Below are 72,089 nucleotides of genomic sequence, written 5' to 3'. Positions count from 1 at the left end.
AATCATTGAATTGTACACTCAAAACTACTGACTTTTGTTGTATGCAAGCGACCCATCAATAAAGATGTTAAAATGCTAAAAAGAAAACATACTTTTTAACTAATCTAAAGAATTTAAATACATGGATAAATGAAAAAAAAGGAGAAAATATAATTCTTAGAGATGAAAAGTGAAGTTTGTAAATTAAAATTCCACTGAAGGGCATTGAAAATAGATGAGATTCTGCAGAAGAAAAGAAAACCTTTTTGAAAGTGTACAAAATAAAGCCTGAAGGGGGAGGAAATTGAATAAAATAAGCAGGGCTTCAGTGATTGGTGGGACATTATCAAGTAGTGTAATATATGTGTATGTCAACATAAAGTACAACAAACACACACACATTTAAATTTTTGGAAAACAGTTTTAAACAGAAAAATTTCAAAAACATAATATGATAATTACTGCAGAGAAGGAGTCAGCAAACTATGGCCCTTGGACCAAATACAATCCATGATCTGTTTTTGTATAATTCTCAAGCTATGGATAGTTTTAATTTTTAAACATTTAAAACAACAAAAACATGCAACAGAAACCTTATCTTGCCTACAAAGCCTAAAATATTCTCTACTCTCTAGACAATCCACAGAGAAAGTTTGAATCCTTTTCAATAGAGAAACTAAAAGGAGAAAACTATACTGCTCATCATAAATTATGTGATCCAAGTTTATTGTCTATCCAAGAAAATAGAATGATGTCTTCCCCCAGAGTGTTAACACAGTAATACTGACAACATAATATTCAATGTCCAGTGAAAATATATATTCACAAAATGAAGACAAATATAGGCTTTTTAAAACAAAAATTGAATTTGTTTCTAACGTAACTACCCAATGAGAAGTTAGAGAAAATCAAGAAAATCAAAAGCTGATCTTTGGGGAAAATCAACAAAATAAAGAAACCCCAGGTATCCTGATTGAGAAAAAGTAAGCAAACACCCAAATTATATTTATTAGACATTAGAAAGGGGATATCACTACTGATCATAAGATATTTAAAGGAAAATAAGAAAATATTGTGTATGACTCAAAGTTCATAAATGCAGTACTTAGATGAAATGGACAAATTCCTTGAGAGACACAAATAGCTCACTCAAGATATAGTTCTTTATCTATTAAAGAAATTTGATTGTAATTAAAAACTTTTCTATATGGAAACGTCAATTGGTGTAGCTACTATGGAAAACAGTATGGAGGTTCTTCAAAAAATTAAAGAAAGAACTACCATAAGATCTAGCTATTCTACATCGGGGTATTTGCCAGAGAAAAACAAAAACACTAATTCAGAAAGATATCTGCACCCCCATATTCACTGCAACATTATTTATAATAGCCAGGATATGAAAACAACATGTGTCCACCAATGGACGGATGAATAAAATGTGGTATACACATACAATGGAACATTATTCAGACATAATAAAGAATGGCATCTTGCCATTTGTGACATGGAAGGACCTTGTAGGCATATACTTAGTTAAATAAGTGAGACAGAGAAAGATAAATACCGTATTATCTCACTGTATGTGGAAACAAAGAACAAAAAAACTAAAACTAAAAACAAACTCATAAATACAAACAACAAATTGGTTGTTGAGAGAGGCAGAAAGTGAGGCATAGGTAAAATGGGTGAAGATAGTCAGATGATACAGACTTCAATTATGAAATATGTAAGTCTTATGCTGTAATGTACAGCATGGTGGCCGTAGTTAATAATACTATATTGTACATTTTAAAGTTGTTAAGAGAGAAGATCTTAAAAGATATCCCAAGAAAAAATCTGTAAAAATGAGTCGTGATGGATGTTAACTAAATTTATTATGCTGATTATTTTATAATGTGTGCATATATTAAATCATTATGTTACACTTCTGTAACCAATGTAAATTTATATCTCAATTAGAAAGAACTTTCCATGAAGAGAAGTATAGTCATAACAGGCTTTACTAATGCAGTCTACCAAATATTTAAGAAAAAAAATTACCAAATCTACATAAACTCTTCCAGGGAATTGAAGAAAATAATATTACTTTTCAGCTCGCTCAAACAGGCCAGCACTAGTCTCATGCCCAAATTATAAACAGACATTACAAGAGAAACAAAAACCAGAAACCAGTATATCTTATAAAAATGGATGCAATAATTATTTTAAAAAGTTAACAAAAATCCAACAATATACAGCAAACCTCTACTAACATCACATTTCACAATGAGAAGTATTCTTCCTAAGATCAGGAACAAAACAATGGTGGCCACTTTTACCATTTCTACTGGAGATCCTAACCAGTGAAATAAGAAAAGAAAAATGATAAAACATGGAGATAGGAAAATAAGTAGTATCGTCTTTATTCTCAGATATATGATTGTATATATAGGAAATCCAAGCCAATGTAAAAACCAAACAAACCAAAACCACAACTACTAGATATAAAATATGAGTTTAACAAGGTTATAACATACATAGTCAATGTGCAAAAAACAATTGTATTTAGAAATTCAGGCAATGAATTATGAGAAATTGAAATAAAAATTTTTTTAATGTTTATTTTTGAGAGAGACAGAGCATGAGCAAGGGAGGGGCAGAGAGAGAGGGAGACACAGAATTCAGAATCAGAAGCAAGCTCCAGGCTCTGAGCTGTCAGCACAGAGCCTGACATGGGGCTCAAACCCATGAACCGTGAGATCATGACCTGAGCCAAAGTCAGACGCTTAACCAACTGAGCCACCCAGGCATGCTGATAAATTGAAATTTTAAAAGGTAATAATACCAAATACTATTTTGATCCTGAGAGAGATTACAGAATATGTACATTAATGTAAAGATGTGTGCTTTTTAGGAATCAGAAGATTCAACAATGCCAAAGTATATATTATGACCAAATTGATATATAGATTCAGTGCAATTCCAATCAAATCCCAGTAGACTTTAACATGAAAATTATCATGGTGATTCTATAAGTTATATGGACATGCAGAGGAACTAGAATAGCCAAACAATTTTGTTAAAGAATAACCAAGCTACAATAATCTTACCTGATTTTAAGACTTACTATGGGGAAATTTGTATAGGTCAATGAAACAGAAGAGAATGTAGAAATCGATACACATGTACATGATCAATTTATTTTTATCAAAAGTCTCTATGTACAGTATTTTAATGGGAGAAAATATACAGAATATTTTCAACAAAAGGTATTGAATAATAAAGACATACTTTGGCAAACATAAACCCTCACCTTCACCTCATACCATATGACAATATTAATATGAATTATGGAATATAGACCTAAATAAAGGCAAAGTTATAGAAATTTCTTGAGGAAAAAGTAGATGAAAATCTTTGCAAACTTGGGGTTGACAAATTTTATAGATAAAATGCAAAAACAAACGAACATGAACCATAAAAAAGAAACAATGTTTTATTAAATGAAGGTCTTATGATATTCAAAATTATTGTTAAGCAAATGTACATACAAGCCACAAAGTGGGAGAAAGCATCTGTGATGGCTATATCTGAAAAGGGGCTTTTACTTATAATAGATAAAGAACACTCACAATTCAATCATATAGAAATAATGCCCCCCCAAATTGGCAAAGGCATTTGAACACTTCATCTACAAGATAAAAAATGACCTATAAGCATATGAAAGACACTCAATGCTGTAAATTGCTCTAAAATGCAGCATTAAGCCCCAATAAGTAACAGCACATATCCACTGGAATAGTTGTAATAAAACATACTGACGACATTGAGCAGGAGGGAGGACTGACATGACTGTATAACATTGTATGTTACCAGTGGGAATGAAAATTGTATAACCACTTTGAAAAACTTTCTGACAGCTTCTTAAAATGTTAAACATATACTTACCAAATGATCCCTAAAATTTATTCTTAGCTATTTATCCAAGAGAAATGAAAACATTCTGTTCAGACAAAGGCTGTCTATAAACAAATGTTTGTAGCAGCTTTATTCATAATAGCCAAAAACTCTCAACAGGTGAATGAATAAACAAATTGCCTTACATGTATACAATGGGATGCCATCAACAATAAAAAGAAAAGAACTACTGACACTCATAAAATGGATGAATTTCAAAAAAAATGTGCTGATAAAATATGTATGAAAATGATTCAGCCCTGAATATAAGTGAAATAAATGAAAAGACATTTCAAGAAAGAGAAAAAAACGTGAATGAGCTTAGGAAAATATGAGCGCAATCCCATTAGTGATCAGAAATCTGGAATTTGATACCACAATAAGAGAGCATTTTATACCCTTAGACTGCTTAAAACATAAAAGATAACAACAACACTGAAAAAATCAAGAGTCCTGACTATACTGAATGTTGGCAAAAGTATTGAAAATGAGTATATTTTATACTTCTGGTAGATGTGTCATTCACCTTTAGAAAGCATTAATGTAGGATCGCCTGGTTGGCTCAGTCGGTTAAGCGTCCTTCAGCTCAGGTCATGATCTCATGGTTTGTGGGTTCGAGCCCTGCGTCGGGCTCTGTGCTGACAGCTCAGAGCCTGGAGCCTGTTTCGGATTCTGTGTCTCCCTCTCTCTGACCCTCCCCTGTTCATGCTCTGTCTCTCCCTGTCTCAAAAATAAATAAAACGTCAAAAAAATTAAAAAAAAAAAGCATTAATGTATAAAGTTAGACACATTATATAACACAACAATTCCCTTTCTCTCTCTCTCCCTCTGTGTGTGTGTGTGTGTGTGTGTGTGTGTTCACTAGAGAAATGCCTACTGATTTTCCAGGAGACTGAAAATGAATGTTTGTTGTGTCTTGTCACAGTAGCAAACACAACACCCTGGGCACAAACCTCATCTTTAGGAGAGTGGGATAAGTAAATCTGGGGAAATCCAAACAGTGGGATTTTGTAAAACAGAAATGAATGAGCTACAGAGACATGCAATGTCATAGATGGATGTTAGGAAAATGACTTGATAACATACTTCAAAGCTCAAAAAATTATATATCCCTTCAGAAGTCACCCATGAGAGAACAGCACTATAGCATAAGATAGCAAAAGCATGAACAACAAAATTGAGGTGGAAAAGAAGTGGTGATGGGAGAAATATGGAGTCAGGGAGATTACATGGAGCATCAGGCATTAGTCATGTTGGGAATATACATGTTCTTAAGTTGAGTCATGTGTTCATAGCCTTTCATTTTATAATTATTAAGACATATCACACATTTGTTAACATTATTTTGAATATATCAAATATTACATAAGACAGAATTCCTTTGATGGAGAGCTTACAGTTTAACAAAACACTCAGATATACCTACAAGTGATGACTATAAATTCTATAGTAAAGATATTTAAAAACAAAATAGCTGCATTGTTTTAGTAAAGTATGCACATTCAAAATTCAAACAACAGAGGGGTACCTGTGCAGCTCAGTAAGTTGATCATCCATCCAGCTTTTGATTTTGACTCAGGTCATGATCCCAGGGTAGTGGGATTGAACCTTGCATCAGGCTCTGCACTGAGCGTAGAGCTTGCTTAGAATTCTCTCTCTCTCTCTTTGCCCCCTCCCACACTAGTGATCTCTCTCTCTGTCTCTCCCTCCTTCTCTCTCTCTCCCTCTCTCTAAAATAAAAGAATTCAAACAACAGAAAAATTGTGGTTCACTGATTTTAATAATGTGTAATTACATAGTACAGAATCTATGGCATTCCCTAAATCAGCCTTTTTTTCCTAAATTGATTTTTGGAGTAGTTTAGACATGGTTGGAATTCATCTCTCTCATTTGTTCCTTCTTTGACTAACACTTCCTAAGACTTAGAAACAAGGGTTGCATGAAAAATAACTAGATGTTCAGTAACTAATTAGTGTGGAAATACTTGTTAAATATTTATTTTGAGTTTCTTAGGATAAGGCAATACTTTTCTATGCTGTATGAAATTCAATCAAGGTACTGTTTATAGTAATATGTACACATTGTTCTCCGGTGCCACTCCTTATTAAATCCTGTTCAGATACAGATTTTTATTGTCGTCCAAAGATTGTCATGGTTGATTATAGAGTTCAAGACAAAACCAGTTACTCTAGTGATAATTTATTTTTTGTTATTCATCAAGACATCTTGAAGAAAGCTGAGCAGACCTTATAATACTCCTACTTACAAACACATAATTCTCTTTTGTAAATGAAAGGTTGGGAGGTATCTTAGAAAAATTGCCTAATTTTCTGTAAATACCATTTTTAGAGAGCCCAGTAGATTCTTGCCTGAGTTTATGTTGGCCAGGGTGTATGTAGATCTAGGAATTTGCTGGATGAGAACAAGGGCAGAAAAGTACTTGAAACCTTTCTCCTATTAGAATGGGTCCTTGATAAGTCATTTTTCATGCACATTTAAATGCATTCTACTGTAGTTTATGTGACATTTATTAAGAATATATTCTAGAGAATTTCATGAAGATATGCTGTTGAATACTGAGCTATATTTTTGACAAGTGGAGAAATCATTTTATTTATCATACTTCATGGACATTAAAATGAACATTTAAAAATATTTTACCAGTCTGAAATGGAGGTTCATCGTGGAATAGAAGAACGCCAATTTTAGCTGTAATTTTTCTTTTCTTAGTGGTGTGTAAACGAATGGTTACCTTGAAAATCAATGATCTCTTAGATCAAATGAAATAAGGTAATAACTAATTATCAAAAAGCTAACAAGAGAGATTTTACCCACTCCATAGTCACTTTCTTCCTAAAATTCATAAGGGACTAAATTACCAAATGCTAAAGAGTGGTTATTAGATATATATCTATAATGTAACACTGCAGTACCTGTTATATAAATTAGTGAATATTGTAAAACACAAATTACCAGACTGTAATTAGGAGAGGCCCCTGTTGAATAATTTGCATTACAGTTTTACAAAGCAATTAAGTTTTTTCTGCTCAGCAATTACCATACTAAGCAAGTTAAGTTGATGGGTCAATGTAGGATTTTAGACTACATGAATGAGGAACGATGCAAATACACTTATAAAGGGCATGAAGACTAAATGGAAAGCCATAAGAAAAAGTTTTGGCTTGCTGCAACCAGACAGAAAAATGTACCACCGGCAGATATGAGCACAGTAGAAACACACAGGTGTATAGAGTGTACCTCTGTCTAAGAATTAAGAAGGACTTCATGAAAGGAAGAAGGTATTATGTATTTATGGAAAGTGGAAACTCAATAATAATAAGTATTTTTAAATGCAACCAAACTTTTCAGTGTGTCAGAACAGAGGTAAAAGTCAAGGGCCTGGGGTATACTCACCATCCTCCATTTTAATTGTATGCCCTTCTCTACATCAACCTGTATTTTCTGTCTCTTTCTAATATCAAGGTATGTAATGACAAGTAAAACCCTAGCATAAGATTAAAAAATAACATTTCTTGGAATATTTTTGAATTCTACTAAATAACATTGCTTCATTTTCTTAATTTTATTTTCTATTTTTTTTAATTTATATCCAAATTAGTTAGCATATAGTGCAACAATGATTTCAGGAGTAGATTCCTTAATGCCCCTTCCCCATTTAGCCCATCCCCCCTCCCACAACCCCTCCAGTAACCCTCAGTTTGTGAATCTCTTCTGTATTTTCCCCTCCCTGTTTTTATATTATTTTTGTTTCCCTTCCCTTATGTTCATCTGTTTTGTCTCTTAAAGTCCTCATATGAGTGAAGTCATACGATTTTTGTCTTTCTCTGACTGACTAATTTCACTAAGCATAATACCCTCCAGTTCCATCCACGTAGTTGCAAATGGCAAGATTTAATTCTTTTTTGCTTGCTGAGTAATACTCCATTGTATATATATACCACATCTTCTTTATCCATTCATCCATCGATGGCCATTTGGGCTCTTTCCATACTTTGGCTAATGTTGGTAGTGCTGCTATAAACATGGGGGTGCATGTGTCCCTTCGAAACAGCACACCTGTATCCCATGGGTAAATGCCTAGAAGTGCAATTGCTGGGTCGTAGGTTCTATTTTTAGTTTTTTGAGGAACCTCCATACTGTTTTCCACAGTGGTTGCACCAGCTTGCATTCCCACCAACAATGCAAAAGAGATCCTCTTTCTCCTCATCCTCACCAACATCTGTTGTTGCCCCAGTTGTTAATGTTAGCCATTCTGACAAGTGTGAGTCAGAATCTCATTGTGGTTTTAGCTTGTATTTCCCTAACGATGAGTGCTGTTGAGCATTTTTTCATGTGTCGATTGGCCATGTGGATGCCTTCTTTGAAGAGGCGTCTACTCATGTCTTTTGCCCATTTCTTCACTGGATTATTTGATTTTTGAGTATTGAGTTTGATAAGCTCTTTATAGATTTTGGATCATAAGCCTTTATCTGATATGTCATTTGCAAATATCTTCTCCCATTCTGTCAGTTGCCTTTTAGTTTTGCTGATTATTTCCTTTGCTGTGCAGAAGCTTTTTATTTTCATGAGGTCCCAGAAGTTCATTTTTGCTTTCGTTTCCCTTGCCTCTGGAGACGTGGTGAGTAAGAAGTTGCTGCGGGCAAAATCAAAGAGGTTTTTGCCTGCTTTCTCCTCAAGGATTTTGATGGCTTCCTGTCTTACATTGAGGTCTTTCATCCATTTTGAGTTTATTTTTGTGTATGCTGTAAGAAAGTGCTCCAGGTTCATTCTTCTGCATGTCGCTGTCCAGTTTTCCCGGCACCACATGCTGAAGAGACTGTCTTTATTCCATTGGATATTCTTTCCTGCTTTGTCAAAGATTAGTTGGCCATACGTTTGCTGGTCCATTTCTGGGTTCTCTATTCTGTTCCATTGATCTGAGTGTCTGTTCTTGTGCCAGTACCATACTGTCTTCATGATTACGGCTTTGTAGTGTAGCTTGAAGTCTGGGATTGTGATGCCTCCTGCTTTGGTTTTCTTTTTCAAGATTGCTTTGGCTATTCAGGGTCTTTTCTGGTTCCATACAAATTTTAGGATTATTTGTTCTAGCTCTGTGAAGAATGCTGGTGTTACTTTGATAGGGATTGCATTGAATATATAGATTGCATTGGGTAGTATTGACATTTTAACAGTATTTATTCTTCCTATCCAGGAGCATGGAATCGCTTTTCCATTTTTTTTGTGTCTTCTTCAATTTCTTTCATAAGCTTTCTATAGCTTTTAGCGTATAGATTTTTCACCTCTGTGGTTAGATTTATTCCTAGGTATTTTACGGGTTTTTTTGTGCAACTGTAAATGGGATCGATTTCTTGATTTCTCTTTCTGTTGCTTCATTGTTGGTGTATAGGAATGCAACCAATTTCTGTGTGTTGATTTTATTTCCTGCAACTTTGCTGAATTCATGAATCAATTCTAGCAGTTTTTTGGTGAAATCTTTTGGGTTTTCCATATAGAGTATCATGTCATCTGTGAAGGATGAAAGTTTGACCTCCTCCTGGCCAATTTGGATGCCTTTTTTTTTGAAAAAATTTTTTAATGTTTATTTTTGAGGCAAAGACAGAGTGTGAGTGGGGGAGGGACAGAGAGAGAGACAAAGGATCCAAAGCAGGCTCCAGGTTCCGAGCTGTCAGCACAGAGCATGACGTGGGGCTCGAACTCATGAACTGTGAGATCATGACCTGAGCCAAAGTTGGTTGCTTAACCAACTGAGCCACCCAGGTGCCCCTGGATGCCTTTTATCTCTTTGTGTTGTCTGATTGCAGAGGCTAAGACTTCCAATATTATGTTGAATAACAGTGGCAAGAGTGGACATCCCTGTCTTGTTCCTGAGCTTAGGGGGAAAGCTCTCAGTTTTTCCCCATTGAGGATGATATTATTGTTGGGTTGTTCATATACAGCTTTTATGATCTCGAGGTATGCTCCTTCTATCCCTACTTTCTGGAGGGTTTTTATCAAAAAAGGATGTTGTATTTTGTCAAATGATTTCTCTGCATCTATTGAGAATATCATATGGTTCTTGTCCTTTCTTTTATTGATGTGATGAATCACATTAATTGTTTTGTGGGTATTGAACCAGCCCTGCATCCTAGGTATAAATTCCATTTGGTCGTGGTGAATACTTTTTTTTAATGTATTGTTGGATCCAATTGACTAATATCTTGTTGAGGATTTTTGCACCCATGTTCACCAGGGAAACTGGTCTATAGTTCTCCTTTTTAGTGGGGTCTCTGGTTTTGGAATCAAGGTAATGCTGGCTTCATAGAAAGAGTTTGGAAGTTTTCCTTCCACTTCTATTTTTTGGAACAGTTTCAAGAGAATAGGTGTTAACTAAATGTTTGGTAGAATTCTCCTGGAAAGCCATCTGAATCTAATGGGGGTCCTCTGTGCTTCCTGGAGTTTGATGTCTTGGTCTTTCCCCAGGTTAGGAAAGTTTTCCATTATGATTTGCTCACATAACACTTCTACCCCTATTTCTCTCTCTTCCTCCTCTGGGACCCCTATGATTCTGATGCTGTTCCTTTTTAATGAGTCACTGATTTCTCTAATTCTTAAATTGTGTTCTTTTGCCTTAATCTCCCTCTTTTTTTCTGCTTCATTATTCTGTATAGGTTTGTCCTCTATATCGCTGATTCTCTGTTCTGCCTCATCCATCCTTGCCACCACTGCATCCGTGATTCCAACTTAGTTATAGCACATTTAATTTCATTCTGGCTATTTTTTTACTTCTTTTATCTCTGCAGAAAGTGATTCTAATCTATTTTTGACTCCAGCTAGTATTCTTATTATTGTGATTCTAAATTCTGGTTGAGACATCTTGCTTGTATCTGTGTTGGTTAAATCCCTGGCTCTCATCTCTTTGTGCTCTTTCTTTTGGAGTGAATTCCTTTGTTTTGTCATTTTTAAGGGAGAAAAGGAATTAATGAGGTAGAAAATTAAAATTAAAAAAATTAAAATTAAAAAATATTAAAATTAAAAAATTAAACACACACACACACAAATTGAATAAATGATGCTACATCCTAAGTGTGTTTTGGTCTGGGTGTTGAAAGTGGTTTGACAGATTAGAGAAAAAAAAGCAGTGGGAAAGAAAAAAAAGAAAATCGTTTGAGAATTTGAAAAAATGAATACACTGAAGTAGACTAAAATGAGATGATGGGGGTAAAATAGAATTTGAAAAATATACACAGAAGTAAAGAATATAGTAGAAAAAATTAAAGAAAAATATTTTAATAAAAATTAAAATAAATATTATTTTTTTCTTTTTCTGTATTTAAGAAAAAAGAAATGAAAAATAGAAAAAAGAAAGAAAGAAAAGAAAAAATAGTTTGAAAATTTGAAAAAGTGAATACACTGTAGTACACTAAAATAAAATATGATGGAAGTAGAATAGAATTTGAAAAAAATTTACATAAAAGCAAAACATATACTAATAAAAATTAAATAAAAATATTATTAATAGAAATTGAAAGTAAAAATGTTGTTTTTCTCTTTCTGTATTCAAGAAAAAAAAGAAACGAAAAACAGAAAAAAAGAAAAAGAAAGAAAAAAGGAAATTGTTTGAAAATTTGAAAAGGTGAATACACTGAAGTAGACGAAAATAGAATGATGGATGTAAAGTAGAATTTCAAAAAATTTACACAAAAGTAAAAAATATAGTAATAAAAATTTAAAAAATATATTTTTAAAAAAATTTTTTTAACGTTTATTTGTTTTTGAGGCAGAGAGAGACAGAGCATGAACGGGGGAGGGACAGAGAGAGAGGGAGACACAGAATCGGAAGCAGGCTCCAGGCTCTGAGCCATCAGCCCAGGGCCTGACGCGGGGCTTGAGCTCACAGACCATGAGATCGTGACCTGAGCTGAAGTCAGAGGCTTAACCGACTGAGCCACCCAGGCACCCCTAAAAAAATATTTTTAATAAGAATTGAAAATAAAAATGAATTTTTTCTCTTTCTGTATTCAAGAAAAAGAAAAGAATTGTAAAAGAGAAAAAGGAAAAAAAAAAGAAAAAAAATTGAATAGAGGAACCTGCTAACAGATTGAAGTAGGACTGAAATTGCTTCGTTTTTCCCTAGAAGTCAGAGTACGTAGTGTTTTAGAGTCCATAAATTAAGTGGGCAGTAAGACTTGTGTTCTTGATGAGCAAAGTTGGCCCAGTTGGGCAGGGCTCAGTGGAACAGGTCTGCTCTCCACTAGATGGCGCTGCTAGCCTACTGGGGTGGATTGTTGTGGCGCTCGTAGGTGTGTATGCACATGCGCGGGAGCGGTGAAAATGGCGCCACCCAGCTACCCAGTCTGTTCTCCCAGACAAGCAATCGCACACCTGTCCTCCGTTTTCAGCTCTCATCCACTCCCCGCTTTTTCACTCTCTGTGACCAGTCCCCAGGCAATACTCTCTCCCGAGTTTTACCTCAGATGTGGCTGTTTTCCCTGGCCCCTTACTTCCAAAGGACTGTGGCTTTGACCCATTCTGCCCTTCTGTAGGAGGGTCTCAGTGAGCAATGGCTGAATGAGCAATGGCCGAATTATTGGCTGCAGCCAGGAACGCTTGCTGGATGCCACTGCTGCCGGTGCCCCAAGACTGCAGCCAGGTGCCAGCCCGCCCCAGAAAAAGTTCATGAGACAGTGTAGCAGCAGCATTTCAGGGATTATGGAAAATCACAACATACATCTGGCACCAGGCTTCACCCTTAATGACTGCCACAGCACCAGCGAATGTGGCCGCCTTCCAGGGTCTGCTGGAACCAGGTGGCTTCAACAGTCTCTACCAAATGTCCTTCCAGCAGTGGAACCGCTTTTCCCCGTGCAGCTGGAGAACCTCCCAGACCCCACTCTGTTCCTCGGGACTCACCCTTCCCACCAGAGCACTACCAGGTATCGAGCTGCGGAGTTGCAGCCTTTGCACTCCCTTTGTTTATAGTCATAATGGAATTTAAACCCTCTCCTTTCTCCCTTCTCTCTTTTTAGTTTAGTCCCTGTGGCTGCTTCCAGTTTTCCACTTTCTCTCCAGCTGCTTTACAGGAGGGGTGCTTTTCCCGTATTCTCCGTCTGCCCTCAGTCTCCATCCTCTCTCCACCCGCAAAGTGGTTCCCTACCTTTCATGGCTTCTCGCTCCCCAAATTCACCTCTCTGTGCCACGTTCCTGCTGAATTCTGTGGCTCAGATTGTGCATATTGTTATATTAATCCTCTAATCATTTTTCTTGGTGTGTAGGATAGTTTAGTGTTGGTCTGGCTGTATTTCCTGGACACGAAACACACAAGAAACTTCCATGCTGTTCTGCCATCTTGGCTCCTCCCCCAACATTGCTTCACTTTTAATATTTGTCTCATTAGTTATTAAAATGATAAATTGGACTTTCAAACTCATTAATATTTGGCAAATATAAACACCAGATTCTGTGAACCTGTAACAGTCTGTATTTAAAACCTGTCTATTTTTGAAATACATTTCAACTTTTAAGTTAGTAGATTTTAGTGAAGTGCCAATAAGCTTTGAGGCACAATGAAATAAGCAAAGAAAGCAATGCATTTTGAAAGAACTAGAAATACCAAGTTATCTCTAGTCTACCAAAAGTAAGTGCAGAAACACAAACTGAGTGGAAAATTCTGGGACCATAAATATAATTTTCATTTGTGCAGAATTTTGCTTATTTTCACTAATATTCAATTGATTTTTTCCTAAGAATTAGAATGGTGATGAATGTCTACCAATTTGAGTATAAAAACTCGTCACTGAACAAAGGTAGTAAAATATACAGCTTGATAAAGGAGAGTTTATTGATATGAGGTTATCTTTCATTATGTAATATTTAATACTTAATATTCTAACAAGGGAACCTTGAACTGGATCTTATATGCTATTGGAATGGTTTCCCAAAGCTGTCAAACAGTGAGGAGCTGAAGTAAATGATGTGGAGTATCCAGAATTTCACTGGCAGATTATTGAGCGTGGAGAGACAAAGGACTCAAAAAGGTGAGTATACCCACATGGATTTAATGTAAAAGACCAGAGATCTCACCAAAGGATTATATTTTATGGAAGGTCCAGAGAATATTCCCTTTACTACCACAATAATAAATGTACCAGTGAGGGGAAGATAAGCATCACTGAGAAGATCAGTGGAGACTGTCCTTTGTAGTCCAGGGCTGGTAGCTGGGAAGGCTACAGAATTGGCTCCCATGTATCAAGAGATGATGTAATTCTGAAATGGAAAAAGTCTAGTGGCATTGTACAACTATAAGAGATAAGGTGGCATAATTACTGTAATGGGCAAGAAAATCAGAATGCAAGTTAGTGCGTAATGGCCCACAAGAGTCTGTGGTGATGGCTAATAAGCCATAATGTTCCTACAGATAACATAGATAGTGTGATAGTTAATATTATGTGTCACTTTGGAGAGTGTTTTTTTTATATGAAATTTATTGTCAAATTGGTTTCCATACAACACCCAGTGCTCATCCCAACAGGTGCTCTCCTCAATGCCCATCACCCACTTTCCCGTCCCTCCCACCTTCCATCAACCCTCAGTTTATTCTCAGTTTTTAAGAGTCTCTTATGGTTTGCCTCCCTCCCTAACTTTTTTCCCCCCTTCCCTACCCCCATGGTCTTCTGTTAAGTTTCTCAGGATCCACATATGAGTGAAAACATATGATACCTGTCTTTCTCTGTATGAATTGTTTCACTTAGCATAACACTCTCCAGTTCCATCCACGTTGCTACCAAAGGCCATATTTCATTCTTTCTCATTGCCAAGTAATATTCCATTGTGTATATAAACCACGATTTTTTTATCCATTCATCAGCTGGTGGACATTTGGGGTCTTTCCATAATTTGGCTATTGTTGAAAATGCTGCTGTAAACATTGGGGTACAAGTGCCTCTATGCATCAGCACTCCTGTATCCCTTGGGTAAATTCCTAGCAGTGCTATTGCTGGGTCATAGGGAGATTAGCACGGAAATCAGTGAACTTTGAGTAAAGAAGATCACCCTCCATAATCCTAGTGGGCCTCATCCTATCAGTTGAAGGCCAGAAAAAAAGTCATAAAGACCAGCCTCATCAAGCAAGGAAGAATTCTCCAGCAGCCTGCTTTCTATCTTCATCTATACCATTGGCTCTCCTGGGACTTCAGCCTGCCAGATTACTGCAGATTTTGGGTTCACCAACCTCCATAATTATGAGCCAATTCCTTAAAATAAATCTTGTTCTGAATATATACACATCCTATTGATTCTGTTACTCTAAAGAACTCTGATGAAAATAGAGTTATTTTATTAAGAGCTATTAAGTCATTGAGAGTATTTCTTGACCTTTAGAACTAATAGTTATCAAGTGTCAGTGAGCAAAAGACCCAGTGGAAAATCCTAACCTATTGTCCAGTTTCTGTTCCTGAGCCAATCAGATCCAAATCCCACCAGCTGAAGAACTTCTTGACAAAGGGCTTGAAATATCATGGAAAATATATACAGCAGTGATTTCCCCATTCCATTACCAAAGAAAGTTTTGGGCATTGGCCTAAATTATTAACCACCGGAGAAGAGAGTAGTCAGATTGTATACAGGACTTATGTGCAAGGTGTGAGCTGGTATAGATTGTAGAAGATCCAATATACTTAATCATGGTCCCTGTCAGGGTGGAAACAAATGAAGGAGAAGTGATAGTTGGAGTGCAGATCCAGGTCTATATGTCAGTGGTTTACCAGGCCATGAACTTAGGTTCTGGTCATTCCTCCCACCCTGAGAGCATGTCTGGGATGAATATAATGTAACAGTTAAAAAACCCTAACTTATTATTTTGTAATATGCTGTATAAGAGGTTTTTTCTTGGCAGGAAAGGTCAAGTTGAAGTCCCCGAAACTGTTCTTTCTTCCTCAGCCAAAATAGTAAACAAGCAACAACACCTTATTGCTAGGTAGATTAGTAGAGGTTTGTGCCACTCCTAAAGGTTGGAAGGATGCTGACCTTGTGGTCCCCAATATACACCAGATGGCCCCTGTTGGATGAGGGTTGTCTACTGCAAACTTAAGAGCTGCTGTTATTGCTGTTGAGCCAGAGGTAGTATCTTTACTAGAGTAGAGCAATCGAGTCTCCAACACTCACATGTGGCCATTGATCTGCATTATTTTAAATCCCCAGAAGAAAAAGCAGTACCCGTTCATGGTTTTGTCAGACCATTATATCTGAATATATTTGACATTTCAGCCACCCATCAAACATCACTACAATGATACCTTGTTAAAGCTCAGGAGCAGAAAGTGAAGGTAATATGCATCTCCTGGGAAGACAGCATTGCATCAGTGGGTGGAAGGCAGGTTCTACAAATGTTCAGGAATCTTGTAAACTGAAAATTTTAAGCATCTAGTGGTTGGAAACATTCTGAGGTATTGCCTCTAAGGTAACTAAAAGAGAGACATTTGTTCTACTTCAGCTTTTAAAGGCAACACTCACCCCCTGTTGGAATACTTTCCAACTTATTTATTCAGTGATATTTTCCCACTTTTTTAAATGGAGTTCAAAGCAGAAGAGAACTTTTCAGCAAGTTCAGTTTGGAGTACAAATGACCCTGCTACTTATGTCTTATGACCTACCAGATCCCATGGTACTAGAGGCATACACAGTAGATAAGGACACCATACATGTCTCTTCCAAGTCCTAATTGGAGAGAGTCTATGCATAATGGTAACATTTTGAAGTAAAGCCATGCTTTTCATCATTGTATGTATGTAGGTAGGTAGGTATGTATGTATATTTTAGAGAAAGAGAGAGGAGGGAGAGGAGAGGGGCAGACGGGGAGAGAGAGAGAGGGAGAGAGAGAGAGAGAGAGAGAGAGAGAAAGTCTTAAACAGGTTCCATGCTAAGCACAGAGCTGGATGTGGGGCTGGATCCCATGACCCTGGATCATGACCTGAGCTGAAATCAAAAGTTGGATGCTTAACTGACTGAACTACCCAGGCATCCCTATTCAACATTTAAAAAATATCTCTTGTTAGAGAATTTAAGCGTGGGTCATCAACTGACTATGCTTCCAGAATTGCCCATCATGAGTTGTGAATTCTCAGATATAAAGTCATAAAGTCAAGTGGACACAGCAGAGGTCTGTTTTTGATAGAAAAGATACATTCTGCAAATGGCCCAGATAGATCTGCAAGCATAAGTAAATTAAGGCAAAAAGCAGTCTAGATTTTTCATGTTGCCTCTATTTGTGACACCAGTGCTCATCCCTCAGCTGACATCTGTGTCCTCATAGAACATTTACTATGATAAGCTGAAGATAAAGGGGAAAAAATAACTTGGCTTATTCAGCTCGATATGTTGCTGTGAGTCAGTAATGCACCTCGGTCATCTTAGAGCCTCACTCTAGGGCGTCCCTGAAATGGTGGTCAGAAGGAAATCCTTCCCCTGGGCAGAACTCTAATGAATTAATATTAAAGGAGAAGTGGCTTGAGGTGAAATTTGCACAGATTATTGAGCAGTGGCACGTAGTTTGGTAGATTGGCCAGATTGCCGGAATGGGTAACAATGGGAAGTCAGTGGCAGAGATATCTGAGAAAGAAGCAGGTGGATGAACTTATGAGAATGTCCATAATATTTGTGGATATCTTAATTCATTCACTCCTATCAGAGAGCACCCACTGAAGCAGAGACTGTGAATAGCCCAGTGAAAAAAATGACAGATCCAGTGGGGGACAATGAGCTTCTGTCCTTTGCCACTTCAGAGTTTGCCCAAAGGTATGAGCAGATTAAAGGCATGGTAGCAGAGATGGAGCTATGCATGAGCCTGGCAGTATGGACTTGCTCTCGTCAAGGCTGATCCCAATTCTCACAGAGGATCTGATTTATTGGTCATGGAACCTTGCACATGATTGCTACACACCATGGTGTACCCTTTATATAAAACAATGGGGGCAATGGGCAAATGTCATGGTATCCATTAGTTCTACCATATATCACATCACTAACAAGCTGCCAGTTTAATTTAAGATATTAAAATGGCCTTTTAAGGGTTCGCCTAAGTCTTTTCAGATGGGCATGGCACTGTGAGAATGGTCATTATCTTTCAAAATGACAAATATATTTGAATCAATGGTCATGAGATGGTGTTGTGTACCTGAAAGAGCTGGGAACTGAGGTGTAGAAATAGAGACTCGCCCCCTGGTCTTAGTGATCTGGGAGAACTTTGTTCTTTACTGGTCCTACAGCTTTAGGTTTTCTTCTGATAGTTACATTCTGATCCCCAGTTATCAGGGAGATCCCCTTCTACCAGGGGACTTGGTAAGATTTCCACCAAACTTAAAGTTACGAATGCTGACAGGATCTTTATGCCGGTGGACCAGGATGCCAAGAAATGAGTGACTATATTGGCAGGGAAACTAACCCCGATTGTCATGCTGCCACATAATAGGGACAAGGATATATATTTCTGAAGTTCAGGAGACTCACAGGGGTGGGGGAAGCTCTTGGTGCCTCCATACTTGGCAGCATGTATAGATGGGAATTTTCAGCAACCATGGTCTATCAACACCTATCAATATGTTTGTGTTACCCCAAGGGCAAACAGACTAAGGGTGAGGAGGATCTAGAATGAGTGGCAAAGAAAGCAAATCATGATCATCAGTTATCGTGCAAAGGGGAATAAAGCTTGTTCCCCCATCTCTCATTTGGCTTTATAAGTTTATTTATTCTTTGAAGTGATTTTTCATGACCATCACCTTAAAGAATCAGTTACAGGGCAAAGTCAACTTAACCAGGGGTATAAGTGGATCTGTCTGTACTGTAGCAGACATTTTGGGTGCCAACTCATGTTTCTCCCCGCTTGCAATTTCGTTCACACCAGTCTAACTTTCCACTGTCAGTGGCCTTTCTTCCCTGATGCCTGACTTCACCCTTTGAAGCACTGTATCTGCTTAGGTAGCAGATCAGAAGCACCCGTGGATGACGTGCCCCTCCTCTAGTGCTTTCTGTACCTAGTGATGGACTCTGGCAGATAGTACCCCAAGCTCCCTTGTGCCTTAGTTGGTGTCAGTCTGATGACAGTCACTGTTTCCCGAGGGGTTTAAGCTCTTGTCCTCAGTGGTAACCAGCTTATGGTGCACACTTTCCCACTACCTTTCTTCCCTTCTCTGCTTAACTTCCACATCCCACTATGAGGGTTCTTCTCAGTTTTGATATCAGTTACTTGGATTGGACTCCTTCCATCAAGGTCAACTTCTGGGGGAACCAAACAAGAACACCGACTACCTTAGAATCCTCGACAAACTTCTAAAAATAGCCTTCTTGTGTTTCTGGATCCTGGATTTCCATGCTCCTTTTTCTCAAATTATATAAAGACAGAAATGAAGGCTTGAGCATTGAAGAAAAGGAAAAGAAGTTGAGAGGGTTCTGGTGACTGATATAAAAGAATCAAGGAGAAGGTGGTCATTGCTCTCATTTCCACCTTCACTTTTGATGTCTCAGCCTTGTTTTCTCTCTGCATGCCCTTTCCTCTAGTTAGCTCCCTTAGCTAATCCCTGATAGGGCTTTAATCTCTGGAAATTTTCCTTATGATGTGTTCCAAGTTTGTGTTCTTTTTCTTCAAGAAGGTAGAGAAAAAGAAAGATTATTTTAGAAATACCTGCCTCTATATTCTTGCCACATTAACTACATTTCTTATTGTTGCTTTTTATTCCTTATGGGTAGATGCATTGTATAGGTGTGCAAGCATTTAATCCAAAAGAAGTAATGTAGGAATGGATAGTTGTTTTACAAAATCTTGTAAAAAGAATACTATTCTTATTGTCACTTTTCAGGTTAAGCGCTTTTTCCAAAGTCATGCGACTAGTATCTGGCAAAGCCATCGATTTTAATCCATTTCCCCCATTTATGCAAGCTGAACTCTTAAACACAAAATTAACCTTTCTCTCTTAATAAATTATGTGTGTGTAAGAAGAACACTTTCATCTTGGTGGCTTAGAGACATGAGCCACTTTATATTTCATCTTAATGTCTTTTTCCCTACTTTTCTTCCCTTTCTCTTCTTGCTTCCTCATGCTTTCTGTCCTGGCTTTCTTCCTCTGTCTGTACACATCAGAGAAAACTGCCTTCTACATCTCATCTTTCTAGAGCCTCTGACTGAGCACCATTGCGAATACCTTTAAGGGATCATGCCTTATCTAGTTTTTAAAGCCACTGCTCACAGTATTCTTGAACACTGTCCATTGGCCATGAGGAAAGTGATAAGCAGACGCAGTGAGACCCCTTTCTTCCCTGTGACTCCAGTGAGTACAGCCAGCTAGTGTCTCAGCCTCTTTTATGACCAAGCAATCAATACATCCTCGTCACTACAACCGTAAAGGTCCCATTTTACTCTGTGATTGATGTTCATTAATATTACTGGGAAGTGGCTTTGCAGACAACTCAAAGACATAAATATGGATTGGAGGCATATGTGTGAATGTCAATGCTCACATTTTAGGGTGCTTTCCTGCTCAAATGACATTGGACATGAAGTAGCTGAATCTCTTCTAGCTATATTCATATTAACTCGTTCTGCTATTGAATGAGCCAGAGGCTCTTGTATGATGGGGCAGTTAGTCCATAGAACACTGAATTGAAATAGCCCATTGTGGTATTTTGTAAACTGGCTTGACATTTGGGGCAGGGTGGGGTATGACAGAAATGGTTATGCATTCATATTCTTGAGACTACTTTAGTTTTTTATGATAGTTTTAAATTTTTTGAGTTTTTTTATTTTCTTTTTATTAAAAAAATTTTAATGTTTATTTATTTCTGAGGCAGAGAGAGACAGAGCATGAGTGGGGGAGGGTCAGAGAGAGAGGGAGACACAGAATCAGAAGCAGGCTCCAGGCTCTGAGCTGGCAGCTCTGAGTCCCGACGCGGGACTCGACCTCACGGACCATGAGATCATGACCTGAGCCAAGTCGGTCGCTCAACCGACTGAGTCACCCAGGCGCCCCAAATTTTTTGAGTTTTTATATTAATTTAAAAAATGAATATAATTAGGATTATCTGCATGGTCATCTTATGAACCAGGGCTGGCATATTCAGCATCTATCTTCAAAGACATTTATGGCAGGGTGGGTGCCAATTAGTGTTGTTTGAATTGTCTCAGACTCAATCCGAACCAAACAACATCAATAAAAACAGAAGAGGGCATGGTGGCAAATATTGTATTCTTCCTAATGAAAATCAACCACTCTGCAAAGGTTACGCAATGGTTCCAAAAGAGAAAAGCCAAAGGATAATTATGTAATTACGTAGCGCCGGGGCAAACTAAGAACCCCTATGCTCTACACTGGAGCTATGTTTATATTGGTAATAGCCATTTACTGAAATAAAACAGCATCATGAAGTACATTAAATAAGTATTGACACCAAATTTTGTTTTGACAGTTTTATGGTTTTTCAGCCTTTTAAATTATTTTCAGCTGTATAAGATCAATAAGCACGAAACTTTAAGCATAGTGAGGTGATATTGCAGTGAAGACGATTCATGTAAACACTAGAGGTCGGAGAGTGACTTTTTCCCCAATTTAAAAGGGATTTATACCCTGTTTGAGTCTGAGAAGCATGGACCTAAAATACAAGAGCTCCCACTGTTCTCTTTCCCAGCTCCTCACAGCTCATAGTTAGATCATTCCTTAGGGAGCAGAGTAGTCGCCTTTACTTCCTATTAATATATTCTTGGTTGTGATTATTCTTTTCTTACTGTTCTTTGATTTTGACGCTCCAATTTTGCTTCCTAAAAGCCTTGTAGAGGCTCTCGTTATTAGAGGTAATAAGCGTCTCTTGACTTGCGCACATTTGTGGGGGTTTAAAATGCTTTTGGAAGTTTGAACCGGAGAGACAGAAAGAACCAGAGGCAGGAGTCCCTTGGTGCAAACACAGATCTGCCAGCTACCAGCTGTATGATTTGGGAGTAAGAATTTCCCCTCTATGAGCCTCAGTTTCTTTTCTTTTCTTTTTTTTTTTTAACGTTTATTTATTTTTGAGACAGAGAGAGACAGAGCATGAACGGGGGAGGGGCAGAGAGAGAGGGAGACACAGAATCGGAAACAGGCTCCAGGCTCTGAGCCATCAGCCCGACGCGGGGCTCGAACTCACGGACTCACAGACCGTGGGATCGTGACCTGAGCTGAAGTCGGACGCTTAACCGACTGAGCCACCCAGGCGCCCCAGAGCCTCAGTTTCTCAAGTGTAAAGTGGTGATAGGATTTAGCTCAAAGGGTTGTTAGTAAAAGGAATATAAGCACTGGATGAATATGACTACACATCCCTCCCGCTGAAGGATGTCCCCACGGGAGACCATGTAAACCAACAAAACCATTAGGAGGACCTCTCCAAATGGCTTCCTTCTCAAAATATTTCTTTATTACTTTTAGATTGATAAATCAAATGTAATGAATTGATCCATACAACTCTGTAAGAAAATACTACGTTGTAGAAGACCCTCCTCACAATCAAAGTGACAACTAAGTTCATTTAGGGAAAGAATATTAATGGAGGCATGGACAATCAAGAAGACAGAGAAAAGAGACACTAAACATGTACATCATCTTTTGAGATTAGTATACTATGAAATTTAGTCTAATAGGGTTTCCACAGGGTAAAACTACCCAACTGTTTCCTAAGACTTCAGAGTCATTTGATAACCTCATCCTTGATAAGCAAGCACTGGATATTTAACTACGGATGCCCCATTACTTTCCAGAACTCTTGGAGTTGTGAGACAGCTCTGTTTCCTATTGGTATACCCACACATTGTCCAACCTAAAAATTGAACCACTTTAGTCTTTGGCCATAAAATTCTAGGTCACCCAGCATGCATAGAATGGCCGTGCCTTGGCATTTATATCTTCTTCAGAAAATGAGGACAATAGAAGGTTGAAATGGCTGACTCAAAAAAAATTGTTCTAACCAGGTTCTGGCCACTCACTGGTAAGCTGGCTTGATGCCAAAATATCGCCATCCCCTACAGGGATCCATCTGACTCTGAGCTGTCTGTAAGTGACCAAAGAGCAGGTGGTGGGAAGGTGTCTAGAGCAGAGAAACTTGAATATCTCTTCACACAGTTCCCTTTCACTTCTTACCCACTCATTCTCAGGCTGCTAGAAATCTGGGCAGATCCCTGTGCCAGGATGTGAGTGGACACTACCATATCACTGCCATCTTCTAGTTGGTGATTTGCACAGCGAGCGCACTTTGGCCATCACAAGATGGAAAGTGAGTGTGTGATGGCAATAGGAAGAGGGAGTCCCCTGCCTATTTGCAGGGGAATGCTGGAAACCTTGGGAGGTTGTCATGGGGAGGCACAGTAATTATTTCTATTTCTCCTCCTGTCTCCATTTTTTTTTATCAATAGCTTTCCTGAACATTCCACCCAATATCTGAGGTAGCAGGAGGGAAAGGCTATAGCCATTCCAACCTCTCCTGATTTCACTACTCTCAGTGCCTCCCAGATACCTGGTATATACTCCATTACTTTATACTACTCAATGCCTGACAGTTACATTGTCAATTAATTGATTACCAATTGTGGATTCCAGGAACTGAGGCCAAGCAAGGCATGCAGATGGCAGGCATAGAAGGGGACTTAGGAGGAAATCTTCTGAATCTGTTTCAATATTTCTCATCAGCAGTTATACCCCTATGCTGACTCTGCACTGCAATTGCAGATGTCAGTTCCAAGCACATCATGTCCCCACCAATGGGGACAACAACCACTGACTGGTGATCTATAATGGGCACATGACGATGTCTGTTCTGGGCCATGTGTACTTCCCAGTCTGTACATCATATGTGGATAAATGACTTTCCCTGACTGCTACGGGTGAAGATGAATTGTACTCTCAGGAGATTACCTTCAGATATTCCCAAATTTTCTAACCCCCTACATTCACCCTGGTGGCAAGGGACAAAGGAGATATCTTCTGGGGAAGATCAAATATGGAAAAATTGAAGGCACGCTACCCCCACAGGCTTAGGCATTGTTCTGGTTCTGAACTGGGGATAAGTGAGCTGATACTGATTATATTAATTTTATCAACTATTCACTTTCTCTCTGTCTCTCTCTTTCTCTCTCTCTCTTTCCCTTTGTTCCTTCATTTCATATTTCATAGAAGTAGTCACTTCTCTTACCTAAAGATAATAATTAAGTATTTTAGAAGGTTTTTTCACTTTCCAAGAATTTTCTTTCTCTTCTATGTTCCTTATGTTTTCCTACTGCTTATTCACTTGAGCCCATGTTTTTCACATTAGAGAATTTCTTCAAATATCTGTCAATCTTTGGATGTCTAGCCATAGTTAAGAATGGGGAGGGGCGCCTGGGTGGCTCAGTCGGTTAAGCGTCCGACTTCAGCTCAGGTCATGATCTCATGGTTTGTGGGTTCGAGCCCCGCGTCGGGCTCTGTGCTGACTGCTCAGAGCCTGGAGCCTGTTTCAGATTCTGTGTCTCCCTCTCTCTCTGACCCTCCCCCATTCATGCTCTGTCTCTCTCTGTCTCAAAAATAAATAAACATTTAAAAAAATTTTTTTTAAATAATAAAAAAAAGAATGGGGAAACTGAAACCTGTGTAGGTGTGTGGGGGGGTGGGCAGTGGGTTTTTCACATAGTAAGCTTTGATACAGCTGATCTGCTTGGTCAATTTCCTGGGATCCCTGAAACATTAGTACCTGTAGTTATTTTGCTTTGAACTGGTCAGTTCCTTTGAAAAATACCTCCAATCCACAAACATGGGAGCAAACTAAGGGAAGGATAATGTGGATTTCCCCATTTAATTTGTAGACCTCTAGTCACTTGTTTTCCAGAATGGAGATTCTGCCCACAATAGTGCCTGGTATCTTGAGTCCAGAATTTCTTGATCATTCTCTCTAGAGGACAAACCTTCAGTCTTCTGTCTAGTTGAGAAAAGAGCAATGATCCAGAAGCACTGAACAGAGAAAAAGAATCTGAACATCAAATTGCTTCTTGTGGGGCTTTCCACCACACCTCCTCCCTCTAGCTCTGATTGCTCTATCACATTCAGAAGTACTGGGGCTATCATCTCTGAGCTCTTATGGGGTTATGATGGAAAACTCAGCTTGATTATATGGGATTTCCCAGCCTCACTATTGCTGGAATCATTTGCATTGTTTTGTTTGGTTGTTCTGTCCTGTTGAGTCACTTACTACTTGTCCGTCTGCTTCCTGGCTTTTAGTATTTTAGTATTTGGTTACTGCTGCCTCCTGTTTTGTTTTCTTTATCCACATAGGTTTATGTTTTTGAAAACAGATCTCTATTCTTATTTTTAAGTTTATATGAGAACCAAGATTTTTTTTTATTTAGGTTCAACATCCTTTCTTTAACTCCATGACTGTGATGAGCTCTAAACATAAAATGAATTGGCCCAATTTTCTGATTCTTCCAAAGTATCCAAACGAACATTATGTGACTGATGTGTGTTAGTGCGTGTGAGTGAGAGAGTGGTGTGTGTGGATGTGTGTGCAGATTTTGTTTTCAAATTATGCAGATGAGAACAGGAAGAACAAGTTCACCAATATCAATAACAACTACTATTTTTTTCAGTCCTTTTTAGGACAGGCGTTTCACTAGATGTTTTATGTGTGTCATTTTATTTAATGTTCACAGCACTGCTGAAAACCAGATTTTATGATTCTTCCAATTTACAGATGGGCACCACAAGTCTTAGAGCTTACGTAAGCTAATAAGTGGCAGAGCCAAGATTCTCATCCAGGTCTGTCTGAAGCCACGGGCCATGTTTTGAACCTCTGAGCTTAGAGGCTCTGACAGCTGAAAGATTCATGGTAGCCTGAAGGCGGGCCTTAGTGATTTTGTACTCCCAGCCACTACAGCATTTCCCAGACGGTACAGCAGATGCTCATTTGTTGTCCTAGTTTGTCTTCTGTGTATTTTCGTCTGTCACCCAGATACGATAGGGCAGAGGGTTCCCAGCAGAGTTTGCCCATCCTCCTTAGACTCCCATATTATGCCATCAGCCTGATTACTATGCAAATGTTAATTCCACCCTCTCTTCCTTGGACGATTACAGTAAGCTCCCAGTGCCCTTCCGTGATTCTGTTCTCTCTTCCCTTGGACCTAAAACTGTAGAAAAATAAATTTGAATATGATTTAACAAGATATAGATCCCTTGCCATGTATTACTCGATCCTTATAACAAATCTATTTTGCTCATTTTACAGAAAAGGGAAATAAAGCACATTGAAATGAGGTAGCATTCCTTCATTAAATCAAGAAATAAAGTGGTACACCTGGGACACAAACAGGAGGTTTTGTCACTAAACCCAGTGCCCGTTGCATTACGACAAATTGCCCCCTTAATTGGAAATCCAATTGTCACATTAGAAGCTATACTGTATATGTTGTTCCTCAGCTCACAAGCCTTCAACAACCCTCCACTGCCTACAAATTAAGGTACTAACATTAAATCCTGCAAATTCATGAAGCCAGTCAATTTCTGTGGCCTCCTCTCTCCCCCTTCCTTCAAATCCACCTAAAACTAAGTTCTACATAGAGGTTGAGATCAAGCCTTCCATGGACCATCTCAAGCCCACAGACATGTTGGTTTGGCTCACACACAGTCATTTAAATGAAGAAATTAATGGTAACCGTATCAGCAATTGGCTGAAATTATGTAAGTTTCTTCCCTAACTAGAATCCGAAACCTTCAACTGCACCGTTCTCCTTATGTCCCATGGTCACATTCCTAGCACACTTCACATGTGTGTATTATTTGTGGGACCTACACATACAGGTTATTGCTGCTGTCATACACACTCTGTGTTTCATAAATAGGTATTTTAAAGAAACTGTACATTAAACTTTTCACGTAAATTGTTGTTCTCAAAATGTTAAAAAAATTCCTGGAGATACTTGTTAAAAGTGCTGTTTCCTGGACTCTACCTAGACCTGCTATATAGGATCTCTTATGTGGAGTTTAGAAATTTTCATTTTCAGGGGTGCCTGGGTGGCTCAGTTGGTTGAGTGTCCAACTTCAGCTCAGGTCACGATCTTACAGTTCGTGAGTTCGAGCCCCATGTCAGGCTCTGTGCTGACAGCTCAGAGCCTGGAGCCTGCTTCAGATTTGTGTTTGCCTCTCTCTCTGCCCCTCCCCTGCTCATGCTCTGTCTCTCTGTCTCTCAAAAATGAATAAACATCAAAATTCTTTTTAATTTAAAAAAAGAAATTTTCATTTTCAGTAAGATTCCTGGTGTTTGTTACATATACTAACATTTGAAGATCAGATATTAGATGAAATGGACAGCTCTCTACACTTTCGTTTTTCTCAAGGCACTCCCTGCCTCCACACTTCTGTTCTTACTCTTCTCTCCCACCACACCAATTTCTTTGTGTGTGTGTGTGTGTGTGTGTGTGTGTGTGTTTTGGGCTTTGTTTGTCTGTTTTTGTGTTTTTGTTTTTGTTTTTGTTTTTGCTTTCATAGTATGCTGTTTAGAGGAATTTCCCATTAAGATCAAGGAGACTTCCCTCTATTTTCTATTCAAAAAAGGTTACTAATCAGATATTACCTGATACGACCAGCACTGATTGTTCAGTCCTCTTTCCTCAAGTTTTTTTTTTAGTTTTTATTTATTTATTTAGAGAGAGCGAGTGAGAGCGAGAGCAAGAGAGAGAGACAGCATGAGTGAGGGGAGGAGCAGAGAGAAGGAGAGAGAGAATCCCAAGCAGGCTTCATGCTATCAGCAGGGAGCCTGATGTGGGCCTCAATCCCATGAACCATGAGATCGACCTGAGCTGAAATCAAGAATCAGATCCTTAACCAACCAAACCACCCAGGCACTCCCTCTTACCTCAAGTTTAAGCAGAAATAATAAAATATATCTATACCTATATATCTGATGGTCAAGATTCTTTGACATCACCTGGTTACTGTGCCTCACCTATAACTGACTTCCCTCCCTCTATTATAGTCAAGATAATTACCAGTCATGATATTCAGTGACAAATTTTCTTTTCTCATTTGGTGCACTGAAAGGTGGCCTTACTCTATTCTCTTACAGAGATTCTACAAAGAAACAATCATGCAAGTGTTCTCATAACAAACTGTGAAATGTAAAGACCTTCAAAGGTTTCATTATCTTCCTCTTTTTGTATATTTTATGAACAATTTAGCGCAAACCATATGGTCTAAGTCTTATTGTTCTATGTTCTCCTAGTTAAAATGGAAAATTCCATGTTTTATGAATAAACAAAACACACATCCCATGGAAAATGGCTAAATTCACCTTGACCCAGAAAGGCAAGATTCTACAAGGCTCTTTTAGACCACTCCTCGCCTGTCCAATAAGCATTTTTGATATAAGAAGAGAAATATACATGACACAAAATTTGACATTCAGACAAAAGTCATTTCTAATTTGTCCTTGTATTTATTCATTGACTTTTATCATTTACTATTTTATTTAAATATTTAGTGTCATCCATCCATGCTTGTTAATGTGCTATGCACCAGTCATACAGACCTGTACAAAATAATAACCCAGCTTTAAGTAGTTCTAATAATCTACTTCAGGAAACTTGTCCCGCACACACTAAACAACTCCCTTCTTTGCCTTATTACATTCTGCCTGGTGTTTTCATGCCTTTTCCCTCCTGCCCCCAATACCTACTTTCCACTCAATTGTAAACTCCTTGATGGAAGAACCATGTTTTATTCACAGCACCAAGTACAGTGTCAGGCAAGCAACACTGCTCAATAAATATTTTCATTGGGATTGTTACCAAACTCTCAAGAAAATGGACAGATGTGAAATACAGAGGAAAGGGAAACAAACTATCTTATTATTTTCTACATCTTTCCTCAGACTAAATTCCTTTCTGAACTCATTAATATCCAAAGTCTATACTCACAATAAAAATGACTATTTTTGAAGCTCAATATTATGCTACTGAGTCGGTCTTCAGGGCTTCATTAATTCCTTGCACTAGTTTCCCAGAATTTGGGGCATTCAGAGCCCTCAAGATGGTGGCCAACTTGTTATTGTGGCAAGTAGGAGTAGCTGTCTTTTGTTCTACCAAACACTACCTTCAAACATTTTAATAATCAGACATAATATTTACAACATAAGAGCACTGAAAACCTAAGACCACCCATTGGAAATGTGACTTGTTTTACTTGGGGTCTTATCAGTCCTCTGCATAGAAGCTAACTGCTGTCTTAGGTTATCGATACTTGTAGCTCATACTTCAAGAGACAGCATGATTGCATGGGGCACTTTAAACTAAAGTTACATATTGGTGAAGAAGGAGGCCCTGGGGGGTGCTCTCAAGAACCCAAGAACCTTTCAAGCTGATGTGGTTGAGAATTGTTGTGTGTGTGTATTTTGAAAATGTGTTAAGAAAACTTAACTCAGAATTGAAATTGGGAAGCCATCAAAGGAGGGTTCTCATGCACGTATCACTCATGACAGTTTACACAATCCAGCAGGAAGAAAGAAGATTCCTTTCAGCCCAGCAACAGCATGCTATCTTCATCTGCAGCCAGTGAGAAGTCCCCACCACTCTGACCTCTCAATTTCCTCCAGTGAATTTTGTTCATAACACCTCCTCCCAACTTCATCCTTTCCTTTATAGAGGATGTTCTCCTCAGTTGTCCAGACTTGTCTATGGTTTGCCATAGTTTGCTTGTCCCAAATTTCAGTTTCTATGTTGTTTGCAAATGAACTTGGTTTCATAGGATGAATTGTTTACCTTTTTCTTTCAAAGGGCTGACATTTCACACATGCATGCGTGCATGCGTGTCTGCACATTTTGTGACAATCTGAAGTTTTGAAAACACACAGAATTCTTCTTATTTTTTTCTCAAGTAACATTTTCATGTTATCCTGAAATGCTGTTCTTTAGGTAAAAGTTAACTTTATTAAATTTCATACGGGGAAAAATTATACTCTTACCATTGCCATGGCAACAGGAGACCTCATCTATTATTAAGTTAGAAATGCACTTGGCCTGTAAGAGCAACTCCTCCCCATCCATCCACCAGAGGTGAAAGGACTCTGCCTCTTATAAAAGGAGCTGCATCTTTACACAGTTTTATTTGCTTAATAACATCAAGGTAAAGCCTGGCATTGCTTGGTAACTTTGCAGGAAGTCAGGCTTGACACAGAGCTGGCTTATTATGGAACCCACTTTATAATGTTTTACAATTGGAAAGATACTTCTTTTATTCTTTTTGAAGAAAAATTGCCTCATTCCTTTGACCATCCTTATTACACTTCACGAATGACACAGCTGTAATTTAAGGATCCTCAGGGGTTTTTGTTACTTTTATAAATTTAAGAGATTTTCCTCCCTCCGTTTCTTCTTTTCTCCATCTGAAAAAAGAAAAGATCCAATCCCTTTCTTGGACATCCTGATCTTCTTCCATATATCATCACAGCATTTCATCTGGATGATGTATTGGCTTCCCCCATCAAAAGCGTCCAGTCCCTTTGGTGATATATTACTCACTGACAAATGCCAGCTGGCAAGAATTGCTTTTGTGATTCTCACCAAGAGTTACCTCATTATTTAAAACGATGAATTGCCTCTGAAATGATAACTACTAGTTGAAGAAATGAACAGTGTGTTATTATCTAGACTGGGCGGGCCCCCACATCTGGCCAAACCTATTAAAAGTCAACCTTTTAATGAATGGGCATAATGCGATTGTTCCATTTTGTAAAGAGAACAAATCCATCTTGGTCAGATAGAACTAATGTTTGGAAGGAATTCATGGAAGAAATGCAAGTTCATCCCTCACTGACCCATATTACATTTAACAAGGTATCAAGCTTCCCGAAAAAAACATTAGATGTACACCTTAGTTTGAAAGGAGTTAAATCTTTGCTGATGAAGGTATTTTTTTCTTTTTTGTTTAAATTTTATTAAGTTTTCATTCTCTTCCTCTTCATAATTAAAAAAAAATCAAGGAATTTACTGATGGTTTTGACTCTAACAGTTTATTTGAAAAATTATGTCAAAGTGAATTTGGAGTGATATTATAAAGAATTTTGATAGTCACAATAAAGAGTAGGGGTTTATATTTCAGAAAATGAAGAAAAGCTTCCATGAAAACACACAAGAAGAATGACATAACCAAATACATATGTGTCTGAAAATGAATTCTGGTTGGACTGAAGATGGTTGATGATGTGGATAACTGGAGAAGTCCTGAGTGACAGGTAGAAGGGTAGATTCAGCTTTCAGAGAAGCCATTCACAGAAGGAAACAGAAACAAAAGGTCAAGGACGGGAGGTAGAAGCTAGACTATGAGTATAAAGGTGCCTTGGCTGATGATCTCATACACGCAGCACAGTGCACAGAATGCAGACCCTCAACTTCACTCTTATTTACTGAAAATAAGAATCAACATCAAGATAGATATTATTAGACTCTTGGAAATAAAATGCAAAATAAGAACTAATAATAGCATTTATTTATCTACTTTGGACTTAAGAAAGCAATAGATACAATTCTAAAACCAAGTCCTTTGTGCTTGCTTATAACCCTTCCCAGTTCTATACAGCTGAAATAGCATGGCAGACAGCAATGAATAGCATGTATTTAGGACTCGCTGCTTTCCTCACATTGTCGTTTTTGTCTACTCAGAGGGTACAGTAAGTGTGATATTTATAGTTTCCTTCATCCTCAGTTTACATGTAAAGAAACTGACATATTCAAGTGCCCAACCTAAGGTCACCCAGTGAAGTAACAAGTCAGTGGAGACTCTGGTGGAGTCACCATGGTCTCAATTTCTTTTTACAAACGTGAAGGAAGATGGAAACGTAGGAAAATATCTAACTTCAACAATAATCAGGCTAATGAGGATGCATAGAGAGCAAACTTTAAAGAAGTCAAAAGGCCAGGGCGAATTTGGTAATTCTTACTAATCTTTAGCTATTGTGATTTTCATTGTGTTTTCTGTGTTTTACTGTGCTTGATTTAACAGGGAATCTTGTTTGCTTCTGCATCACTGAAGCAAGCCCTGGGTTTGTAATGGAGCCCTTTGCTCTGGTGGCTGGAAATTTAAACTCAAAATCCTGCAAAGGGAGCTCAGTTAACAAAAATTCCCTGCAAAGTGTCCCTTAGTTATAAACTTCTTGTATTTCAACCAAATAGAATACCAAAGAGAATACATTTCTTTTTTTTAATGTGTACGTATTTATTTTTGAGAGAGAGCTCACAGGAGAAGGGCAGAGAGAGAGAGGGAGGGGGAGACAGAATCTTAAGCAGGCTCTGCATTGTCAGCACAGAGTCTGATGTGGGGCTCACACTCATGAACTGTGAGATCATGATCTGACCCGAAAACAAGATTCAGACACTTAACCAACTGAGCCATCCAGGCTCCCCAGTAACATTTAATTTTAAAACACTTATAAGTTTTCTGCCCTTTCTTCCCCCATCTTTGTTTTTACACATGCACATGTGTGTGCAAGGGCACATGCGCACACACACATGCACATATATAGTTCAATGCATATGTGTGTGCAAACACACATGCACACACAGTGTTCACAACCCAATATACTCATTGGTGGTAGCACTTAAAAAAAGTGAGTGGGATTTTACTTCTTAATTCCTGCCCTAAGTGAATAGAACAAAAAAAAAAAATGAAGCTGCAAGTTACCATAGATTTCATCAAATTCAATCTCTGTTTTCCCTCCTCATTTTACAAATCAGAAGCTGGATGAGAAGGTTTTATGCTAACAATTACATGGACTGTCAGAGGATGAATCCTGAATAGGGAAAGAGCGGAAGGCAGTGGCAGCAGAGGGTAGGGTAGGTGCCCTCAATTCAATTAATTCAATTCAATTTATCACTCAGATTCCAAATTTCATTGGTTATTGTAGAAATCCAATGGGGTCAAAAATTCAATGGAGGTTAATAGGCACTACATGCCTGTAAAATATAGGCAACAACAAGGCATTCTTTTAATCATAACGCTTACACTATGGAGACAAGCACAGTTTGGGAAACCGAGCAGGGCTTGGAGCAAATGTCAGAATCTTCTTTCAGAATCTCTGTCCTTAAATATCAGTCATAAGCATGATGACAGGGGTACTCTCCTTGAGAAGGGTGCATTTGCTCATTTTATTTGTCAACATTAATTGCATTTTAAAAGGCATGATCCTTTTATTTAGCAATCCCACTACAAGAAATTGACCCTGCAGATGTATTGACAAACCTTTACAAAGGTCTTTATACCAGAATGCTCATTATAGCATTTTTTGATAGTAGCAAAATATTGGCAACAAATGATGTTTTGTAGATGATTACAAGAGCATTCATTAAAGCATTTTTGGGCCATTCTATAATTTAAAAACTAATAAATAGAGAGTGTATTTGAAAAGATATGAAGAAATCATATGTAGCCATTCAGAAAATGAGATAGAAAATAAAAGTTTGAATGTTACTATTAAATGTCAAAAGCCTTGGACAGAATGATAATCACCTTCATGGTATAAATTATATATATGACATATATAGTTATATATTATGATTATAAATTAAACATACCAATAGTTTATATATAAATTATACATGAATATTATAAATATAGTCATGCTTGTATAAGCATAAAACAATTTCAGAAAGGAATTTGGGAAAGAATCAAAAGAAACTGTTACCAGCAGTTACCTTAGGGAGACAAACTGGGTTAGTAATTTGAGTAATTGGACTGTGTATACATATGTGCGTATGTGTTTATATAAAATTGTATATACATAAAATCATATATAATTTAACCACCCAGATACCCCCTCTTAGTGTGTGTGTGTGTGTGTGTGTGTGTCTAAATAATCTGAGTGATAAAATTTTGGACCATTTTGGTTTTCTGTTTTAATTAAAATTAATAAGGATAAGTATATTTTTAAAATAAACAGGAATATAAATAAACAGAAATACAAGAGGTATAACAATACTGTTCTGACAAGCTGTAATTAGTAATATAATAATACATATAAAAATAAAAGGCATATGTGTAAAGATAGAATATATTAATACTAAGATAAAATGATAATATAATATGTGCAAAAGGTAGAAGGCATAATGCTGATTACATAGGTGATACAAAGACTACGCCTCTTCTTTCCCTTCAACTTCTTTGGGGATTAAAATACCTACTAATAGGGGCACCTGCATGGCTCAGTCAGTTAAGCACCTGACTTCAGCTCGGTCATGATCTTGCAGTTCATGAGTTCGAGTTTCCGTGCTGAAAGCTGAGAGCCTGGAGCCTGCTTCGGATTCTGTGTCTCCCTCTCTCTCCCCCTTGCCCACTAACACTCTGTTTCTCTCTTTCCCTCTCAAAAATAAACATTAAAAAAAAATAAAACATTGGGGCACCTGGGTGGCTCAGTCAGTTGAGCATCCGTCTTGCGCTCAGGTCATGATCTCGCGGTTCGTGAGTTCGAGCCCCGGGTCAGGCTCTGTGCTGACCCTCAGAGCCTAGAGCCTGCTTCAGATTCTGCGTCCCCAGTCCCCGCTCTCCGCCCCACCCCTGGTTGTGCTCTGTCTCCCTCTGTCTTTCAAAAATGAATAAACGTAAAAAAATTTTTTTTAAATAAAATAAAATAAAACATCTACCAATATATATATTTTTTACAGTTATCCCTCTAACGTTTGAATGTGCATTTCTTGTCATATAACAAGAGAACATAAAGGAACATAGAGGAATTCATGCAGAATTGCATACATTTATTCATTTAAGTAAGTGGTTACTATATGCAGGAATCTGCGATTCACTGGAAATGCAAAGATGACTAAACCATTCCCTGTCTTTGAGAAGTTTACATTCAGGTGGGAATCCCATACGTGAAACTATTACATCAAGTGTGATCAGTGCGAGTATTCATGACGTCAAGAGACATGGAACAGAACAGAGGCACAAAATGAGGCAAAGTTTCTCAGATGGGCTGCACTTACTTAAAGCATGCCAGTGTCAGAGTCACAAGTCTGTCCCCACATGCCAGGGTGAGGCGTTTGAACTCAGACCTTTAGCAGCACTGAGCCAGAGATGGCTGTGAAGCCTAGAAATGAGCCAATCCATTTCTTCTTTAGAAAGATCAACTGATGGTTAATTTGGCAGCTAGTTTATAAGGGAGAGGTCAATTCCATTAGCAGAAATATCTGTTGGGAAGTGATTACCATAGTGTGAGGGAGAGAAGGCAGTGTTCTGAGTACAGGGAATAACAGTACATAGACATGGGGCAAGGCATAGATTTGACAGGCGTTTAAATGTAACATAAACAGAAACAACCAGATACATGGAGCAAAGCCAGTGATGACTTGGGATATGAAGCAAGGACAGGTGGATGCTTTGTGGTGCTGTTAGTTGGAAAAGAATTCAGGAAAATTCTAGGAAGGTTGAAGTGGTGAATAACCACTAGTGTGAGCACATAGAGCGTGAGGCCCCATGTCGTTGCCTGACTAGAAATGGTGGTGAGCAGAGCATTACGCATGTCTGTGGCTCAGTGTGACTTATGTTGTGAAGGCCTCCATGAATTCTCTTAGGAAAAAAAGGCTGCAGATTTCAGTTTAGAAGTTCAATGAGCAGAAGTTTCAATGAGAAGAAGAGCAAGAATGAGTGACACATTTAAATAGCAGACAAAAGAAAACAAGCCGGTAGTGGAGGCAGAGACGTGTTAGATAAATGGTGTTTATTTCTGTTAGAAATAAAAACACCCATGACTTCATCTGTGAATCATTTTCCTTTTTGAGATGAGATTTAGCCCTTTCAAAATCCAGAAGCATTATGGAACACCTTCTGCTCTTAATTGTCTGCTAGCTGTTGTACATAATTAAATATCACTCACTGCCCTTAAAATTTGATGTACCCTCTAGCAACCTTCATATTAAATCTGTTCTTAACCAAGATTTCCTGGTTAGAGGAGTTTTGTTTTTTTTTTTGTTTTTTTTTGTTTTGTTTTGTTTTTTAAATAACTGATTCTTAAAAAGCTTTTATTTCTGCCAGAGCAAAACCTTTTCAGAACGTTTTTTTAAACACTTCACTGAGATTTTTCAGGCACAGTGTTACAATGTTTCATGACAACAAATGTTTTCTTGATACTCCATAAGGGTCTCAACCACCCCACTCCCAAGAACTAATACCAGAGAGTAGGGGAAAAAATGTCATGGCCAAGACTTTCATGGCCCTCTGGAGAGTTGTTGGAAAAGATAATATGATATGAACCTCATCTCAACCTCAATAACCCCTGTCTTGCTGGGATCAATAAAACACGGAAAACCTTCAGAGTATCCAGGGTTGAATTCAATATTGCCCTCTAAGGGCATTCCTTTGTCCAGGCCACAGAGGTTTCAGCAAATTCATTGGCACATAAAAACTTTCTCTCATAGATTTTTTTTAACATACAAAAGCTTCCAATTCCAACAGAACCTCTTTTAGCAAAATACCATGTGAATGAGTTTTTCTGCAGTCAAAGCAGCCTGAATGCTCATTAAATTGCTAAGCAGTTAATTCTATAGCTTCAGATCTGAAAGATAAGCTACTTAGGGGACAAAACTCATCCTTTCTAGTGACTTCTTTTCTATTTCTGTCTGAAAATGATCCACTTTGGGGAATTTTTTTTTTTTTTTTTTTGGTAATAAGAGTTCATTTCCCACCGAAATCTCTCGCTACTCACTGTCAGTGGTTGTGCATTTGTCTGAAACACACAACATTTGGGTAGGGGGTGGAATCTAAGGCAGCATCCAGATAGGACACTGCATTCCAAATCCAAACACTAAGTAAGGTTCTAAAATGACCCTCTGTTTTGGATTATTCTTTCTACTGACAACTTTATTCATGTAGGTAAGACAGTTGATATTCAGGAAAATTGCAAAGTGGCTGAAATATGGAAACCTTTAAGGAAACTGCCTAAATGCATATCAGTCAGAAAAGAAGCAGGAAGTTTTGGGAGATGTTTGTTTGTTTGTTTGTTTTAGTGGGGGAGAGAGGTATGTCATAAGTTCTATTTAATTTGGAGCCAGAAGAGCACTTTAATATTAATTGTTAAGATCAATGTACTAGAAGGTCATTAATGATGAATGGAAATGCAATAGAGTTATGGAATAAGAAGAAGGGGGAGGAAGAAGAGAAGAGGAAGAAATTCAGTAGACCTTGCAAGAAGGTCAATTTTAGACATTTGCCTCAATTGCCTGTGTGCCTCCTCCACCCTTCAAGAGAGATTGGTATTTGCTACAGCCAGAATATCAAGCATATCCTTCAAAAGAAAGACCAGCAGTCTATGGGAGCAGTCTGCTTACCTCTCCACCTCCACCGGACAGAGTTGCAATGACAGTGAATTGTTTCCTGGACATCCTTAAGACACAGTTCCTAAATCATGAACATCCTTGGCAGGAGGATTTGTTAAAGAAAAAATTCCTCTTGGCGCACCTGGGTGGCTCAGTCAGTTAAGCCTCCAAATCTCCATTTCGGCTCAGGTCATGATCTCAGTGTTGGTGGGATCAAGCCCCATGTTGGCTCTGCTGACAGCATGGAGCCTGCTTAGGATTCTCTCTCTCTGTTTCTCTGTCTCTCAAAATAAATAAGTAAACAATTAAAAAAAAACAAAGAAAAGAAAAAAATTACTCATGACCCTTGTTAAAATAGTAAGGCGGAGTTTATTGAGAATTATCACAATAGGTATAGGGACCACAGCCAGGGGGATTTACAGTAGGGGAGAGAGATTGGGCTCAGTTGTGAACAGAACAAGAAAAGGTTCTAAGAGGAACATTAGGGTTAACAGGGGATTCTTAAACTGACCTAGCCAGGTACTTGGTGAAGACAGACCAGGATGATCAAGACATGACTTGGGGGACAAGGGAGGATGAGAAACGCAATCAGATAAGGAGGGTGATCAGATATGGAGAGCGGAGCTTTCTGTCTACATCAACCTAGCAGGGCTCTTACAAAAACTGGGCAATGCAAAGACAGATCTGGAAGTGCAAAAGTTGAGGCCTAGTTAGGAAGAGCATTCAGAGGAAGTTGACCGAAGTTTGATCCAGGAGAGACTGCTTGTAAGATTGGAGGAGGAGTCAGAGTTCAGTGTCACCAGAAATGAATCTTCCTTCCACTGCAAATACAATAAGGCCTCCTCCAAGAATGAGGTTCGGATGGTCAAAGTTCCAGTCATTTCCACTGGCCTGATGTTCTACCCCTTGGCCTGCTACGTTCCTGCCAAGACAGGGGATGGAGTAAAGAGGTTAGATGCCATTTATTGGCCTAATGGGAAACCACCTGCCCGCTGACTGATGGGAAGTCCAGGAAGTAAACAGTGTTGCTTCCTCACATCCTGCTTTGTCTGCTCACATTTTTCTGTCAAGTAAGTCACACGTATCCCAGCTCTTTAGAGAGAAGATTATTTCAAGATTCCTCCAAAAAAGGGATTTACTGCCCTCCTTCATTCCCTGAGGAGCCTTGTTACTTTGCATCCCAGGAAACGGTTCATTGTGCAGGCCAACATGGACTTGCCCAGCCCTGAGACCCTGTGGCCGGCCTCAGGGAGCACCAGGGAATTGAAATTCCTCAGCAGCTCTGTGCCTGTAATAAAACTATTTTTCTTGAAATTGATTGCTTGCTCTCCTGGAGACCTAAGTCATCCCTCCTGGCCACTCCGGTTCTCCAGTGCCTACTGGTTATCACTGTGATCTTAAGAGAGATTGTTTCTCTGTTAAAAAAAAAAAAAAGTGGAGGCAGGCAGGCATCCCAAGTCCTTCACTAATGACTCAGCGTGAATTTCTTATGTTAACAAAGAAGCAAGACTCCTACATGCTACCTTTCTTTTCTATGGTTCTTCATCTGAAACAAAACTAGTGCTTTTGATCTGTTGTTCAATATTTATTCAGCATCTGCCTAGCACCAGAGCATAGCTGGGCTCTGCCCTCTCGCAGCTCAAAACATGGCAAAGGAAATAAGACGTGATAAGCAAATAATGCCATGTACAAGGAATGTGAAAATGAAACTCAAATTTCAGTATTCATCAATACAGTTATATTGGAGCAGCCACGCGCATTCTTTTCCTCCTGGTCTGTGGCTGTTTTCCCACAGTGGAACAGCCGACAGAGACAAAATGATCGCAAAGCCTAAAATGTTTACTATCCGACACTTTACTGAAAAAAAAATTGCCAACTTCTCTATAAATTACCCAAACGATAGCTCATGTATGTTTATAATACTTGCAGCTTTTCTAGCTCTTTGAAAATCAAGGATATGATGTTATCACGGCAAAATCCCTGCGAATTGGGAGAGCAGGTATCATTATCTTCACATGACAGCTGAGGAAGCAGTTGTAATAGATCCCAAATTAAAGAGGCTCAGTATAGCTGCCAGGCAAAAACCACATCAGAAAGATGACTCATCCTTGCCAAAAACCTAAACCATGCTCTTCTGTTTTGCAGGCTTCAAATTGAAGTGCAGAATCCTCCTGCTCTCCTTTCTGTCCTCCAAAGCCTCTCCCCGCCACCCCTCACCCCCACTGGCTACCTCTCCATCTCACCCTGGGTAACAAATGAGAAATTTTGAGGACTATTGAGCACTATAAATTTTCACAGCAGGGCTGCTTCTCAGCCCAGGAACTTGGGTAATTGTCACACATTGGTAAAATTCATAGGAGACAATTGCCCTCAAATCAACAATTCCATCTACAAGATGCCGTTGGGGGGTGGGGAAGAGGAAGAATCCTGTATAAAGATTTGTGTAAAGATTCTTGTACAAAGAGTTGAGAGTTTTAACTGAGTCTCAAATAATGCCTGCACACATTCTTTGGCCTTAAAAAAAAAAAAGTTCTTCTCCTGATGTTCTGTTTTTCATAGTGGTTTATTATCATTATGCTTTTAAAGCTATACTCACATTACAGTACCGGAAGGAGGGGCGCCTGGGTGGCTCAGTCATTTAAGTGTAAGACTCTTGGTTTCGGCTCAGGTCATGATGTCATGGTTCCCTGACATCGAGCCTTAAGTCAGGGTCTGTGCTGACAGCTTGGAGCCTGAATTGGATTCAGTGACTTCCTCTCTCTCTATCCCTCCCCTGCTCTCTCTCTCTCAGAAGTAAATATTAAAAAATAAAAAAATAAAATAAAATACTAGAAAGAAATACAATGAGTGTGAAAAAAATGTTGTCTTTGGGTGGGGAGATAATGGATATTTCTTTCCTAAGTGTCCTACATTTCCTACATTTTCTATAAAAACCATGTCTATTTTAAAGAGTTTATTTAAATATATACATATACACATATTTGCATATTTCATGGGTCTCTTATAAAGGGTATCACCTTGACCAAACCTTAGACAGTCCCTTGGAGTCCTCATTTTGAGTAGGTGCTGTCTTGGGCCTTCTTCTCCACTTGCCTAGCCCAGTGTTAGAAAAAAATCCTGCAAAGTCATTTTAGTGAGAATGCCCCCCTCCCCCATTCCTTGATATCTGATCACTCTAGATATGTGATTAAATTCCTCATCCTCTACATTTGATTTGTGATCCCCATGGCTTGTCTTCAGCGAGACTCCTGTTAGGTTGGTCTAGCAAGAAGTAGTCCCTACCCCTGATGTCTTCTCTTAGTAATTTTCTATCCAATGACCCCCTCACTCTGCTCGTTGGCTGTAAATCCCCATTTGTTCTTGTTGCATTTGGAGTTGAGTTCGATCTGTCTCCCTTACTGCAATAGTCTTAATACCTATTGAAACAGTCTTCCATAAAGTCTTCTTTACCATTTTAACAAGTGTTAGAATATTTTTTTCTTTCACATTTTAGAAGAGCCTATTTTTTTAAGTTATCTCACAACATATTTCTCAAGGAACCTAAAAGCCCTGTTTCAGCCAGACTTTATCCAGAATTTCTTAACTAAACCATTCACCTTCCCCACCTCTCTGTCTTTGCTAACAGCATCCAACCATGTGAAACACCTTTCACTTGTTTATCTGTTAATAGTATTTCAAGAAAATTTAATTATAACAAGTTGTTCCTTTCTTTAGCTCTTTCAAACTATTTCATAAAACTAATCTTTGTTGTCTTTGCTGACAAAGACAACTACCCTTGCCCACATCCATCAAGTTATAACTATGGAGCCAATTATTGTGTCTGACCTAAGTTGATAATTGAGGACAATTTTAGCTTTGGTAAACTCCAAAAGCAGTTCATGAAGGCCCAGTCTTGGATTTCTATGACAGTGTTATCTTAGCTCTGCACAAGCTTCTCAGGTTGGAACAGAAGACAATTTTTCTGCAAAATGTGCCACTTAGTTTTTAGTGTTTGGTAAATATCTTTCATCCTCAAATGCCCAAAAAGTGAGAGAGAGGAGAGTTTTGGTTAGGCAGAGCTAAGTGTAGGTCTACGTATAATCTCCACAAGGTTGAGGCAAGTGAGCCGTAGTCTTAAGGGTGCCACCAATGTAATTGACACAGTTTCTCATTGCAAGAGAGAGAGTAGATCTGGGCCAGTAAGAGCTGTTACAAGTAGGTCAACTGGGTAAAAGAAGAGACATAGGATCATTTAAAGAGCGCTAAAAAGCCTGCTCTGCTGCAAAATATATCTCAAGCCAGTCTAACCACAGTATTAGAAACCTCCACTATCCCAAGTAAAGTATTTCATTGTACAGACACCATGACACTAATGGCCTCAGTTAAAATTCAATTAATTTCTTAAATGGAAGCAACATTAAACCATCATTCATTACAACTTAAGAAACATTTGGAGTGCCTGCTGTAGGTGTATATTCTGTGGGTATATTCAATGACTTAGAATGTAACTGAGAAGTTAGGCACATTAAACTTTGCATCCTGATGGATCAGTTTTTAGTTTTTGTCTTTTTTTTCACTTCATCAGGAACCGATAGTGGCATTTGCACATGACAGATATGCAGGTCACGTGATTCATCAAGTGACCCCCAAAAGCACCCAGACTGGTCTATACCTTGTTTAATGTGCAGTATTCCCTAATCACTCACTTGACTGTCACAGCAATGTCATATTGCTATAAACATTTCTAAATGCTTATTCTCAATTTCAGAACTCATTTCATTCTTAATTTATGAATGAACCTTGCTGTGGACTGCAAGGAACCATTTAGGGCCAGCACTGCACTTTGAGCAGCCTTGTCTATATCCAAAATTAACAACTCGGGCTGCACATTCAAAATATCTGAAGAGCTTTAAAAATTACCCACCCTCAGCCCCCACATCACAAGCTTCAGGATTCTCAGAGTGCCAGAGGAGCGAGATTCCTGAAGCCTAAAAGCTTACAAAAGGCTTTAAGGATTGTCTACTATCCCTGTGTGAGTAGATACTTGCCTTTCAATACCCCCCAGTTTATGTGAGAAACAGATGTAAAGTGCAGACTCCTATAAGCCTTGTTACAGAATTACTCTTGAGTGAGCCCATTCTTTTGTGTTGACCAAGCCAGGCGTTACTATTTAGACAGCAGTCAGGTAGGAAGTGGTTCAGATACCTATACAAATATCTTTTAAGAGTCTTTTAAAATTTTTCATTACCTTTTCTTGTTTTCCAAATGAAGCAGTTCACGGTCACTGTAGAATTTGGTCCATCTGGAATGATTAAAGGAGGGGAAAAAAATCACCCATAATCCTACTATCCAAAAGACAGCCACTGTTAATATTGTGGGGCATTACTTTCCAGATCAACACTTCTGCACACATAGACACATTTTAAATGTATGTAGCATGCTATATCTTTTTATATATGTTATAATCACAGGAATTTTATCATGTTAATATTTGTCTTTTGGGTTTATAATTTATTTAATCAATCCTTTACTGTTAAGTATTTGGATTATGTTATTTTCCCCCATAATATCAGTGATACTAGAATGATCCTTTTATATATGTAACAATTCCATATTACAATATAACTGTTTTTTGAGATCTCCTACAAATAACATCATTGGCTCAAAGGGTATGAACATTTTACCGTTCTTATTACACCCTTGCTATCTTTTTGTTTTTTTCTATAGGATTTCCAATTTTACCCTTTCTCCTGTATGGCAGAAGTACATATTTTCTGAATTCATAGAATACTGAGCAATATTATTCTCTAAACTTTTGCTGAATGGGATCTTATTTTTGTTTTAATTTGTATCTGAGTACTAATATAGTTAAATATGTTAATATTGATGATGATGCTGATGCTGGTGGGGAGGATGGTAATGAACATAGACAAATTATACATTAGTCTTCTTGTAAGTGCTTTCCTCTTTTCAATCTACCCTACCCTTTCTCTTTAAGTCTCTAAGTAAAATTGATTTGAACCTGTGGACAAACTCTCTTCAATACTTGTGTTGAGATAGAAGCTTTTGCCCAATATGTTCAGGTTCTTACAATACAGTGTCTTTAGCAATGACTCTAAACAATTACTGCAATAATAGATTGGAGTGAGAAACTCATGAAGTGGGCTCATGGCAACTCCTGCACTGAACAACACGGTCAGTGAGAACTGCTAACATTGCCCCTGGACATTAGACTATCTCAGCTGTGCTAGCATCCCTGGGAAGAAATACACTGACTAACAACATGACATCGCTTCAGAATTGACTTTCAGAGTACTATAAAACTGAAAGCCAAGGGAGTTACAAACATCAAGGGTCTATGTGGGTTATGTGAAGCAAAATCCAGGCTAATGAATCATGGTAAGATTGTACATAATAAAAACATGATATAAAAAACATGCAAATGTAATCTCAGTACTGTAGGACTGACCACCTGTCTTCTTCCCATTGAACATCTGGGTTCCATCATTTGTATATCTGGGCTATAGGGGGCTGAATGAGGCAAATAGATGGGCTTTGGCAAGGTTGTGCTCCCCACCACCAAATGTCACAACTGGACAATTTTTTAACGACCAATCTAGATTTCCTATTTGGTGATAGCATTTGTGATATTACTGGACAGCATTTGATCTGATATCCAACTGCCAAAAATATAAAGGAACCAAGGAAGGAAGGAAGGAAGGAAGGAAGGAAGGAAGGAAGGGAAGGAAAGAAGAAAGAGGGAGGCAGAAAGGAAGGAAGGAAGGGAGGGAGACAGGGAGGGAGGGAGGGAGGAAAGAAGGAAGGAAGGGAGGAAGGAAGGAAGAGAGGATGGAGGGAAGAAAGAAAAAAGAGTGAGAACCACTGTTAGATAAATTCTCAAATGTCACTAAGGAGCACCTAACCTCTGGCTATATTTTTTTAAGTCCATGAGGGATATATTTTGCTTTATATCATGTGTCTCTAAATCACAGACTTTATATATCTATATGCTTTACTCTGCTTCGTTGCTGTTATCCTCAATTAAGTATCTCCATATTACTTTTGGCATTTTTAAAATCAGATATAATTGACATATAACATTAAATTAGCCTCCAGCATATAATATCTCAGTGTGGTTTGGTTTTGTCAGTTCAATTATTAATTGCCTTTCCTCACCTGAATCCAGCACACGATGGCTGATTCATAAGTAAATGCATCTTTTACAAATCTTTGATGAATTAAAAAGAACAATACTATCTATCTTTTGGAAGATATGCAAGAAAAGACTGCAGCAATAAAAGCCCAGTGATTTTGGCTCTTACTTCCTATTCTGTGATTAAAATAAACCTTTTGTCCATCATGGGATTTGGTATACATTGGGATATCATTACTATTTAAGGCAAATCAGATACTATGAACTTTCTGCTGATTAGAATTCTTCTCCGGACTTTTCTTATCTGCAGAAAAACAACAAACTCCTTGGCTTATTCAGAGAGGTCACACAACTTGGCCCAAATGTATGACGTCTCTACTCATGCCTCACTTCCCTTCTGTTTGCCCATTAATTTTGAATCCTCAACTTACCAAATCTTTTTACACCTCCAAGCCCTGTTGTTGCCATTCAGGTATCCAAGAAAACTCTTCTTTCTTCTTTATATCTTGGAAGATCCAGTTCTCCCCTCAAATATTCTGGTGAAAATTATTTATTTGTTCCCTGTCCATTCTCACCCTTTCTCCTCCATCCAGTCATGCCTTTTCCTACATTCCTTCCATTATGTGCACTTATCAGTATAGGGTCTTATCAACCTGTGCAACAATTATTTACTGGTTTTTCAATAATGAAGTCTTTTCAGCTAAAGTTCTACACATAGTATTGTACTGCACAGGAGAGGAACTTCAGATAGATATTCCCTTAGTCCTCAGAGTACTTAGAATTTAATGAGCAAAAGAGGGTCACAGCAAAGTTATAGCACACTATTTGCAAGTAGATGTATTGGAAATTTTAACACAAAGCCCTGTAAACTCTAAAACCACAAATCTGTTGGCCTAGTCATAATTTAGCATGGCAAATGTTGCAAATATGCCTCTATAAATATTTGAGTGTTTTTCATCAAGGATTATTCCATGTGACATTATTACCATCATTAACGGCACTGAAATCACTTCTCCTTTGGAAGACAGGTAAAAGAAACTCCAGAGAATTTGATTTTGGGTTATTTACAAAAAGTTACTGTGACTCCACCACCAAGACTTTCCATGCACTAAAATTCTTGCATGTAAACTCCATACCCACATAAGAAGTAGAATTTTAACAAGCTCACATCACGTGAGTGATGATTCCTAAAAATCACACAATACGAATCTCTGTTATGGCCTGAGACAGTTTATTGGCAAAAATCTGCAATGGAGGCGAAACAAATACAAACATCGTTTGAAGAAAATGACTCATTAAACCAGTGGGGGCATTCAGTTCGCTCTAACGGACGGTGTGTACTTCAAAGCAGCTTACCTAATCACACACCGATGGCATCAGCTTTGCCAGGCCCACGCTCTGAAAGGCTGTTAAACCCTACAAGCTTTTACCCAAATACACTGAATCTCTTCAAAAGCCGTTTGGGGAGGCTCTAGTCAGGCACAATTTTATCTCATTTGCTTGACTTCCACAGGTTTTTAGCTTTATCTTGGAAGTTAGAAAATAAAATGTTTCTGCTCCTTAATTTCCCTTCCCTTTGGAAACCATCTGCCTCCTAGGTGTCTGTTGTTGCCACCATCCAGCTAGGATTCTGTGTTTGCCTTTTTAGCATGAAGAACTACAGAGAAGAGCTGGGGCTGGCTGACGGAGTTATGTGGAGTGGTGCCAGAACTTTGTGTTCGAGAAATGTTGGGGGAGAAGATGGAGTGATGGAGGGACGTCAGAAGGCAAACGTTGGACAAGGGAAGTCAAACAAATCAGTATTCCCTATGTCTTTAATACTTTGGATCAAAACCATAAAGGTGCAATGAAAAAAGTGCAATTTAAAAGTGTGATAAAAGTGTCCTTTAGGCGAGAGGATGGGCACGGGAGAGTGACAGGGAGAGAAAGGAAGAGGGGGGAGTTCCTAGAAATAATGAGGCATTTCGTGGAGGTATATGCGAGGTCCAAGATCATACCCATACTCTATTAATTGGGTGCTGATGTCATAATAGAGAGTGTAAAAATGTTATGGGTAAACTCACTGGGGGAAGTTAAAAAGGCCTTCACTGAGGAAGTGACATTTTGACTTCATCTTGAAATTTATGTTATGAGGGCGCCTGGGTTAGTCAGGTGGTTGAGAGTCTGACTTTGGCTCAGGTCATGATCTCAGGGTTTGTGAGTTTGGGCCCTGCATCAGACTCTGTGCTGATGGTGCAGAGCCTGATTGGGATTCTCTCTCTGCCCCTCCCCCACTCACCCTCTCTCTTGCTCTCTCAAAATAACTAGTAAATAAACTTAAAAAAAAAAGAAATTTATAAGAAGTTGGTGAGGATGTTTCAAGCCCAAAAGGCAGCAAAAACAACGCCCCCTCCTCCCCAAAAAAAAGAGAGAGAGAGCAATGCATTTGGGAGACAGTGGGAGCCTTTCCTGAAAGAGTAGGAAATGTAGGCTTGTACTATCTGGAAAGTTCTGCTTGGAATCCACCCTGGAATTCCTGGCACCTGGTCTTCCCTCCTGCTGCCACAGGAACTGGAGTAAGTGCTGGTCTGCTAGGAGTCATGGGCTGAGGCTCCTGTAGATTCACTTTTTAATTTAGTCCTAACAAAGCTTTGCTCACATGTCAGTACTTAGTTTGGCTTAAACCCCACATTCTTTCCTCTTGCTCCTATGCCTCCTTGTGGGAACTAGATCTACTGCATTGGACTCTCACTATTGTTCAGAAAATAATTCATCTATTCCCACTGATTCTTATAAAGGGGGTCAGAATATACCACCCCAAAATATGTCACCTTGCCATTCTTTTGAGCTAACAACTAACACAGGAGTGCTGGCTCTGTCCCCCATCACTGGAATGATGGGGAGTGAGGACTGGGCAGAGGCAGAGGTTCACCTCTTTGCCCCTGAGCTAGAAACCAACACAAGGGCACATACACAATGGAGAACATATCAAAGAAGAAACAATGATGGGAGGAGGTACAAGGCAAGGTTTATAATTACATAAATAAGGTTTGCCTATAACAGTCTAAAATCATTCTCACTGTCCTGTTAACAATTATTAAAATATAGTCCCCTTAGTAATAACATCCATACCCACGGTCACTGTAGTCATACAAGTCATAAGCTAAAGAGGCAAGAGGTTGGTTAATGTCATGGACACAATTTCAGAGCAGAGCTCTGGTAACATCTGGTTCACTATGCTCTTTATCTTTGGAATGGTCTCCTGCCTGACTTTTTTTACCCTACTGGAGCCTACCTTTCCTTCAAGGCACGTTTTAGGTATTTTCTCCGACCACCTGAACTGGATTCTGTCATCTCTGTGCCTTGAAAACGCTGCGTGCACCGTTTGTAAAATAGTTACCACATTATTTTATGTTGCTGTTCTCTTTCCATGCAGACATTAAAGTTCATCCAAGGCCAACCATCTGTGTTACGGCCATAACAAACTCATGCAAGAAATGAATGACATGTTTGCAAGTTGAACCTTTTCCCCTCTACACCATTAAAACAAAACTGTAAAGACTTCATAACACAAATAATTTTCTCTGAGCCAAGAAAAGTTCAAGAACTATCTATTGAGCACCTACCAGATGTCAGTCTCTCTTCAAGTTGGCAGAGTGGTCTTGGGAATCAAAATCAGAAAAAAAATTTCTTGACCTCATGAAGCTCATGGAGAAGGACAGACAATATCTTAGAAAAATAACAAAGTCTGATGATCTTTCAAATATCACAGCCTCAGTGAGGCCTCCCTCACTATCTTACTTAAAATTGCAATGCCCTACCGCTGCAATTCTAAAACTGTCATCCCCTTGCCTGCCTTCTGGCTTTCAAAAGCATTTAGCACCTTCTGACATACTACTTCTTTTATTTGTTGATTTGTTTAACATCTGTTTCCCCCAGCTAGAATCTGGGATCTATGTTTTATTTACTCTTAAACCTCAGAAGCATAAACCAGTGTCTACTAGAAAGCGGATCTTCTGTAAATAACTAATGATTGAATTAGTAAATTATATATGTTAGAAAGCGATACATGATAGCAAAATTAGGAGAGAACAGTAGATGTCAGCGCCGTAACGGCCATCCTACTAGATTGTGATTTCATATTGGGTGATCAGGTAGGCCTCATTTGTAATTAAGCCAAGACTTGAAAGAGGTCAGAGGCGAGCTGTACTTGGCAAAGACCCTGGGGCAGGAGCAGGCCTGGATTTCATGGAACAGAACAGTAAGAGGCCCAGTAGGTTTGGAGCAAAAGTGAGAGATGAGCCAAGAAAGGTAAAAGGGATGGGGGTGCAGCAGACAATGGAGGGCTGTATAATCCCTTATGAGGACTACAGCTTTTATCTTGATTTTTTCTTAATCTTATGATTTGATTTATCTCAGTAGTTCACAACCAAGAACAATTTTGCCCACAAGGGGACATTTGGTAATATCTGGGGACATTTTTTATTGTCACAAGGGTGAAGAGAGATGCTATTGGCACCTAGTGGGTAGAGGCCAGGGATGCTGCTAAATTAATATCCTGGAGTAGACAGGACATCCCCCCCCCCCCCCGCCCCGCCCCCCCCCCCCCCCCCACAACAAAGTAGCAACTCGTTCCATGTGTCAATAGTGCTAGGGTTTAGAAACTTGATTTAACTTTCAAAAAGGTGATTCTGGTAAACACAGGGACGGCAAGGATAAAACCAGGAAGGCCAGTGAGGAAGAAGCTGCAATAATCCAATGAGGGATTCTGTGGGTTCAGTTTGGGGAAAGGAGTGGAACTACTGAGATATGGGGGGTTCTTATCTCTAAAACAGATATGTTTTAAAGGTAGAGACCCCCAGAATTTCCTGATAGTCTAGATTTGGGGTGTGAGAGAAAGGTAAAACTCCAGGACAACGTGAGGCTTCTGGTTTGAACTTCTGTAAGTAACAAAGTGATATCGAGGGTAGGGAGGGTGACTGGGCTTGCAGCAGGATTTGGGGGATGGGGTGGACATCCCACATGAGGCTTAGGGTGTGCTAAATAAAAGATGCCTATTAGACATCTAGGTGGAAATATCAGACATGCAGTTGGATAGGTAGGTCTGGAGTTATACAGAAATGTCTAGACTTGAGTTATATATTTGGGAGTCATGGGTGCGTGGGTGATATGTGATGATCTCGAGGGAATGAGTATGGAAAGTGAAGGCAAGAGAAGCAATAACTGGGCCCTGGGGGACGCTCCTGTGAAGAGGTTACAGAGAATCAGGGGAGGGTTCACTGGAAGACCTGAAACACTGCCATTTCCTGGGCACTTTCATGGAGCTCCAGGCCCTCAAATAATTGGGTTTTGGTTTTTTATCTTCCTGCTATATCTTGGTCCACGGGGCTGTCAGCATTGTCCTGAGAACCCATCCATAGCAGGAAATGTATTTTCCATCTCCACTTCATGGCACCCCTTGGTTTCCTGTTTGGTCACTTCTCTGCTTCCTAGCTCCTGGTCATTTGCAGCGTTGATTCCAGTGCCGATATTCTCTTACTTCTGCTCCAGTGGCCGCTGGGAGCCCAGGTTTGCCATCATTCTCTTTGTCCGACTGATTCCATCTCTAATCCTCCAAGCACAATTCTTTGTTGATTGGGCCTCATGATTTTACACACACACACACACACACACACACACACACACACACACACACTGTTTAGGAGTTCATAACACATGTAGCTATAACCCCTATTTTCAGGCCCTGCATCATGCTAAGTTCTAACTTATCTCTGGGTCTTTGAACATGCTGTTCCCAATGCCTGTGTAATATTTGATTAGGCCTGCCATAACAAAGAACCACAGACTGTGTGGTTTAAAGTGCAGAATTGCATATTCCCACAGTTCGATAAGCTGGATGTCCAAGATTATGGTGTAGGCAGCCATGGTTTCCCCTGATGCCTCTCCCCTTGGTTTGTAGATGGCTGCCCCCTGTGTCCTCACATGGCCTTTCCTCAGTGAATGTGCTGGTAGTGTCTCTGTGTTTTCTTTTCTTAAAAGGATACCAGTCATGTTGGATTAGGGCCTACTCTAAATGGCCCCCTTTAAATGTAATTATCTCTGTAAATGCCCTATTTCCTAATACACTCATATTTGGAGATTAAAGCTTCAAAAATTAATTTTAGGGGATACAACTAACATGGAAACACTATTTTCTTCCTTCGTAGGCTAGGAAGCCACTTCATTCCTCAGATATCAGCTAAGAGGTCACATTCTTTAGAGGGCTTTTCTTGAGCTTCCAAGCTTGTTTTTGGTGACCCTGTGCTTATTTTTAATACTAAGAATTGTCATAGTGTATTACAATTTTCTTTTTACTTGTCAGCATCCCCCATACAAACACATGCAAGCTCCTTGAAGGTAATGTCTGTCCTGTTCACTGTTGTATTGCTACTGTGTAATACAGGGTATGCACTCTGGAAATGTTTGTTGGGTGAATGAATAGAATAACGAATTAATTTATATGTTTTATATTTTTAAACATTTTTAAATGTTTATTCACTTTTTGAGAGACAGAGACAGAGTGCGAGCAGGGCAGGGGCAGAGAGAGGGAGACAGAATTCAAAGCAGGCTCTAGGCTCTGAGCTATAAGCACAGAGCCCGACGCGGGGCTTGAACTCACAAACCGTGAAATCATGACCTGAGCCTACATCAGCCACTTAACCGACTAAGCCACCCAGGCACCCCTCTCTATGCTTTATATTTTTAATCAGATGGACATGAATTTATTGGCCTCAGCAACTAGTGCATTGCCTGCATAAGGTTGAAAGTAAGCAACAATTGTTGATGGATGTAATTGAGTCCATACTATGAATTACTGTATTCATTTGAATTTCTTTACTCACGATATTCATGTTGAAAGGAAGGCATGCCCTGAATATTCTGTTGGGTCATCAGTCTTGAATTATACAAAATTCAAATTAAATCTGTTTCTTCTTTTGCTGTCAGTGGAGTGGCTAAATGAAGAAGGTGAGAAGAATAGAGAGGAATGATCAGATTAGCAGCTTTAAAACTCTACAGAACTGTGATAGTTCAGCAGCCAAATATGAATATTAAAGTGTTATAGAAAGGTCAGGCAATGTGAAAATGCTTCAGGCAAAGTAGAAATGTTACTACAGTAAACAATGCGCTAACTAAATTTGTGAAGCTCTGTAAGATAACCTCTGTGCAGTTTTGACTTTGAGACAGGTCGATTGCCAATGCATATAAATATCCCTTTCTCTTTCTCAAAGGTCAATCAGCTTTTATCTCAAAAGAGAAACAAACAAAACTGAACCAAGCTATGAAAAAATCCAAAGACAGGAGCAGGGCTGTAAAATTAATGAAATGTATGATTTTATTTAACTAGAGATGTAAATCTGAATACCCTTTTGGCAGATGGAGCAGTGCAAGTTATTTGTGGCTTTCCAAACATCACATTTTCCCCTGCCTTTGGACCAGCTATTGTCTTTGTTTGCAATGAATCCCATAACCCCCAACAATAGCACATATGGTTCTCTCCTATTCCTCTTCAATATTTAATTCCTTGATAATCTTCCTTAGACACACACACACACACACACACACACACACACCTATGTTTGATTTAAATACTTCTTCACTGGGCTTTTATAGCATCATATCCATAAGCCTTGATAGTGCTTACCTGTTTCAAACTTGTTAGTTTTCTTGTCTATCTTCCCTAATAACTTGTGATCAATTGCAAATCATAGAACCGTGTTTTTTCAGTGCTGTATTTCCCTATGCTCAGGATGATGCCTAGAACAAAACAGATGCTTATTAAATGTTGAGGGACTCTAGCCAAGAATGAACACGTATGAATGCATGAAGATCAGAGTTGAGGGTATTTGTTACAGAAGCCATATGAGAATTTTAATATACAAAAGTCAATCTTCATTGATAGAAACACACACGTTTTCTCTTTCCTATAAAACTTCCTGAGAACGATTTTAAAATGTGTTTGTTTTCCTTCTCAGGGAGAGCATTTGGGGACATTGTTTTTAAGGTGATTCTAACCACTTAGGGTGGAATTAGCTGCAGGAAGCCACTGTGGTCTCAAGAGTCTCAAGATTTATCAGGGTCATTCTGTAGAGGTTGGTTGTTTATAGAGGATTTTGGTTTCATTTGCTTAATGTGGTTTTTAATCTCTGATTAATATAATAACATTAAATACTAAATAAGGAAAGACAAGCTTTCAAATCCTGTTTTATTTGTGCTCTTCTTTTGGGGTATTTCTGGTATATCCTCTTGATGCTTCGCTACATAATATTTGTATCTGTGGCCCTTGAAGAACACTCCTTCTAGACATGCCAGTTGATTATCGGCCCTGAAAGCCCAATACACAGACATCTATCCTCTTGTGCCTCGAATCGTTCTTGTTGTAACAGAAAAGAAAATGAGGCTGCCTTGGCAACATTTCATTGGCAGAAAGGATGCTGATGTGTTCTCATATGAGCGATTGAACCTGAGAGTTTTTCTTTCTTTTACCTTTGCTGAATAGCAATTGCCATCTTACCATTTTCTTGCCTGCTTTTCAAAAGGGGATATTAAAGATTTAAATAAAGGCAATATCCTGTAGTTAGTTTCTGAATTAGCAGCGTGAGGGGAGGAGGCAGGATTGCGTTCAGGGAAGGCCATGGGCTTCAGAGCTGGACAAATTTACATTCATCCCTTGCTCTGGAACACACTAACGGTGAATTGGCAGGATTATTTAATTCCTTGCAGACCAGATTATTCAGCTGTAAGAGGAGGACTGCTGAGATAAAACTCATTAAAATTATTGCTTAAGTAAAATCATTTAAAAATTTTGAGTTGACAGGAGAGAAGGAAAGAAACGTCCATTTTGTGGGAGCTTACGATGTGTTTTCAATTTCCTAAATGAAGTATTATACCAGATTACAGACTTTGGAGTTTTACTTCTGCAAATTTTCATAACAGGCCCTACACCACAGTAAGCCTTCTACAAATGATAGTCACTTTTTCTTCACCAAGAATTTCCCAAATGAAATAGGGCACATGAATTACTAACTTTTAAATGTACCTTACCTCTTGATTTCTTCCTCATCTTGCCTCCCAGATAGTTTAGTGTAGACTTGAGAGATCCATCAACTTTGGTTTAATCTAGACTTTGGCATTAATAGCTATGTGTGCTTGGACAAATTCTCTACCTTACCAACGTGATCTACAGCCTGAGTTCCCAATGAAGATCCATCTCTTAATAGCCACAAAGAATTTAGAAAAATTGCTCACTCCTCAAAATGTAAATGCATTAAAACTTTGTGATAGCATACCCCAAGCTGCCATGCCTACCACATGCTGAAGATTGGATCAAGTTTGCTTTCAGTTCTTTTCTCCAAAACGGACAGGCTAAAACTCTTACATTCTGAGATAGTTGGGAAAGGAACAGTGGGTGCGTCCTAATATCCCGGAGGAAGACTAATAAAATGGGCATCAACTCACGGAGCCATGGTTAGATCGACTGCAAATGCCCTGAATATTCAACAGCTGGAACTAATAGCCACCTGCAGGTGGCGCCAAACTCCAGGCTGAACTGGTAGGGATTTGGATTGTGTTTGGACTGACCTCTCTCAACCTCACCACCACCCCAGACTTACACCAGATTAACCCCACAAACTTACATTGACCATTCTATTGTCTTATTACTAACATGGCACCACATTTTAGGTCATTTTTTAAAAGCACTTACCACTATGCCTGGCATTCAGAGACTGAAAACAAATGGTAACTGGTTATTATTAATTAAAATAATATATCTAAAAGCAAAAAGAAGCCTTATATTTCCTGACAATTTATTGCCTTTTCCAAAAGGAAACAATGTGTTTTATTGGTGCTTACAGGTTAAAAAATCAAAGAATCTTACATAAACATTGTATAACTGTGGGACTGCTGATAATACTGACTCCATCTTTGGCCCTCCGCCATCTTTGATTCCTGCCCATGCAATGACATCCCTTTGGGCTACATGTTCCAGGCCCTTGGAGGTTAACGTATGCCCTGACCATAATGTGGGAAGTCTTCTTCTGATCTTCCCCCGGTGCACAGATTGTACCACCTAAGACAACTACCCTTGACCTCATCACAATGCTCCTGTCTGTATGAAAGCTGTGGGGTTAAGTTTCAGACTTTGTGGAGAATAACTGTGTAGGGCCTGGATTGTGGTCTGCCTCATTTCCCCTGTCAGTAAGTTACCTTGGATAAAACTCTGTAAATAGTATGGAGTGGCTTGATTTGTTTTTCTATCTTGAAATGCCTTCTCAGTCTGGGGGATACTTTATTGTCACTTTTCCACTTTCTAGCAATAAATATATGTCTACATGTATTTTCTATACTTCTGGCCCTAAATAGGATTGTTTACAACGTGAGTATTTCAGGGTACAGAAATGTCAAGAAACGGTACAATTTAGGGTGATGTACTAACTCAGCTAGGATCACCTGTACCTTTCTGGGATGCAAACATTTCAGAAGCACTGGGCATAGCCATGAGATCGTAGGAATGTCCCACAATGGCAACAGTAATTGCACGAATTAAAGTTGAAAGACTCATTTACAAAATGGAACTCTTCTGATGAAAAAACAGCCATCTTGTCCTACTTAAGTACTTTGACATATATAAGTGTATGTGTAACATCAGAATGCTTTGTTTAATGTTTATTTTTTTTTATTTTTGAAAAAGAGAGAGAGAGAGAGTGAGTGGGAGAGAGACAGAGAGAAAGGGAGACACAGAATCTGAAGCAGGCTCCAGGCTCTGAGCTGTCAGTACAGAGCCTGATGTGGGGCTTGAACTCACGAACTGTGAGATCATGACCAGAGCCGAAGTCAGACCTTTAACCTACTGAGCACCCAGGCACCCCAGAATGTATTGAAGTGCCATAGAGACATCTAAGTTCTGTGTCCTCCAATAGGAAAAATAAATTCAAGGTCTGTTTTGATCCCTGGTCCCTGAATTTTTATGTTATTCTAAGATTGAATGGGAAGACTGGGACCATAGCCATAGGTGCTGTGCCATTCTTGAAATAATGAAACAGAAGAGCATCAGTATGTGTAACGAGTCGGCATAGAGATAGACATATGATGGCACATGCATTGCTATAGATCAGAATGAATGACCCAAACTAGTCATCAGCCAACGACAGCTTGGACTGTTGCATACAGATAACAGTTACTATCAGTTCTCTTTCCTCCTCCTCCTCCACCTCCTCCTCTTCTTTGTCCTTTTCCTCCTCCTTCCTGAAGTCATTTGGAAACATGTTACAGGTGAGTTTTTAATAAATTATTTATTAAGGAATTCAGCCCTAAATCATGAAATTAGAAGCAAGTGTCCATGGGGTATTCTTTTCTTTTTGAAACCCTGACAATTCAGGTGTCAGTAAATGAATTTCTGGGCTGTTTTAACTCCCATCAACCCTTCCATACTATCTCCGTTTTTTTTTTTCCTTAATGTTTATTTATTTATTTTGAGAGAGAACCTAAGCAGGAGAGCAGCAGAGACAGGGAGAGGGAGGGAGAGGATCCCAAGCAGGATCTGTGCTGTCAGCGCAGAGCCTGACATGGGGTTTGATCTCACAAACTGTTAGATCATGACCTGAGCCGAAACCAAGAATCTGAGGCTTAGCTACTGACTGAGTCACCCAGGTGCCCCAGTATCTCTGCTTTAAATTAAAGTGAGTAATCCAAGCAGCTGGTATGCATGTGATAGCTTGTGTTACTATGCTAGCTGGTTATCAGTGGTCCTCCTATCTGTCCATTCAAGATCTTTATCTTAAATCCATTTGTGAGGCTGTGCCCACATAACACACACACACACACACACACACACACACACCCCTGCATTGTTTTTTACCACTGTCATTATTGTCACCTTCATTTTCTAAGCTTTGACAATGGTTAGTGAAGAAGTCTTGTAGACAAATGATGCTACAAAAAGTTATGTGTAGCTCACTGTGCACCAGGTGATGAGTCCCTTCTAAAACAGTTTACTTACAAGTTTCTTTCACTGTCCAAAGAGAAATATATATAAAACAAGGAAGTAAAACAGAAATGGCAATTAGTATGTATGGTTTATTCTGGTGTGTTTGGATTATTATTTGTTGGCACCAATATGATACTCTGAAGTTTCCAAATATTAATACAGAATGGATGAAAGAAGGAGTGAGTGATTTGTCAGAGAGCACATAGATGGGGTAATAGCTGTGCAGTCTGGGAAAAGATTTAGGTAGCTATTTTGTAGGACTGTTGGGGCCATTAGAGGTGATCCACTCTCGGTGTTATCAATGTAAAAGGAATAAAGCTCCAGTAACTGTGGGAAACGTGAGACAGTGTGCAAAAAGAGCTTAACAGGATACATGACACACAGTAGGTCTTCATAAACTTTAATGCTTCTCAGCCCCCACACTGACAAACACCTTCTCACATACACAATTTCAAAGAACAATCTTTCTCGTAATGACAATGCAAAGTAATCTTAGTTGTATTCACTGCACAGAAAAGTTAATCTTACTCATTTATAAGACATGAAACTTGCTTTTTTAAACAGCACATGATTTAAAAGAATTTCCATTGTAAATAGTCTAATCTGAACCATTTGCATTGAAATAAACATATGCATATGTACTGTTTGAAACTTTCCTTGGGGAGAGGAATTGTTTAGTGAGAAAAATAAAAATTTCTGGCGTGCCTGGGTGGCTCAATCGGCTAAGTATCCCACTCTTGATTTTGGCTCAGGTCATGATCTCACTGGTCTCAGGTTCAAGCCCTGTACTGGGCTCTACACTGACAGTTCGGAGCCTGCTTGGGATTCTCTCTCTCCCTTTCTCTCTCTGCCCTTCCCCTACTCGTGTTCTCTCTCTCTCTTCCAAAAATAAATAAATAAACTTAACATTTTTTCCTATAGTGGTTTTACAAATAACACTCCAGGGTCAGAATAAAGGTAGATTCTAAAATAGTTCCAAAGTTGCAATTCAGTATTATTAGTGACTCAGCTTTGGGAGATAGATGAGAGACATTAATTGGGCATTTGTAAATCTTGCTACAAGAAAAATCTTACTGAGTAGATTTGCAAGCAGTTTTATTTGGAATCAATTTCATATAATGTCCTGGGGGAATTTAAGGGAATTCTTAAAAACCATTTTTTTTAACTTTGTTCCAGTTGAAATTTCTCAAGAAAGAAAGTTAGCTAGTTAAGTGTGGATTAGTTGGCCAAAAAGAAAATCATTGGGGGAAAATTGTAGCATTTGTCAACACATCTTCTCCTCTTCAGTGCAGACATCCTCCCAGTGCCATGATTGGGCTTTCTGCCCCGTTGACATAAGATTTGGCCTTGTGACTTGACTGAGACATGACAAGGAAGTAAGTGGGCATGGCCTACTCTTCCCCTGAGCAGAACTGTTAGCATACATGACATGATTGATTGTACAAGTCATATATATAGTCATACATATATATATATATATATATATATATATATATAAAATGCTGATTTATTATAATTAGCTCACTTTTTAAAATATGTTTATTTATTTATTATGAGAGCGAGAGAGTGCATGGATGCACGCATAGGGTTGGGGCAGAAAGAGAGAAGAGAGAGAGGAGAGAGAGAATCCCAAGCATGCTCCACGCTGTCAGGCTGGAGCCCGATGCAGGGCTTGATCTCATGGCTCATGAAATTGGAACCTGAGCTGAGATCAATAGTTGGACACTTAACCAACTGAGCCATGCAGGTGCCCCATAAAAGTCTTGTTCTTTCCCCATGCCCGCCCCCCCACCCCCGCCACTGAAAAACTGGCATATATAAGAAGGGGTTCCTCCTTCTACCTCAGTCTTGGAATTAAAAGAACATACTCTGGGGCGCCTGGGTGGCTCAGTCGGTTAAGCGTCAGACTTCGGCTCAAGTCATGATCTCGCAGTTCATGGGTTTGAGCCCCACTTTGGACCTCTGTACTGACAGCTCAGAGCCTGGAACCGGCTTTAGATTCTGTGTCTCCCTCTCTCTGGCCCTCCCCTACTCGTGCTCTTTCTCTCTCTCAAAAATAAATAAATATTAAAAAAAGAGAACATATTCTGCCAGAACATGTCAGTCAAACCACAGCAGATATGCAACATGATCCCTAATCACTAGTGAGCAGTGTTCTGGGTTTTTACAAGGGGAATGCACATACCCAGTGAGTACAGAGCAACCAACATCCAGGAACAGAATTACCAACATTTTGGAAACCCCCTCGTGGCTCCTTTCAGTCACTGCTTCTCCTCAAAGATAAATGCTTTTCTGACTTTTATTTCCACAGACTAATTTTTCCTCCATGTATTCTTTTGTGTCTGGCTTCCTTCATTCAGTATTATGCTTTTGATATTTATCTATGTTGTTGTGAGGAACAGTGGTTCGTTCATTCTTATTGCTGTGTAATATTCTAGTGTATGAATAGAACACTGTTTTTCATCCCTTTTAATTTTGCTAAATATTGTAGTTGTTAGCAATTAGGGGCTGTTAAAAAGTATTACTGTAAATATAGTTGTACATATCCTTTGATACACATAGGTACACATTTCTACTGTGTGCATGCGAATGGAAATGCTAAGCCATATGTTAAGTATATGGCCCCCTTTGAAGATACTGTTGATAGCTTTTCCAAGTAATTATACCAGTATATACATCAGCCATCAAATTTTGAGAGCGGCTGTTGCTTCATATTTTGCCAATAACTATCTTGTCGCTTTACCATTTTGATGGTTGTACGATGGTATCTTATTGTGGATATCACTCGTACATCCTGACGACTGAGATTGCTCACATTTTATATTTTCACATTTAATATGTTTATTGACTATTTGGATACCCCATTTTGTGAAATGTCTATTCAAGTCTTATTCATATTTTATTTGGATTTTCCTTATTGCCTTTTCTAAGTGACCTATAGGACTTCATTATACATTGTGGAGTCAAGGGCTTTGTCAAAGACATGTGGTTTCTATATCTTTCTCCACTCTGGCTTACCTTACCTTTCCACTCTCTTGACACAGTTTTACAATTAATAAAAATTCTTAATTTTAAGTAGTCTAAATTTACAACTGTTTTCTCCATGGCTATTCTTTATTTGTACCCTCCCAATGGTCATTAGAATATTATCATATTTTATCTTCCAAAACCTTTATTTTTTTACCAGTCACACTTAGATTAATACTTCATCCGGAATCGGTTTTGCAAATGGCATGGGTATGTTGTTTTTTATCGACATGATCACACAACTTTCCTGCTTTATTTAGGACAAAGGAGAGAATTAGATAACTTTCAAATTTAAACCAACCTCGCATTATTAATATATATTTTGTTTACATAAGTGTTAACATGCCTTATGTTCATATATATTATATTAGATTTTTTATTCATTATTGACAGTGATTTTCTAATATTTTGTTTATGGCTTTTGTTTCTATGTTTATATGAAAGAGTGACTTGAATTGTTTCCCTTGTGATTACTTCATGAGGTTCTGATAGGAAGGTAATTTTGGTCTTACAAAAATGTCTTGGAAAGTGTTTTATACTTTTCTTTTTTTCTAGAGAAGTGAGTTTAAGACTGTGGTTACTTCTCCAAATGACTCTTACTGTTGGAATAACATGTCTGTGCTGTCCTTCTGGGACATCGGTCTCTTAAGTTCTGGCTGTCTTGGTAGCTCTATGATGCATTCAAACAAATGTGCTTTGCATGCTATCCAGTATTAATCCTTGTTTTTAGTAAAAGACTGGTGCACCCCAAGCTGATCTGTTATAAGCATGTATGCTACGTATTCAAAAAAAATTATATTTCATTAACACACAAACTCTTCAAAAGATCAAAAGTGTTTCCTCTATGGCCAACTCACACGGTCCAATTGTTTCACATCCCGCACATGACCAGAGCTATGTTTGTAATTTCATTGCCAACTCTAGACTACATAGTAAGGGTACTGATATAAAAACAGAGAGCCTGGGTGGCTCAGTCGGTTAAGCGTCCGAGTTCGGCTCAGGTCATGATCTCGTGGTCCGTGAGTTCGAGCCCTGTGTCTGGCTCTGTGCTGACAGCTCAGAGCCTGGAGCCTGTTTCCGATTCTGTGTCTCCCTCTCCCTCTGACCTTCCCCCATTCACGCTCTGTCTCTCTCTGTCTCAAAAATAAATAAACGTTAAAAAAAACATTAAAAAAAGAGAGTGGTTGTGTGCAAAATGTGGCAGCAACAGAATGTAAAAGCCATTAAGAATTAAATAGTAATAAAAAGAAATATTTTGCAGTAAGGTAAAGTACTGAGGGGAGCTTCAAAATACCCTGTGCCCTCCATAGAAACAAAAAATTAAAAATGCAAATAAAGAAAGAAAGAAAGAAAGAATCCCTCATAATTGTCCAAAGGATTTTAAAAAATGCAACTGAGATCATGCTACCCCCTATTTTTGAAAACTTCCAGTGGATTTTTATCCCATTTGGATTAGAATTCAAATAATGTACCTTCTCAATAAATGCACTACCTGAGTCCACTATGTGAGAACTATTGTAATTCAAACCAATTCTACCTTCTTTTCAATGGTTCAAAGAGAGGTTCACAAATTGAGGCATTTATGAAAGCAAATATCTTTTGGTTTTCCTTTCCAGAATCATTGGATGATCTGACCTACTTACTTACTAATAAGCCTGGTTGCATTAACAGAGACTGGAATAGGTTTCTGCAGGACTCAGTAGGAGAATGTTGGTTTCCTAGACAGAGCTCTTGGTGTCCCGTGCTATTCACAGACACCTGATCCACTCCTTCTTCTCACATCTAACAGTACCAGCAGAACCTAAAGGAGCTCCAATATAGATCAGAACCCCAAAGACCATTATTGATGTTTTGTCTTCTTTGACAGCGTCAGCTGTCTACACGTTAAAATCCTTATTCAGTGAGGATAAATTATTTCAATGTCACAAAAGACCCTAATGGTAATTGTGTCTAATTTCTTTGAATAGATAAAATTTCGTACGGCACACACAAAAAACTGTTTGCAGAATCCATGTATGTATATTGCACATCTGTTTATATCTACCCATGTATTTATATACATATAAGCATATGCTCATAATCTTATTTTCTCCCAACCATCTCTGAGTTCGCATATGTGTATATATAGAGGTATTGCTCAATGTTTGTGGGTATACACATATGTGTATATGTTCAGATAATTATATTCAGATATATCTGGAAAGTATCCCTAAAATGCAGTCATGAATACCATCTTCCAGAGTCGTTATGATGTACAAAAAAAGAGCAGAAGACTTAAGAAAACAGGATTGAAATTTGAGTTCTTCCCTGTCTTCGATGCTTAAACTTTTCCAATCTCGTATGTAAATCTAAACACAAGATTTGAAGTTGAAATAAGATGACTTATCAGAAAGGTATGCCTGGCACATAGACGCTCAATACATGATATCTTTTCTTCCCTCTTCCCTTCCTCATTTCCTTCCTTCCTTTGTTTAGGAAAAAGTCACTTCAACTGTAAATGGTATCATTGACATTGAAAATGAATATACAATGTGATGGTTACCTTTAGGCACAGATGTACCTTTTAAAAAATACGAATGGATATCTAGATGTTAAGGGGACAATGAAAGGTAGAATTAAAGATAACAACTATTTTGCAATTTATCATGGGGCTCATCCATGTACTCATTCAGGTCCTCTGAAAAGCAGAAGCCAAGATGGAATTAATACACAGGAAATGAATTAGGGAAAATACTTGTGAAAGAAAATGGACAAGATACTGGGAGAGACTAAGGGAACTGACAAATTGTGATACAGACCTGATTCTCACTGAAGGAGGGAAGGAAGGAAGGAAGGAAGGAGGGAAGGGAGGGAGGGAGGGAGGGAGGGAGGGAGGGAGGGAAGGAGGAAGGAGAGAAAACAGGTTGAGTGGAAGGAAGGAAAGTAGGTGGAATAGAAGCAGCCTACACCAATGTGCATTTCTAAGGAAAGTTAGGCAAGGCCACTGGAGTTTTCTTGAGCCAAAGCTGCCATCAATGGAGTCCACTGTCCCCAGGAACAGAAAACTGGGAAGAACAGCCTCAGTGCAAATGCAGTGAAAGATTTCATAGCACAGAAGCTGGCACCCTGCAACAGGGGATCTGAACAAAGCATTCTCATGTGGCCGTGGGGAGGTGAGCAAGGAATAAGAGGTATGTGTTTATCATCAGGAAATCAACCTAGATATACATGGTCAATCTCCTTGGCTCTTAAGTGACTCCTTCAACTGATAGTACAGTATCACTAAATATGTGTGGTTTCTGCACTCTGTGCAACCATATGTTAATTTATAGAATTGTTATTAAGGTCCCTGGAGTAGAATTAGAAATATGAAGTACTTTAGCCACTAAGTGAAGTAGGATTTAAACGGATATAGTTCAATGTTATGGATAAAAGCAGGGGTTTTCGGCGATAGAGAAAACGGATTTGAATTTTAGCTCTATTATTTGACTATGTGACCCTGGGACAGTGACAACCTGACTGTTTCTGTTTCTTTATAAATTGGGCATCATGATAGCTACTTCAATAGGACTTTTAAAAATTAAATTAGGGCTAAATGCCAAGAAATTAGCATTTATTGAAATTTTTGTATATGCCAGACACTGTTCTAAGCTGTTTACATTTATCAACTTATCAAGTCCTCATACCAAACATATGAAATAGGATATTTTGTCATTATTCTTCTTAACAATAATATTTACTATTTTAGCACATTTAACAGATGAGGAAGTTGGGACTCAGAGGGGTCCATCCTAATTCTAATGAATGGCAGAGCCAAAATTAAATGCAGACAGTGTGCCCAGAGCCCTCTCCCTAACCACAACCCATACTGCCTTGGTCTGGTGGAATACCCTTGGTCTGATGGGGAATACCCATACATATACCTGGTCTGGTGGAATACCTTGATTTCTACATTATTGCATGACCAGGACGTAAGGATGGGATGGAGGGGATGTGATGGATATCTCCAGACAAGGCGCTAGTTTTAACAGCACAATGTATGTTTCCCTTGAGAATCTGTTTGGAAACTTGAACTAGATCATCATAATGTTCTGCACCTTCTATAACTCCCCAAATCAAATGCTAGGTTATAATAAGTGTTTCAAATCATTATCAGAAGACCATGAATTACTCTATTATAACATTATATTATTGAAGTTATATAAAAATATCTATTACTATCTTAATCTTATTAAAATGTTTTAGGATCAGTATTGAAGCCAGATATTTCAGGTAGCTCAGGGGCATACAGTAGTTATTTGAATAGGAAGGGCATCTTCAAGATCCCTCAAAGTAAACTATGCAGGCAGTTTCCTACTTAATGAAAGATTCAAAGTCTTCCCCCAAGACCAATAGAAATTTGAAACCCTATCATCCTATAAATGCTAAAAACTGGGGTCCCAGTAGTTGATCAAACAAAGGGAGACAAGGTGAAGCAGGCCCTTCGCCTCAGCACTGAAGAGTTCACGGTTATTTCTGTGTCTCTGGGGATTTATATCACCTGCGGTCTCTCCTACAGGTGAGGAGGAAGACATTAAGAGCTCCAAGGTGATTCAGACACTATGAACTGGTCCTGAGATGGAAATGGGTTATCAGTGATTATAGTCCAGGAGAGTGTAATAAGGACAGAGGAGTGGCTTGAAGGGTGTCGATTCCACTTGCCCCCACCCAACCACACAAATTCCTCGGGGGTAAACACTTAAAGTTGATTGTATCCTCTTAGAAGCACTGTGGGATCATGTGTTCTTGCTGCTTCCCTTTGCAGCAGTGAGCAGTGATGGGTCACAGAGAGCAGGGTCACCTCCAAGTTCCCCTACTCCCAGGTGGTTTATGTGGAGAGCTATTTGTCTCATGAAGCTCCCTGGAGCTCAGGAGGCTGTCAGTCTATTAAAGCAAGGAAAAGAGAATTAGTAACACCCTCCTATTTTCAAGACATAATAACCTGCCTATAAATCCACCCAAGTCCTGTTGTTAATCTTTAGCTTATGTGAGAAGCAACTACTGTATTGGTGCCACATTGAGAATAGACCACTTTATTACTTCGGAAGCCATAAAATATCTCCCTAGTTAGAAGTGAGACTAATTCTCCAAGACTATTGGGGTAGACACATTTGGCTGGATGCCCTCTGCCCTGTGACTGGTTCAGAAAGCAGGATGGTCACCCGAAGGAGGAAAATATGGTTCTAAATGTTTCCAGTTTAAAATGTACCATCATGGGGCACCTGGGTGGCTCAGTAGGTTGAGCATCTGACTTTTGATCTTGGCTCAGCTCATGACCTCATGGTTCATGAGTTCAAGCCACATGTCAGGCTCTGTACTGGCAGTGCAGAGCCTGCTTGGGATTCTGTCTCTCCCTCTCTCTGCCCCTCTCCCACTCATGCTCACTCATATTCTCTCTCTCAAACTAGGTTTAAAAAATTAAAAAAATACAATGTGCCATCATAAAGAAAAGTAGGTCTTAGGGGGTCTACTGAAGAAAGCTTACATATATAAGGCAGTCTTTCCTAAATGAGATCCACAGAACTGGCATTTTGCAGGACTTTTGTAAAAGCAACAACAAAACCAAAAATGTTCCAAGGTCAAAGAGTTTATGGGCCTATATGGAATAAGTTTAAACGAATCACTGTTAAATTTATGGGCCTTATTGTGAATCTCTAAAAGATACAGGATAGATAATGCTTCCTAAATGTATTTGAGATATTTGATCATGGACAACCCTCTTTCCTTTCTTTTGAGAAGGATACCAAATAACATGTCCTGGCCTGCGTGCTAGTTAGAAAACAGCTTGTGGTATGTATATCAATATGAATTTGCAATAGTTTTGTAACTTTTGTGGTTATTTGAGTCTTAACAGAGTAAGGTATCTGTAAATTACTTCTCATAAGATATCATTTTACATCCTGTAAATCAAACTCCTCCTACTTCTAATGCATGGGTAAACAAAGTTTCTAATTTGTGGGAAAGGGATGATTTTGCCCACGGGCAAAGGGCTATTTGATTAGCCAGTAACATCCTGCTACAGTGAGGCAAATGTCCACCATCTGATCAGCATAAATGTTGTGTGCTCTCCTGTTACTGGGATTTATTTTTCCATATTATTTTAGGCATTTGGAGCCACATCTCCAATCATCTTTCCATAAGTGACTTCCCTGGACATAAGATAAAATGAATTTAATCATGAGAAAGGAAGAGAAAGACAGAAAAAGAAGACAGCCTGACCATCTGGATATGTTGGTCTACATGATTATTCATAAGACGACTCAAATAAGCAGATGCCATGGATAGTAATTAAACCCTTCTTATGTTCTCACTGGAATGTAAAAACAGCGTTTCTTTGGATGACAAAGGATCTGTGTCACATATTCAAGGGTAATCACAAAAAGGATAAATAATAACCCTGTTAATCATCAGAGAACAGGGACACTTTTGGTGGCAGCACTTTCTCAAGGTGATCACGTTTTCTTTACACACAGCTTGGGAAATGCTGGTCAGACCTCAAACAGTCCAGCCACTTGCCTGCACTCAGGCTTCCTGCAATCAGTTGGCATGTCTCTTGGGTCTGAAGAAATTTGTTTTTGTCCCTTCAGATAGTTCTACCGCCCAAGAGGTGGAGTTATAGGTACCCGCCAGGGGTGTTCAGTCTCTGTTCCGAAAGCTTTTTGAACTTGCAGAGGCTGTCCTTGCTGGAGAGAATGGTGTGCATTGCCTGAGCTGATTATATAGAAAGGTTGAGAGCCTCCATATGCCTTATACCAAGTCTGTGCGTGGCTTCGTTTCTTTCTCATTTCCCAAGAAAGGCAAATCAAAAGGGAAGGATTTGCTGCATGGGGCACATTGAGGGGCTACTTTTTCAGATAGTTCTGTGCACACAGCTTTCCTCATTTGGCCCACGTCCAAACCAGCCACCACAGGCAGTGTCCTCCACTTGTGTGGCTGTGGATAACATTTTCAACAAAGGGAAAGAGTCACAGTAGTGACATGATAGGGAAAACCACTGAAGTAATCTTATACCTCAGTCTCTCATGATTTTTATGCCTCATTTTTTTTTAAGTTTATTTTTATTTATTTCGAATGAGAGAAGGAAAGCAAGTGGGAGAAGGGCATAGAGAGAGGGAGAAACACAATCCCAAGCAGGCTTCGTGCTGTCAGTGCAGAACTCAATGTGGGACTCGAACTCATGAATGCTGAGATCATGACCTGGGCCGAAGTCAAGAGTCAGATGCTTAACCAATTGAGCCACCCAGGCGCCCCTTCTATGCCTCATTTTAAAAATGTACTTTCCAGTTGGTTTCTCACAGATTTAGGTAGATTTCATTCCATACCAACCATTTCTTCATAACCTACTGGGTCCTGCAGATACAGAGTGAGCAAAACAAGACAACTATCACTCCCAACCCTTGGCTCTATCAATAGGTGCTGGCTGTTGCTTTATAAATAATATCAATTAATACTTATTGAACGTTTAGAGTAAGCCACGTATCACTCTGATTCCATTGCCCCTCTTCATGAATCTCATTCCCACCCCATGGGCTGATACTGTTTTCCCCATTTTATAGATGAGAGAATAAGGAAACTTACAAATTGCCCCTAATAATACAACTAGTAAGTCGGGGAACCTGGACTTAACTCCAGAGCCTTGGATTTAATTAATATGCTTATTTCTGACCCTGAGTACCCCACCAGCAATAGTCAAGCTGGCTATGGAAATAGAGTCATCCAGGGGTACCTGATGTTTCTCCAAGACAGCCTTATTTCTTGTGTTTTCCCCCGTGTCCATTGTGCACTTGCTTTTGAAGTAATCTTGAAAGAACATGCATTCTCCTTGGGCTCCCTAAAAAAAAATTCAGAAACATCTTTTGGGAAGGTCTATACAAAATAGTAATTAAAATCCCAGCAAGTGGGACTAAATACACCTGATTTTAGTCCCTGTGTCACCATCTTAAGTAATGTATTAAATTTCTAGGGCTCCCATAACACAGTACCAAAGACTGGGTGGCTTACCCAATAGAAATTTATTTTCACACAGTTGTGGAGGCTGAAAATCTAATATAAAGCCATCCACAGATTTGATTGCTTCTGAAGCCTCTCTCCTTGGCTTGCAGGTGGCTGTCTACTTGCTGTGTGCTCACACGGTCTTTCCACTGTGTGTGCACCTCCCTGATACTTGTTCGTGTGTCCAAATGTCCTCTTCTTATAAAGACAACAGTCAGATTGAATTATGATACACTCCAACAGCCTCATTTTAACTCACTCACCTCTGAGTAAGTTAAAAAACAAATACAGTCAGATTCTGAAGTACTGGGGTTAGGGCTTTAGCGAATTTTGAGGGCATGTGATAGAGCCCACAGCAGGTAGTGTGCAAGTTACTTAACGGCTAACCCCCGGTTTCCTAATCTATACAATGGTGGTAAACATAGCACTTAGTTTCTTGACGATTTTAAGATCCGTTGTGAGGATTAAATGAGATTATTCCATATCTCTGCCTTAAACGTTGAACACAACAAACTTTGTGTGCTTTTTGCTCCTTTTATTTGAATGGGTGCCTCAGGCTTATCCATCAAGTTTCAGCTCAGGTATCACCCTAACTATTCTCTCATAGTGCTTTCAACCCCAGAAGCTGTTATTTTTCTTTATTGTATGATTATCCTGGTTATTCCACTAGAATGGAAACTCTCTATTTAGAGAAGGAGCTTTATCTGTCGGACTCACTGATCTACCAAACTTTTTTTTTTTTTTTTTTTTGGGACAGAGAGAGACAGAGCATGAACGGGGGAGGGGCAGAGAGAGAGGGAGGCACAGAATCCGAAACAGGCTCCAGGCTCCGAGCCATCAGCCCAGAGCCCGACGCAGGGCTCGAACTCACGGACCGCGAGATCGTGACCTGGCTGAAGTCGGACGCTTAACCGACTGCGCCACCCAGGCGCCCCCCAAACTTCTTAAAATGGAGCCTGACATATGTACAGGGTACTCAACAGATATTTCTGAGAGGAATGCATGAGAAACCTTTTCCAAAAAACCTACTTAGTGTTTAGCTATTTTCTTCATCTGTGGTCTTCATCAGACGTGATTGAGACCTTGTTCTTTTCCCATTCTGCCACTCCTGCTGACTGAACTTCCTGTTTCTAGCAGCTCTGACTCTCCCTCACATGGAGGCCATTACCTTGAAGAGTAAGCTTCCTCCTAAAGGGCTGCCTCACCACAACCTCAGGCAGAAGGTATACAGTTGTCCTGGTGCCCAGTACCACTCCCAAAGTTTCCAGCCCTGCTGACTCCCAGCTTCCTCCCAGTTTTCATCTGATTATTTATTGTCTAAAGTTAAATGAATTTGGAAACAGTACTCCATTGAGCCATTTCATGTCTTGGCATGAAATAAGTTATCAGGTCTTTTCCAACTTGATAATCTACTTGAGGGCAAGTATTCATAGAGAGAGAAGATAGAGTGTGTGTGGACATGGATGCTGGGTCCAGTGGAATGGGGGGAGCATTGGCAGAAAGTAGATAAGCTCCAGGTGCCTCCTGAAAACTGAAAACATTCCCTTAGTTTGCTCATGGCCAGTTCTAACAAAGCCTCTTTAAAATGCTTCCTCCCAAGCAGATTTGTTTCCTGTGGCCCCTGGCTCAGTAAAGGCATCATGCCCATCTGCTGGAGCACCTTCTGCTCCAACAGAAAACCAGGACCCTTCTGAGAGGTTTCCTTTTCTTCACCTCCTGTAATCATTTTGCCACCAGGTTATGTCACTTCTGCTTTTCCACCTCCAGGAGCATTTATTTGGATAAGGATTTCTCATCTGGATTCACACAGGAGGCTGTTGACAGGTCCCACTACAAGGACCTTCCCTATAACAATCCTTCACAATCCCTAATTATCCCAACCCCTATGGCATACCAGACTCCACAAGGACCTTTGTTTTCCATTTTCTCCACCTTCCCATATTTCACATTTTCTCATCAGGAGTAGCACTTTCTTTAACTTTTAATTTAAAAAAAATTCTGATTTGCAGAATAGTTGCAATGATAAAACCCAAGGTTTCTGTAGAACCCTTACCAATTCTATTGTTATATCATGTAAATGTGCTGTCACAAATAAGGAGTCAACATTGGTACATGAGTATTGACTAAACTCCACAGTTTCTAAGGAGTTCACTAGTTTTTACTTAATGTCACTTTTTTCTGTTTCAGGATCTTATCCAGGACACCACATTATATTTAGTTGTCATGTATCCTTGGCCTACTCTAGATGGTAACTGATCTGGGCTTTCTTTGTTTTTAATGACTTTGACAGTTTTGAGGAATAGTTGTCAGGTATTTTGTATAATATCCCTTAATCCGGATTTGTCTGATTTTTTTTTCTCATGGTTAGACTCAGGTAAGAGATTTTTGGGACCACAGAGGTAAGATGCCATTGTTACCATATCATATCAAGGGCACATACCATCCATATGACTTATAAGAGATGATGTAAAACTTGATCATCAAGGGTGGAAGAAATTTTTCATTGTCCAGGGTTCTTCCAGGTGGACTAAGAACTAAATTTAGAGAGTTAACAGGAGGAAAAAAAAATTAAGTTTTATTATGTACACATAAAGGCCCCATAATGCAACTGAGACCCAAACAAATTACCAAGGCAGGCTGTTTGTATACATTTTAGACAGAGACAATACACTTGTGAGGAATTGACAGGATGAAGGAAACGGATGTTTGGGAGCTTTTGTTGGTAAGGGATTCTAAGGGGAATTTGGGCTGAGGTAGTAGATTGTGAAAAGGTAACAAGGTTGGTTTTTACAGCTTTTTCAGCTTTAAAGTTCCTATCCAGTGATAAGGGTGTCTTTTTACTTCTTAGTACAGGGAGCAATACCTTTCATATGGGAGATTGGTTTCCTGCTTTCAGGGGGACAGAGGAGGGTCTGGGTGCTTTGGGGCTGACTGTTTCTCAAATAGCTTCAATCTGAAATAATCCATTTGTTACTGTGGTACATTTTGAGTGGACTTCTGTGGGCTGCTATAGTCATCTGGCCAAGATAGTGTTGGCTGGATTTCTCCACGGTAAGGTAACTTTTCCTTACCAACTTTTCATACTCTCTAAATTTTTTTTTAATGTTTCTTTATTTTTGAGAGAGAGAGAGAGAGAGAGAGAGAGAGAGAGACTGAGTGTGAGTGGTGGAGGGGGAGAGAGAGAGAGGGAGACACAGAATCAGAAGCAGGCTCCAGGCTCTGAGCTGTCAGCACAGAGCCTAATGCGGGGCTTGACCTCCCTCACAAACTGTGAGATCATGACCTGGGCTGAAGTCAGATGCTCATCCTACTGAGCCACCCGGGCGCCCCTACTCTACTCTTTAAAAGTGCAGCTCATACTCAATGGGAATGGGGGGAGAGGTTGTTAAGCCACATCTCTTGGAAGGAGAAGTATCTACAAAAATTATTTGGAATTCTCTATATGAGATGTGTGTCTTCTACTTTATTTCAAACATTTAGTTATATCAGAATCAATAGGATATTTATTTAATATTTGGGTTAGAATCCAATACTATGTTATTTATGTTAGTCCTGAAGTTGTTCCATCTTTGGCCATTGGGAGCTCTTCCAGGTTGGTGCTGTGTCTCTTTATTTGTGATCACTACTTTCTGGAACTACAAGATGTTCCAAAAACACACTATATATTCTTGCTCCACTGTAAAACCCTAAAACCCTGGTTCATTTTACTGGAAAATGGTATTATAAACCAAGATCTGGCCATTGGACATGCTTGTTGCTACCCAAGTGTCATTGCTTCTGTGTTTTCTCAGTGGACAGAATTAGGCAATATATTTATCTATACCGATCTACATATACACATATATCTGTAATTATTTCTATGTCTATTATTCTGTATCTATATTATGTATCTAAACATGAGTCCATACTGATGTTACTGACTCTAATCCTATTCCTTATGGCCCCTAGACGTTTTCCCCTTGCTTATCTGTAACTTCTATCTCCAACAGTGAGAAATATGTCACCCACCATCCACCATCCATTTACTTATTTATTCAGCTCCAGAATACTTTCAAATTAGTTTGAGAATTTTTAAGCCACACCCTCAGCTTAATCACCTAGAGTGTAGTCTGTATGGGCACTTTTATCATTGTCTCCTTCATCTTACCACTTCCAGTTAAAGCACTGTTTTCCAAAGTCATTCAAGTCATAAATTTGCTCCTTCAGGGAGGGTATGTCATAGATTCTTCTGTCACTTCCTGGATTCCATCTTGGTAGATTCCCTACCTCCTAGTTGACTTTTTTTTTAATTTGTATACATAAGTTTTACTCTCTGTGCTGTAAAGTTCTATGAATTCTGACAAATGCATAATGTCATACATCTGCCACTACAATACCATTGCAGATTTTAAGTACCTTAAAAATCCTTTAGGGGAACCTGGGTGGCTCAGTCAGTTGAACATCTGACTCTTGATTTTGGCTCAGGTCATGATCTCATGGTTTGTGGGTTTGAGCCCTGCACTGGGGATCTGTGCTGCCAGCATGGAGCCTGCTTGGGATTCTGTCTCCCTCTCTCTCTGCCCCTCCCCTTCCCACTCTCTCTTTCTCTCAAAATAAATAAATAAACTTTAAAAATTTCTCTATAGTCTCTTAGTTGAATACTGTCCCTTCAAACTCCTGGCGACCATTGGTATATTTCTATC

Source organism: Panthera uncia, assembly GCF_023721935.1.
Source record: "Panthera uncia isolate 11264 chromosome C1 unlocalized genomic scaffold, Puncia_PCG_1.0 HiC_scaffold_3, whole genome shotgun sequence".
NCBI lineage: Eukaryota > Metazoa > Chordata > Mammalia > Carnivora > Felidae > Panthera > Panthera uncia.
This window is presented reverse-complemented; position numbering follows the sequence as displayed.